Source organism: Sturnus vulgaris, chromosome 3, assembly GCF_052056855.1.
Source record: "Sturnus vulgaris isolate bStuVul1 chromosome 3, bStuVul1.hap1, whole genome shotgun sequence".
Taxonomy (NCBI): domain Eukaryota; kingdom Metazoa; phylum Chordata; class Aves; order Passeriformes; family Sturnidae; genus Sturnus; species Sturnus vulgaris.
The window spans coordinates 37504274-37576362 of record NC_142245.1 but is presented as its reverse complement, the minus strand read 5'-3'; the positions used below and the strand labels follow the sequence as shown (position 1 = coordinate 37576362).

Sequence of the window (72089 nt, the reverse complement as noted above, 5' to 3'; positions counted from 1 at the left end):
TTCCATCTAAGCCAAAATATGAACTTGCCTCCCCACTTTGCCTTCTAGTATTTCTCATTTCTACTTACACAAAACATTTCCTAAACTGAACTGCTGGGGAGAGATTTTTCATGCCATGTAAGAAGGCTGGAAGTGCATCAAAGGGCCCTGAAATATTGTATTTGGTGAGAGATCTATTCCAGTGCTTAATTATTTGACAGCTGGGAAATCTTCCCTTGTATCTGACCTGAATTCCCTGCACTGCAGTTTGAGCACACTTTATTTTTTCTTGACCTCCAATACACAAGAACAATTTGTTTCTAACCTTTCCACAGCAGTCCCTATGTATTTAAAGACTGTTCTCACATCTCTCCTCAATTCTCCCTTCCCTAGACTAAACAAACCTCATCTTTTCAGTCTCAGAAGTCAGATTTTCTGGGCTTTTGATCATCTTTGCTCCTTTCCTCTGGTTCAAAAATTTCTTGAAAAGGGCTGCCCAAGGCTTAGCATAAGACCCTAAGTGAGGTCTTGCCAGAGCTAACTGGGAGAGTTACAATGCATACTTTTAACATATCTTACTCATTTTTGTGCATTGGTCATTATATTCAGTTCGTGATCTACCAAATTTCCTAACCGTTTTGCCCAGAAAGGCCATTTAACTATTTGTTCTGCATCTTTTAAACTTAAAAATAATTATTTCAAAACTTACTACTTTGTACTTGTCCTTATTGAAATATAATTTATTTATTATTTCAATATTAAAATACTTTTCTTCCCTAGCATCTAAGTCACTAGTGGAAATGGTGGAAATACTAATTTACAAAAAGAGCTTCCTAAACACGCTTAACACAGTTATCTCTTTTGAAAGAGCAATATTAATAACTGTCCTTTGGGTACAGTTTTCTAACCAGTTTTCCAGTTCCCATGTTATGAGATTTACTTTACCATATATCCCCAAGCTGCTTATATCATCTAAGACCAAATTAAGATAACCATGTACTATTTCTTTAGTATCTACATGGCAAATCATTGTGTAATAGAAGGAAATTAGATTAGTACTACGTCACTTGTTCTTTATAAGCTCACCCTGCTATTAACTTATTACCCTGAGGCATTCTTGTAATTACAAATACATTGTTTAAGTACCCAGTTTGATAGTTTTCTGAGAATGGAAGTTCAGTCAACCTATCTCTCTTTTAAAGAGGAACTTTATGTTTCTTTTTCGATGAAACTGGGGAGAATGGCATAAGGCTGCCTTTGAGGGATCCACTCAACTGCCCTTGGTACAAGCCACAGCAGGATCCATTCCAGAGCTGGTGACAGAATGGCACAAATAGGCAATAATGGTTGCACTGAAGACTTTTCAAGTGACACTGTCCAAGACACATAGAAAATACATCACAGAAAACACACTTCACTCCTTGTCTGCCCACCCAAGGCTGAACATGTTAGACATGTTTCCTATCACTATCATAAAATCATAGAATCACTAAGATGGAAAAGACCTCTATGATAATCAAGTCCAAGGTTCTTTATAGCATTAACCCAAATAACAGGACTTTAGAGCTATACTCTACAGAGTCTGAGCACCTTTCTTAATGGATCCTAATGAACTGGCATGTTTTGGTGCAAACCACTATGAACCTGGACAACTGCTAGTCATTCCTCCCTGTACAGATGCCCTGTGTCTCTCAATGCCAGATCCCCAGCTGACCTCATGCTTCATAACATAGGTGCTACTTGCTTTTTAGTTTATCCATTCATTTTTCCTCATCATTCTGATGACATCAGTTTCATTCTTCATGCTGCCCACCAGTTCCGCTCCCCTTGCCAGCCACATGAGACTGTGCCACTGATACATGAAAAGAGGCAGCCATGAATCACTACTAGCAGGTATGTTCCCACCTCTTTAAAGCAGCTCTGGAAGTGGCTGTGAGCATGCAACAACCTGCCCGTCTCTTACTGCCGTGGGTGACTTGTGGACACTTGCAAACAGGCAGCAGTCAGCCTGCCTGCATATGCCAGTGCTGTGTTAGCTCCCTTCAGGTCCCTGCATGCTCCATTAGGCACAGCCTCATCGTATCTGGGGCCATGTTTTCAGGTTTACTGTCTGCACAGACAGTGAATTTGGTCTCAAAGAGAGCCTCACTGCTCTGCCCCACAGGCAGCATAGGTAGGCCTGAGGGTTTCCTTACAGCATTTGAATGTGCTGCTGTAACTCATTTGGAAGCCTTTGTATGTAAGGATTCGGACCAGTTCACATCAAATTACTGTTATGAAAGTCTGAGCAGCCACAAACAAAAAATCATACAGATTAATTAAAATATACACCAGATACATATTGTGACTTCAAAAACAGTCATTAACGATTACATTACTTTTTCTTCTACCTAAATAGTTTTCTACTTGAACATTTTCTAAATAATAAAACTTTCTTTGATGTAAGAATGTGCCTGGATCGCTGACATTTTTTAAGGGAGACATGGAGATCAGTTGTGGATATTTGAACAGGATGCATACGTTAAGTTTCTACATTCTCAACTTCAGAGTTGGTGCTGTAGTTGTGCCGGGCTGGAGTCGGGAGGGTAATAATGTAAGACCTGATATTGACCAGAGAAAATAAGCAAAATCCTCATAGCATCAAAACAGCTTCACAAATGGCAACAAAAAAAAAAGGTTATGAGGAACACACTACTTATTTGAGTCCTTGGCCTGTGGTCTTAAAATTTTGAATGACTAATGGAGCTTCCTTACTTACACACACAAGAGTCTAAGTATGAAAACTGCAAAGGGATCTTTTAGACTTGACTGTGCAACCAAAGAGAGCTTGTGTAGAAATGAGGTGTAAAGACATTCCATTAATGATGGCGTGTTTTGCTTTTCTCCATATGTAACAAAAATTTTCTGCCACGTGTTTTCTAGCAAGCACGTCAAAATTCACATTTTTCTGTAGATTTCTGTAGATTTGTGGCTACAGAGAAATGCTCATGATGATACAAGGATAACCCAGAGTGTTTAGTGAAGCAGACTTCAGTACTTAATTGCTGTTCCTCATCCATTCCTTCAGAGATCCTCTGAGAGAATTGAATGTTCTCTGCCTTGAGTTACAATTTTTACTCTTCAGTCTTGCATCATATCACAGGGAATTTTCCAGTTATTTTTGTGTTTTCTTGTCTTTGGTTTCAGGCTTTCCTAATCAAAGACTTCAGTAGTCTGCAGTAAGGGCATACAATGACAAATACATGAGAAATTCAGCTTTTTGCTGCAACTATGTGCATGTACAATATGTTCCCACTGGACTTACTCTTTGCTTTTCGTGTTGACAGAAAAAATAAATTGAATAACTGTATTTCTAAATTTGTAACCTTTGAACTGCTCAGCTCTACGTTTGTATTAATACTGTGTTCAAATATGCAGTCAAGAATTTGATTATTTGCAAAATAAAGTGACCTTTTAGAGTCCCCAGAACTCCAGATTGCAAGATATGCTTACCTGCCTAAGGGCTGAAAGGACAGATTTATTCCAAAATAACTCAACCCATCTTACTATAAGACATATTATTCCCTCCTAATAGGGGGAAAAAATTAAAGGCAATGGGAAAGTTGTTTATAGGCTACTCTAAACTCAGTCATTAAATGGGAGAAACTGACACACATAACTCTATCTCAGCCATTAATCAATATGAAATTGTACTCTTAATTACAGTCTGTGAATGAACAAAGTTGCTTCAGCTATGCTGCTTCACATGGGCTTGGGAAATGGCGAGGTTAGGTTTTTTTCCCAGAAATCTATGCCAATATCTGTTTTATACAAATAATTTTTCATGTTTTAAATTCATTTAGTCACCTTTGGTGCTGCTCTGAGTTCTAGCAACTCAAAGGAACAACTATCTTAACTGAGCTTTCAAGGCTGAAATGAAATGAATGCAGAATCCTTCAGTGGCTTCCACAGCTCTGTTTTAAGCCTATTGCAGAATGTTCCTCAAACCTCATCTTGACTTCCCAGTCTTCTCAGAAGGCCTCCATAGCAATGCCTGTCAAATTCTTGGAAGAGAGATAATTCAGATGGCAAAAAAGGAAGAGATAAAGGCAGGATAAAACCGGCAGCAAAACGATACCAATGAAGGAAAGGCCTGACAAAGACGATATCTAGACAGAGATTCCTTTCAGCATCTGAACTCAAGTTTTGGGATTAAGTATTGTAAAATCACGTCCACATCTTTTATCTTCTTACCTGGCCAACAAGATAACCACTGACAAAGGTAATAGTCCATTTCCCCAACAGTCTTTGGTATCTCCACAGTAAATTGTTGACCTGTATTCCTTATGCTATTTTAAGAGGGAAAGGTATTATTTATGGAGTGATACATATAACATTTTTCAGGTATAAATTTATTTTCAGAAATAATTAGACACTACAGCATTGTTGCAGAACGTAAATTGGTGTGAGAACAGAGTACTTGCAAGCACATCTGCTCACAATTCATGTTGATCCTAGGCCTGAGGACAAGATATGGGAATGTGGGAAGCACTATTTCCAAGCTGTTAATTCACTGTCTGTGATCAATGGCAGCAATTATTTGCCTGTCAGACTTCTACATGAATAAAGCATGATCAGGATACACTCCCTATCCCCTTGGTTCTCTTTCTGTGCAGTATGAGAACAATGTTCTTGAGTGTTAATATAGGTTTCTCAGCCAGCCAGAACACAAGTGGGGGTTCAGAAGTCCGAAAATAATTTAGCAGGGATGCAAATTTATTTATGATGCAGAGGCTGAGCTGTCAGGAACAACCAGACATTTACTGAAAAGAAAAAACTGTGTTGAGGAAAGAAATACAAAAAGTGAAGAAGAAATAGGAGGAGACGACTAAAGAAAAAAACAGTTCATAAATTTTCATGTGAGCAAAACAAATGACTGAAGGTCCAAGTTTCAGGGATCCATTGAGAGTTTTCCTATAAACAGACCTAGCCTCTGCGTGTGCAGGTTCCCTGGGATGTAATTCATGGTATACCACTAACCTGGGTAAGAGGCATGCTGAAGGGCTATAAACACTTGGAAAGAAATTATCAGATGTGTGCCCAAATTTTATCATTATTAGAGGAGATTAGACACTGCAGATAAAACTTGTCTTTGTCCTTGACACTGTGTCCCTAGAAGTGCTCTGCAGCTCTGTCGAACTCACCAAATGAGTAGCTCCATGGCCCATCATTTCCACTGATCTGTAGCAGCTTTGTGGTTAAGGCACTCCACAGCCATTTCTTATCTCTCTGCCACTGCCTTCTCCTGGAAAAACACAAATTTCTCAGTGGTTTAGCTCCTGATGTACAAAATGAAATGTTTTTAGCAAATACATTATAAAGATTAGCCCATTTAAGATGTGTTCACACAGTCCACATAGTGTTATATTGAGGGTGAAAAAGATTGTGACATAACCAATGTGTTTGTGAGGCAGGAAAAGTAGATTCTCAATCTCCTGCTCCTGTCCAGCACCTAAATTCCCCATTACCAACACGGGTGATATCTGTATCGAAAATTTCATGACAGTGCATTAGAAAAAACCTGGAAAAGCCTAACACATACCAGAGACTGAAGTAATATGCACAATTATCTTGTTGGAAAAGAAAAAATAAACAAAATTATCTGAATAAAACCAGAACTTGCAATACTTAGATAAGGAGGCATACCAATTTTTATTTGAATGAGTTACCAATTCAGTGCTCGTATATCTACTTAAGCTGTCAAAACATTACATGCCATGGAATATATTATATATATTAGATGGGTCAGATTTAGGCCACTTCCTTCCCACATATAAAATCAGAGATGGTTAAGTAGGGCACAGATTTTGAGCCTGTTCATGGCCTCCCATAATCCTGCTCTCAACAATTCCTGTTGTATGAGCCAAAAAGAGAACATAAAGAATCAGAAGGAATAATTTATATTTTTTTGTTATTACAAAATCAGCCTGATGTTCTCTATGCTTTCCTCTGACAGAAGTCCTTAAACAGCTAGGCATGATATGGAGCAGATGACTTAAGCATTTGACGTCTCTCACTCTCCAGAAGTTGCCTGAGATTCTCATGTACTTCCTGCATGTTGTTGCAGTCACTCTACCACTCAGAAGTATTAGCTTGACCTATCTACTGCTCTGTAATTTGCAGCCCAGCTGGCTCTTGTACACGAGGCTAGGGAAATGGGAGGAGACTAGGATGCTCTGAAGCAGATGAAAATCACATCTCAGTAGAGTTCAGAAAATAAGAATGTAAGAAGGACCAGCCTCCACCACTGCCTAGGAGATGCTATTCAAGGAGCACATCTGCTCTTGGCCACTGTCTCCCTACTATTCTGCCCATGTCCAGAGTCATTGATTAAGGAATTCCTGTCAATTTTCTTTAATATAGTATTAGACTGGATTTTCAGGAGTTCCTAGTTCCTTGTATCCTCTGCTGAAACTGTCTCCAAAATTTGTGGCAACGAATTTTGGGATGATGAAGGGTTTGCAGCTCTGCATTCACTTCATTGATTGCCTTCACATTTCCCACTGAATATTCTTCATTCAAAGTTTAGAATTAAGTCCTTTAAGTCTCTTATTTTAATGCAATTACTTGACATCCTTAATCACTTGTCCTGCCCTTCTCTGAACTTTTTCTATCTCCACTATGACTCCTTGTGATGTGAGGATCAAGCTTAGGACGGCATCTAGGATGTGTGAGATTTTGTACGGCAGCGAAATTATGTTTTCTGTTATATTCTCGATGCCCTTTCTGGTGAATTTTGACTTTTTATTTCCTCTTGGCTACTACTCTATCTTATGTTAATGACTTCAGAGGACTGTTGGTGATGATTTCTGAGTCTCTTCCCTGAGATATAATTGCCAATTACAAGTTCAGAATCCCATAAGCACAGTTTAGACTCCTCTTTCCTCAAGATTAATTACTTCACATTTTTTACACTGACATTAATTTGATAGTTATTATCTGTTCACTCAGGTTTGTGAGATCGTTCTGGAAAACAGGCCTACAAAATATACTTCCCTCAACTGCAACTGCAACTGTGTGAAATCCCTCATGTGACTGGAGGACCTCCAGCACATAAAGCTCTTGCAAATACCCTGCAAAGAGGCAACTCAGGGCACAGGAATTCTATTCCCCTACCTGAACAGGCTCTCAGGTGCTGGGAAAGCAGGAAGCTGAAACACCTGCATGCTTAGCAGGGATTGTCTGTCTGACTGTATGGACATCTTGCATGAATGTAAAAGTGTTCTTCAGCCATCTCTAGAATGACTAAATTGTAAAATGCTTGCATGTGAGTGGTTATGATTTAATCTTTAGGATCAAAAAGGAAGGGGAAGAATTTCCCTGCCTGAACAGCTATGAGAATTTTGCAGCCCAGTGAAGAGTTCACTACATAACTTCTCCTTCACTGGCTTCTGTGTGCAGTGACAGCTGGTCTGTCAGCTCCTCTGACTATTCAGTTTGTTTGTTCAGTCCTTTGGGATCCATCTTTTATGTCAGGCTACTCTTATCTACAGGCATATCAGAAACATCAATTCCCCTGCCATGTCCATGTGGATCCAGAAAACAGAAAGGTAAAGGAAGCATACTTTTCATCCCATCATGAATTTAAGCACTGTAGTGTAATATTAGGCAGGCAAATTAATTTCAGCTGCAATCACAGAGCCAGATTACATCACTGTTTTCAAAATTTCCCGGTGTAAGACAGATTTAGCAATGAAAAGTAGCAAAATAAGATTTTTAACAGGAAGATGGGACCAAGGAATGTCAGAGACAGGAGACATGTTAGGGTCTGTAAGAATCATGCAAAGGGCTGTCAGAGTCAGAGTAGCAAACACCCTTTGGACTCCTGAATCTAGGAGCTAAAATAGCAGCACAAGCCTATTGCTTTGACGGTCAGTGCTTTATGTGCTTCATGAACCTTGCTTCTCTTTATCCATTCTTTGTTTCCAAAGCTTGTACTGAAGTGAAATGCTTCAGAAGTAGACTTTACAAGCCATCTTTCAGTCTTCAGTAAAGTATGTGAAAGACAATTCATTCTTCCAGTGCTCTCCTGCAATATAGAAATTACTTGTTCATCATCTTCACGGAGTTAGCCTTTAATTTAAAAAAACCACAACAGTAAGATTATACCATAAAAGACAGATCATATATTCTGCCTCAGGTGGCCACTCCTAGAATCCTTCTTCCAGGATGACTTAGTCCATACTCTAAATTAGCATTCCCTGGAAAAAATTACCTGTTTCCCCTTAGGTCCTGTCTCTGTATGCCAGAAGCTTTCAGTTAAACCTTTCTCAGCAGTACAGATGCCTGCTCCCAGGGCAAGGCCCCTCAGGCAAGCAGTGCCAGTCTTGCACAGGACAGCAAGAGCCTAATCTTATTTCCTGACTGTGACATATGGGGAGAGGCTGAGAGAGTTTGGATTGCTCATCCTGGGGAAGAGACTACTCAGAGGGATCCCCTCAGTGTGTGTAATTATATGATGGTAGAGAGCAAAGAAGATAGACCCAGGCTTCTCAGTGCTGCCCAGGGAAACAAGAAGAGGTCACATATTTAAATACAGGCAATTCTATTCAAACATAGGGAAAAGGGCTTTATCACTGTAAGGTTCGTGTAACATGGGAACAGGTTGTCAAGGCAGATCGTCAAGTCTGTATCCTTGGAGATAACTGAAAACCCCACGGGACATGGCCCTGAGCAACCTGCTTTAGTTGACCCTTTTCTGAGCAGGGAGGGTTGGATGAAACAGCTGTCAAAGGCCCCCTCCAAACTTAACCCTTCTCTGTGATTCTCTGTGAACACTCACACGCTTGCAAATATTAAGCTTTCTTGCACATTTTTGAACCCTACTCTGAAGCATGTGTACTTGGGACAGTATTTACACCAAGACAACTCAGGAGAAGAGCAATAAACTTGAAACACACAGGTATAATTTATGTTTGGACATCTCTGTCACTTGCTGTAAGGCTGGCTTTCCACCAGGAAGAAAAAGACAAAATGCCCCAGAACCAGCATAATAGCCATGTCTCAGCTATGTAGGATCATCTCTCAGGAAATAACTTGCATTTACTGCACATATATTTGCCTACAAATTGTAGTGGGCCTTGCTTAAGCACTCTGCTGAATCAGGACTAATATCCACCAAGAGTAACAGGCACTTCACCTCTGCAGGATGACGTGCTTAATTACACTAATACCTTTGAAGAGATTTATTCCTCTCCTGAGGTATGCATTTGCCCTGGTGTTTTAGGAAAGTCCATGACAGATATCATGATGTGTTAAGTGAACTGCTAAAGATTCCAAATAGTCCCAGATAACAAAGAACACTTTTTCTTTAATGTGCTTTAGAGGAGTAACATCATATATCTGGAAATTTAAGAACACCAGTTGAAGTGTTTATGAAGTTGTACATGAGTTATTTGGTTGTAACAATGCTTAACTGTAATTTAGTGGTCTTATTTGCAACACTTTTTGTCTTTTTTATGACTTTTTAAAATGGGACCAGGCAATTTACAGTGCTGTGCCACTGTGCATTAGAGAATTGTACCACAAAACTGAGATGCACCTTTCGTTGTTTCATGTGGCAGCCTGGCCTCTACAATAGTTATAGGAATCCTTTTACGTAAGTGTGTGTACAGACACCTATCAGCCTCATTCACCCATCCTGAAGTAACACAGAGGGTTTAGGCTGAAAAAAACCCCTTTGAAGGCATTTCAATTGCCTCACCAAATCCATTAACTGTTCATTTCCAGAAGAATGCAAAGATGTAACCAGAGTACAATTACTGCTAATAAACATACCAGAACTTACTTCTCCATCAGATAGTGCTGAAAACAGTTGTCTTTCTGACATGACCAAGGTTAGATGAGTTCAGCACCTGTTGATGTGGTAACTATTGAGCATGTTTTTCTAAAGCAGGTGTTGAAGTCCCTTGACCATATTCACATCAGCTGGACAAATGGACAACTGTTTCTCACCAACAAAGTTCATGTATGTGATCTTGACATAGTAGTTTCTGTGGTTTTGAGAAAGCCCAAGAGTAAATCCTGAAATTTGTAGCTTAATAATTTCAATAAAGTGAAAATCAGCCCTGAACTAAACACCTTCTCCAACCTAAACTTGAACTTTACAAGGTTTTTGATTGATTAGTTTATTTGATGCCTCTTACAAGGAGAGCAGTTCTTAATCTATTCTTTTTTTTCCCAGACATCTGGAAACTTAAAGCTGACCTCTCCCTTAAACATCTCCAGATACACTTGTTTTTCAACCTCAACTGCTTCTGAAATCCTTGTCACTCTAACCTCTGTAATACCATTCAGCCCATGGTTGACTCTAGAAGAGTAATTTCTTGGATTTTATCTTATCTTATCTTGTATTATCTCATCTTGTATTATATTATATTATATAATTATCCTTCCTTACTTCATAACTCATCCTCCAGGAAGTGTAAGCAAATTTGTCCCATTTTGTAACATGTGTGAAAATCATGTAGTTGTTTTTTTAAAAAGACTTATCTGTGTAGATGTTTTCCTTCTGATTTAGGTTTTATTTCCTCCCAAGTTGTAATGGAGCTACCCTTTTCCAGAGGGAAAATGTACTATTCTATATAGTGCCTTCCAAAGAAAGTTAATACCAATGTAGCTCACAAGACTTTACCCTTTTTTTGTAATTTTCAGATGCTTGGTTCCAAAGACTAAATAATTATGCCTTCCATTTACAGAGTACCAAGTAGTATTGAAAACAAACCCATTTTAATAGTTGCATTAAATAATGATATAATAATATTTTAACTTGTTTTCAAATCATTAAAATTTATTAGCATTTATATTCAAGTAAGAGATCAGACAAACTGCAAAGTGTACAGCAGTGCCTAATGTTCATATACACATGTAATAAAAATATAGTTAAACACAAATGTTTCTAAGATATTGTAATAGAAATTCTTTTCACAAAGCAAACAGAATTTTACTAAGATTAATTAATGATCTCTCATTTTTATTATTCTTCTTCTGATTTTTTGTTTTCCCTGCCCCTAACTAGCCCCTTGATGAATAGAAAGAAAGCAATTTGAATTTCTTTGTTTAATTTCATGAATACCCACTGTGAGCCCTATCTAAAAATCGGCTCATTCAGAAAAAAGATCATAATGAGCAGGGAATTACTTTTATATTTTTCAATTTTGAAAGGGGATATGAAGTTAGTTCAATGTATGGGCTGTTGGTTCCTAGGATTTTGAAGATGTGTGTCTCATGAAACAAAGAAACAATTTTCTCCTTTAGCTATGTTCAGCAGCAAAGGGAAGAAAACAGTCTTATAATGTGTATATTGAAATGGGGTTTGGGACATTGGTAGAGCATGTGCAAAATAAATGTCTACATGCTTTCAGACTTAGCACTCATGGACTGGAAAAGTTTACTAAGCCTTCCTGAAAAGAGATTATAGATATAGATGATAAAGATGATATAGATATAGATAGATATAGAGATATAGATATAGATGCAAACAGATATAGATATCTTCTGCCTTTCCATCTTTTTACTTTCTGCTATAAGAGTTAAGTGTTTTGGAAGGGAACTAATTTCTCCTTCCTGATACAGAACTATTTGTTCTATAACTACTTCTATGTATAAAAGTAGTTACTTTTAAGTAAATACATGCAAAAATGTAAGTAGACTACAAAAAGAAAGGCAATGCATGTGTTAATGTGGTGGACTCTGAATTTGTCATGCAAGTAAGATTGTTATTTTCCTTCTCTTTTCTAAGCAGTTGTCTGGTTTTACATGCATAATATGAGGCCCAGACACATGGTGTCTTCCTCCCTGCCACAGGAGCAGGGCTGCTGCACTGTTTCCAAAAGTTGTAGTCAGAACATTCACACACCTTGTCCTCTCTTATTGCAGGTGTGCCTTATCCTTGTCCTGTTCTTGCGACCAGACCTTCTCATTTCAGGTCCAGTGCCTGCACTGCTGACCAGCATCACCTCTTGTGATGGCACTGAGCTTAATTAGTTCTCACATGTAGAGCACACGAGCACCTCGTTTAGCAAGTGCTTTAGCTGGCAGTATTTAAAAGGCTTGTATATTTCTACAAAGCCATTTTGATCTCATGTTCTGTCGGGGACAATTTTACCATGAAACTACCCAGCCTGTGTTTAACTGGGGCTGACCAGCAGAGCATTCAGCCAGGCAACGAACAGTCAGTGGATCTTTGTAGTAAGTAAAGCAGTTCTCACAGTAAGGCCTGTCTTACTCCACTAAAGCAGATTTCACTGGTGTGTTATCTCTCCTAGATAACAGTCCTAGTCCTTGGAGGAGCTGAATCTGTCCCTGACATGTCAGTGTGGGGCTTTCCCTCCAGTGAAAAGAACCCCTTTTTTCCTGAAAAAGTCATGCTCAAGACTTCTCCTCAGTGTCGTGCTGAGAAGTCCAGTTTCCATCTTAGTTGAGAAATTAACCAATGATTTTTTTCTGCCTAAAGTATTCTTATATGTTCTGTATAATCCATGTATTTTTTAAATTATCTGGAAAGGATGAAAACCACAGAATTCTTCCTGTCTTTTGAAATTTGTGTTTCAAGGCTTGTAAAGGGTCAGTTATCTCTGCACAGAGACTCTCTTAGTGGGTTACAGATGATGCCAAAACCTGTTAAGCATCAGTAAGGCAAGGCAGCACAGTATAATCTGAAGCTCCATTACAGCTCAGAGGGTGCCAGTGACCTCTCTGTAGGGTGTTTTCATCTCTGCAAATTGCAAAGCTGCCATCTGGACTCTATTCACCCTCTCTGTAACAACACTACACAAATACAGATACTTTTAGCCACAAAACTGATCTGTGATGAAAAAGAGAGTCCTTCTGTCTTGATTCATTTAAAGGACTCCAGGGCAGCTCTCCAGCTACACAGCAGCATGCTGGAGGTGCTGCCTGCAGTCACACACTGTGTGAATGCATGAACAAGATTTCAAAGAAAAAGAGACTTTACTGGTAGCTGAGATACGCTTAATCTGTGCTGCCTAAGGCTATACTTGCAGCTTTCTCCCCAGCCTCTTTCTTCTGGGTCCCTGAAAATGTGCAGGATTCATGAAGCCAAGAGGAACAGCATAAGGGCCATAGAGTCACCCTGGCTCTTTGGGGAGGACTGCTGAGGAAGCAGGGGTGCTGAGCACTGCTGCAGGTGTCGTCCAAACAGAAAACCTCTGCTGTGCCTGCACCACCTATCCTGAAGTATATTGGTGAGTGCCTTCTCTATTCTGGAAAGAGAGCAGACATGCAACAGTGTTGCAGACAATGCAACAGTGGTCCTTTGGGTGCTGCATTGCTGCCAGAAGTGCTTGTGGAAGGATTACAAATTGTGACCAGAGTGTCTCAGTCAGGACAGCCATCAATACAACAGCAGATCACTCCACTGCTTGGCAGCTTCTTTACTGCTCTATGGTCTGAAATTACTCAGACCTGGCTTTGTGAAGCTTCATTTAATTTTCACCTTGTAATACAACATTTTCTGTTTCAAAGTTTCTATTACAGCATTATTACCCAGTCACAGTTTTTGTGTTAGGCTTGCACTAAGTATGTTGCTCAGTATTACATTTAATGAATATCAGCTACCTTTGAGCTAAAGATTTATTTAAATTGCAGGTACAAGAGTACTTTCGAAAATACAAAGAAAATAATTACTTAGAGGGAAACAAGTAGAATTCTGTCCCAGACCAAAATAAGTGAGATGTTAAACATCTGAAACTGAGTTCTCTTGCAAATATACAACATCAACTGTTTGCTTCATTGCTATTATGTAGAAGGCTTATAACTTAAGCCTCAGTCAGAAACTCAGCCAGAACAAATGCTGGGCTGCAGCAACTGGATTTCTGGACCTGGAGTAGGCATTTAAGGGAGGCATAAAACATTTTCCATCTACTAACCTTCTACACTACTCCTGCTTCTCTAACAATTTAAACTAATAGAGCACCTGGCCCCTACTGAGTCTCCATCTTATTAGAAACACATTGGGTCTGACGGCTGCTTGGGAAGCCAAGAACCACATTCATCACTGGGGTATCTCATCTGACATCAGTGAGATCAGAATTTGGCTTTAATCCTCCAGAACGCACACGATTTTTACACAGGGACCATGTGAAAATTGACTTTGACTGCTACACTAATTCTACTGTATTTGGAGAAGGACACTGAATGTTTCCCTTTGTTCAAAACTTCTCTTATTAGCATTTTACTTTGCAGCAGCAGATAGGGCTGGGCCTTCTCACCACATGCTGTCAGGAATATTGTAGCCTGGAGAACAGTCTGGATTCTTCTCACTAAAGAATGGAAACTTGCTGTATATTATTTGATTTGTATGCTCTCATTATGTTTTGATTTTGGCTGCTGAACGGAAATAAGAGCGTGGAATAAATTTTGTTTAATGGAAAGAAATGGTATAAAACAAGATATCATAGAAAAGGTAATTGCATATTTAATAATTGTTTGGAACTATCTTTTTCTTAATCTAGCGATCTTCCAGAGAAACCTTTTTTATTTTTAAGAACAGCTTTGAATGAAGCAAGAAATTCTAGCAGAAGACTTTTTACAGTTAGATTTTCCTTTTAGCTGGATTTTGGATAACAATTGGGTTTCCATTCATAAAATTAAATTATATTTTGTCAATTCTCTTTAGTATAGGCAATGTACAACTTTTCTTCTACTCTATGTCAAAAATCTGGTCTTTCTGCATCAGAACTTTCAGTCACAGGCCTCATCTTGCAACACCTGATTCAGATGTATTTTAGATGTTTGCACTTTGAAGAGATGTCTCTGATAACTTAATTTGCAAACTGAACTTGGAGCAAAAAACCAAATCTTCTCAGTGCCTTGGATTCAGATGATTTGTCACTTTCAAAAATTTAGGCTGGTACTCACAGTAAATTAAATAGGAGATTTTTATCTCTAACACAGGCCAGACCCACAAATACTGGACATCCGTCCTTCTTGCCTGTATTTGTGCATGTGCATATATATCACTTGGGCAAAAGTTGCTAAGTTTTTTCTATGAAAACTTCTCTAGCTACTCAATCATTTTTATTATTCCTCAGATTGGGAATGATAATTGCTGGGAGCTCTGAACAAGTTGACTTTTACATAATTATAATAAAATCATCTTTATGGAATATTTCTAGTGTGATAAGCATTGTTTGCAAAGTAGTTCGAGGTCTTGTAAATGACAGACTTTTAGTTAATCTTTCTTTTCATTTTTTTAAGAGGAAAAAATTAAGGAAAATGAGGACACACTGCTAGACCTGATTATGTTATTTATTGCAGAGTTTTAACAAACATTTTCATAAATGGTTGACTAATGACATCCTGCACTCTAACTTGAGCTTGCTCAAATGATCTTATCTATAAATGATTAGCAGGTTTATGGCTTAGGAAAAAGTGGAATTTTCTCTGGTTTTCAGTACAGATCATGTCCAGAACATGTTCTTTGGCATCCTGAGAACCAAAATAGAACAAGAATGTGTTTCTTAGCATGAAATAATAATCTAAATTGAAGCATGTTCACCCTCTGGGAGTTCTATTCTGATTTTCAGTAATTGCCAAGTATCTTTGTAGATGACTGATTTGGTGAGTGGTCTACCCAGCATTCAGCAGTAAAAACACTAGAAATATGTCATTGCATAACATTTAAAGATGTGATTTTACCAATGAGACACAAACATAAATTGCAAATAAGAAAAAAGATGTTTTTACTTTTCCTCTAAAGCGTGCAATTTATTGGGAGCCTCCACATATGTGCTGTCCTACACATGGGGAAACAGTCTAGAATAAAGCCAGAAGCAATCTAAGCTTGTGTAAATGGTGTAAATCTGCAGCAACTCCTATTGCTGCCTTCTCCAAGTATTGAAGGTTTTTATGGTTTTGGAAATGGAAAACTGAGAGAACTACAAGACGGAACAATTGCCTACAAAGCCCAGGGCATGCAGTTCATTTTTGCACTAAATATAGTGACCACATCTCACAGCTTGCTTGAAACAGCCATCCACAGGTATAAAGCCAGAATGCTTTTAAAACAAGCAAAAGTAAAATTTCACTTTGGGCCAAGGAATGGTACTATTAAAGAAGCAGGTGCTACTTAGTTGTTAAGAGTTAAACTGCTAGTGGGATCAACAGTCTTAGATCACAATTAATAAGAGAAAGTAAAGTTTATGTCTATCTTGGAGGCCTACTTGGTAAAATACATGCAAAATATGTTAGGTTCTTATTCACAGATTTGGGATGATGCTTCTCATATCCCTTTTGTTTTTGTGGGCTATTAGTAAAAGCCCTTCTTATGACCTTGGAAACACGAGAGGAGATCCTATATTAAGGCATGGAGAAGGGGAGAGATTTCCATACATTTTTTAAGATACTATGACAAAATATTGCTTTTCATATTGTTAAATTTCAAAAGCAGAGACCCTTTCTTACCTGAGATGAAGTACATGGTTATCTCAGGGGAATGTATATCACAGTTACTGGGTAAAATCAATGACATAAGAGTTAGGGTTTATGGACTTAGTAAAATTGTGAGGCATACAAATGTGAAGCGGTTACTGTCTGTCAGTTGATAGCTACAATTGTAGTTGCCCTAAGGTCAGATAGAAAATTTTTTTGAAAGCTAGGCCAAAAATATTCTTTATGACTAGAAATAATGAAAAATATCAGTATGCATGTATGTAGATGAGAATGCAAATGCCTTTATCTGGTCTAAATTGAGTGGAAAAAGGCTCAAATGAAGAGTGAATTAATACTGGCAATTTGATGAAAGCTTGGAGTGCACAGGCAATGTCAGAGGCATCAGAAGTAACACTGGATGGGTAATTGTTAAGAAATGGATATCCACAAAATGCTGGAAAAGACCAGCAAAGCAGATAATTTAAATCCTGCCATCTGTATCTGTTTATATATGAATTGAATCTATCCACTGCCAAAGTAATTAGATCTACATGTTGCAGAGGAGCAGAGACTACTTTATTTTCATGTTATAATTATTATCCCATTTTATCTCACTAAAAAAACCCTTCTGGATGCTATTTCAGTGTGTAAAAGACAGTACTAACATCAGGCCTTCAGGGTTTGGAGTTTGCAGGCTTTCTGTGGGTTGACAAATGAGGGTGGTGTAGAGTAACTTTTATCAACAGTGAGTCCCCTCACACTCCATTCTGCCATTTTCCCTACCAGCTGTCCAGTGCCTTTCATTGACATCACCTATTTGATTAAAACCAATGGTGATTTAAATCAAGTTTATAGAGGCATTTGTTTAATCAGCATGCTAATGAACACTTCTTTCCCTGTTTCTGCTGGCAAGATCTGCAGCAGCATTTCACAATTGTGGTGTATTTCTCACTGCTAAAAAGAAAAAATAAACCTGTTTAATTCTGAAGCCGTATTTAGCACTGGTGCTACCCGATGTCACTTACTTGTAAATGGCCAACAGAAAAGAAGACAAAGCTTAACCTGTACAAACAGCTGCTAAAATTCAACTTCCGCCTTCAGGACGTGATTATTTTCAGTCCCTCAGGGGAAGGTCGTCCTGTTGTCAGGCCTCTTCATCACTCTTATACACCATCCCTAAAAATTCCAGTTACACAGAGTGCACACCAAGCTTGCTGCAGTGATGCAGTCTGACACCTCCCCAAGAGAGCACAGTCCTACTCATCAGGCACTACAGAAAATTTCTCCTGCACATGATTAGGCTTTCACTGCTCCCGTCTTTGTGACTAAAGGTGCTACTCATTGGGAACTACGTTTTTTTCAACTTACTTTCCTGGAATTGCTTCATTTAAAATGCTGGGAATATATATTTTTTTTACCAGGGGAAAAAAATTATCTTAGTAAACTGAAAAAATGCTGGAAAGGAATTTGCTCCATCTTTCTCCCTTCACAGTATATATATACAGAGTATTAATCTTTGGACAGGCATAGGATGATAACTGGTGTGAGCAGGCATGCACTACAATCAACAATGATTTAATTCCATTCCAGTTCTAACGTTTAAAAACATTATCCCTTCCAAGTATCATTAATCAGATCCTTGTTTAGGAAATACCAAATTAGTCACTATTGCTAAAAGGCCATCAATAGATTTTCATATTTCAGAGGAATATTTCACTGCTGTTTTTTTATTCAGATTTGGTTGTTGGCTATTAACCTTTCAGCAGGAATCTTACAAAAGGCTTGTTCAGCACATCTCTATCTTCAAACTTGAGACGGAGGGGAACCATCTGCAGAGCATAAAGTATCCTTGGCACGACTGTGATCTTGCAGGCAGCTGCTCTCCCATCCATGAGAGAGGGAGCTGGTTTCAGTGTCTGTGATTTCCTTCTAAATTATTATAAGTCAATGTAGTTCACACAAGTGACTGGAGTTGTTCTGGCATGTAAGTAATCTAATTAAGGTTTGATGGCTAACTGAATAATTGTGGTTTACTAAACAGTCTAGTGGGAAAAAATAAATGGATTCCATGCCGAGAAAAAATGTGTAACAATAAGATGATTCTTCAGTTAGGAACTCTACCTTGAGTCACCCCATTGAGTTCAGTGTAGCTTCTTAAGGAGAGGAAGGAAAAATTTGAGCCTATTTTCTCTCTAATCTCACTTATAATTCAAATACTTATACTCAGTTTATAGTAATTTTCTTCCATTTCTCATTTTGCAGCTTACTTTTAGTAGGCAATATTACTGTTTTTGGAAAACTAGTTACCACATAACTTTGTTGCCCATTTTGTGGCTTCCGACATAGTAAGTATCCTGCACTTAATATCACGTGCTTGCACAGTTGAAGGAAAAATGGATTAAATACAAAGCATGACCATTTGTAAGTGTGGTTCTGTATGTGATCAGTAGGAAACTCTGAAGATTTGAATAATTATGTTAAGATGAGTGAAATGGGAGTGTCAGCAGTTGGTTAGCTGCTTCATGAAATGGCTGTTCCATTAAACTCATCTGAAATTGCACCAATTTCCTACAAAAATGTCTGGCACCTGTTTCAAGCTGCAATTTTTGTGGCCTGATCACAATGCTCAGAATGCAGTGGTTCGCAGATAGCAATGTATTTTTCTAAGTGAATGCTTCAGTCAGGCTTTAACTTTCAGTCTAATTCATTGCCTGTTAAAGTCAATGTAGAGAGCTTGAAAGATTTGAATAGACAGTGAATGTACAGAAATGTTAGAGACCTCTTTTTGCAGCATTCCTGAGAATTATGTAGAAATCAAAATATACTGGCTAACCTGAAATGGAAAGTAACTTTTCTGGGGCAATGAATCCAATGGATAGTAAAATCTTAATCCAAAGCAATAGAGACATCTGCCTGAATCTCTAGGTTACATTGAAACACCTTTGTCCCCAAATGCCTTTCTAAATCAATTTCTTCATCTGTAACACTGCTGATTACATTACATAGCAAGGATTATGTTATATTTATGTCTCTGATACCTCGTATGAACGTGCCAGCTAATACAGGTGTGTGATCAGGTAAATTTGGGAACAGTTTCTTGGAGTACTTTATTGTGAAAAGGGTCTGACAAAGCAAGTGTCAGTCACTACAATTATAGAACTAACGTAAGGCTGACTAAGAGGATAAATGGAAATTTTCTAATACAGTTGGGTGCACTTATATTGATCCTTTGATATAGCTGTGCATCACAAAGCCATCTCTGCAGGAATTAACATGGACACCCAGAAGAGGATTATATTTGCAGCAGCATGCACTGTGGTAACTATAGTTACTGTGCTGTTTCTGTAATTTGCAGACAGTGTACAGTCTTTTTCAAAAGAAAAGATTATGTCAACAATGAATAATTTCATCTCTTTCTCCTACCTTGACGGCTTAAGGAAGTTTTTGGGATTTTTTTCTTGGCTTGTTTTGGGTTTGAAGGTTTTTCTTTATTTTTCCCTGTGCTCCTCGTCTGCTTTAGAGTATTCTTTCCTATCTACTCGTCTTCACTATGTCCTAATGTCTTCACATCCCTGTTTTCTTTATCATCCCCCAAATGTTTTCCTCATTCTGTGTTTCTATTTTCTTTCCATTTACAATTAATTTGAGTCTCCAGTAAAGTCTCCCTTCCTTACATATTCCTCATACTTAGTGCTGTTTGACTCAGTCTCTAGTCTCTCGTAGCTGCCTGTACTTCCTCTAGACTGGTTTTCTATTATGCTACTTCTAACATCGCTTTCATAGCCCTCTCACTCCCCTATGTTTTGGGTTTTTTCCCAGGTTCTACTGTCTTTGAATCCCTCCTTCCTATCCTAAACAGAGTGAATAGTTTCTCTTCCCTGTTTTCAGTTTCATATTCCTTGCCTGACATCATTGTTTCCATGGCTTTCCTCCCTTCTTTTGATGTGTCTTAAGGCTGTCATACCTTCTCTTCCCTGTTCTTCCTCACTGTCTCTTCTGGCCCTCCATTCCTCTTTCAAAACACTGTGTGTGTCATACTTTTCTCTTCTTGGCTGCCATCTCCTGTCAGTTCTGGTTATGTATTGTGTGTTTTCACAATTGGCAAAATGTGGCAAATGAGATTATTTTGAAGAGATTGCTGCAATTCAGTTCTGAGACCAGGCAGTGGAAAGAGAGCTCCTTCAGTAGGTAAGAGTGGTGCTAGATGTGACACTTTCATTTAATGCGATGAATATGAGCACATCCCATGAACATAGCCCTGTGTTTACTCCAATCCTGCAAAATTTGAAATTGATTTGAGCATTGTGCATGCTGAAACACTGCAGTGGCTGCCCTTGCACTTTCCATCCATGATTTGTGCTTCTGCGTGTCTGATTTTTCTTCAGGCTTTTGAACCTGAAGTTGACAGATTTCTAGAATGAGACCAACTTTTACACTCAGTTTTTTTCTTGCAATCACTAAATAAATTCAAGGAATGTTGAACCCTTGGTGAAGTATCACAATCCAATTTTAAAAGCAGTGACAATCTGATGGCAGAGTATCCTTGCATTTTATATTAAAGACTACAAGGTAGTAACATGTACATCAAATTCAGCCTCATCAGTCTGCCTCAGCCTGCATGTTTTCCTGTCTTATGGCAGCAGCAATCTTCGACATACTTAAATACAATATATCTAATTCTGAATAACAGTATTGAGAGAAGAATTCTGTTTTTCTTCTTCTAGTAAGGTATTTCCCCAGTGACAGATCAGTGGAGCTTCCATAAAGAGAAATGCAAGTGTGTGTGTGGGCTAAGCTGAAGATTTCCTTTTATCAGTTCATAAGGACAACACATCTAGCAAAAAGCTGGAATGTTCACACAAAGGCTTGGAAAGTCTGTCATCACTGAGTGGAATTAGGCACAAACTGCAGTTTGGGAAAGAGTTGCTTGGGTTTTGTGTCCTTGAGGTATATTTAACACAATCTGCCACTGAAAAAACCTGGATTTCAGTTTTCCTAACAAGGGAGAGTTTTCTCAGCTGAAGCGAGCTTCAAAAGGTGAAGCATTTCCCTGCTGCTCATGACTGCCAGAACTGTTCTTCCCTGAAGTTGCTGCTGGCTGAAGTTCCTGTTGTAACAGATCTGTGTACCATATTATGAGAAGAAAGGTCAGATAAGCACTGATACATTTTTCTAGTGTGCTTGAATGTATCTGTAATAACTATGAGATTGTAACCCGGTGAGCTAGACTTTGTGCAGCTGCCAGATACAGGGAAGTTTCTTCTGTTCAACTGTAGTTTCATTTCATTCTTTTCTCTAGTTCTAATAAAATCAACACTGCTTTCTTTAGCATAATCTTGTTTCACCAGTTGTTACAGAAGCAGGCTGCTTGAATGCTCCAAATGAACTTATGACCTCTGAGGGTGATAGCAGGGAGGCAAAAGATACTTGGCCTGTAGCACTTAGCAGAAGATATGCAGTCAGAATCTCTCCAAGATGCTGGGGAAAGTTAGTACACAAAGCAAGTCAAAAGAAGGGAGGAATATGTCAGCCACAGGACCAAATACTGACAGGTGCCAAGAAGAATTGTCTTTTACAGTGTCAATATGCTTGGTTTACTTTGTAAAAACATTTGTCCTCTGCTGTCCTACAAACAGCAATATTAGAAACACATTTTCAAATGATATAAAGAATCACAGCCAGAGGTGGTTATTCAAGAAAATGTATTTCACTTAATATGGACACATGAAATCAGGACAGATGCTCTACTGGAAAAGCTTCTAAAGAATCAATCCATGACAGTGCATAGAAAAATCTGGAACTCCATTAGGACAGTAGTCTCAAGTTTTCCTTAATGAGGTGTATTTCGCCACTGCCATGGGTTTACCTCGTGTTTAACCATGTGTTAAACGCGTGAAAAATTAAACTTCAATCTTTCCACAGAAACATTGCCAAACAAAGATTTTAAAAAGCACAATAAATGAAGTTCAAGATTATTATTCTTGTTTCCTTTAGCAATTTATTTTATTCTGAACCCTCTTCTCCCTTTTATGTGTGTTTCAGTGTCAGGTCTGGGAAACACTATGGATTTTCATTTGTATATGGGAACGTCAACATTATAAAAACCGATCATTTCCTGAATAAGCTAGAGACCTGGAGGGCAGCAGGCTTGCAGATCTTGGAAAGCATATGTGTCATTCCATTTATATTACTTTAGCTTTAATGTCCCAGTTTCAAACCTCAAATCGCTCTGGAGTCCAGAATGTGGAGGCCTGAATTATTCAAAATTACTGAAACACCATTCAAACAGGTTTTTTTTTTTTGTAGCAGTAGATGTTTTGGCGTGAGGAATGGGAGAACAGCTTTATGTGAAGGAAATTCAGCTCCTGAATTTCTCCCCAGTAATCAAAGGACATGGATACATTTATTTCCTTCCATGAGAATTCCACCAGAAACTGCAGACAGTGCAAGTCAGAGAAGTTTAAGGCCTGCCACAATTTTAAGCAAGATTTCCCCACATTGTGAGGCTTTAAAAATAAAATACAATTGCATGATATTTACATTCAGAGATCCTATCTATAAAAGAAAGGTATTTCTTCTGTACAGCTTGAGAAGAGAATTTAAAGTCATATAAACAAAACTTATGCTTTCTGAGCACATAATTTTTTCCAATTTCTAATGTATTATTTAATTTATTTTGAGAACAGCTAGCTGAATAGGTGTTCTAAATTTCACTGTCTGTAAGGAAAACTTGGGACAAATATCTTTTGTTTTCAGTCTTGCAAAGGATAACATGACAAGTTAAAACTGGAGTTCTTATATGTCCTGGTGGCCAAAGCGACCAAGGACACAACTGAGTAAGATTTGAGAAAATAAAGGATTTTTGGATGGGAGATGATTCTTCAGCTTTTTGCATAAATTTACATCTTTTGCTATCTCTATTCAGAACAGCTTCATTTTAAGGCATGTGCATATCTAAATATAGAGGGTCGTTTCCTAAGATAGTCCTGGTGTTGTGTGCTCATCCACAGTGAAATCAGCCCTTGGAAACTAGAGACAGCTAGAAAAAGCCTTTTAAACCCAACATGGTACTGAAGAATGTGACCACTAGTTTAACTGGTGAGAAACTAGGCTTGTCCCAGCTAGGAGTCCTGCCCAAGACATCAACAGAAGACAGGAACCCAACCTCTATCCCTGCCCCATGTAAAGCCAGCTCTGTCTCTGTAGCCATCATGGTACACCCACAGAAGAGCCTTCTGTACACATGATTAGAAAGGCTACTCTCAAGGCCTTCTCTCCTTTCTGCTTTTACAAGTTAGATCTTAGATCTTCAGCCCCCATTTCAGTTCATCTGAGAAAACATGACCCTTATGCCTCTCAAGCTAATACAGAAAGCATTTATATTTGGGCTGCAGCATAACTGCAGGAGTGTCCAACAAAGTGTGCCAGTAGAAATCCATTCATATTTCCTATTTTAACAGTCTGTAATTTGAGTATTTGTTCTCTCAAATGCCTTCAAATTATGCCAATTTCTAGAGATTAGAGTCTAGGCTAAGTATTCTCCATGAACAGATATACAGTGGATCTCTGTTTTAGTTGGAATAAGGTATATATTTGAACGGATTGCTCATTGCCTAAAAGAGCTATTCAGCTGACTATAAAAATTGTGGTTTTGACATGGGAATGTTCCTGAGGCATTGTTTTACATAGCAGTGGCTGAATCTGAAATTTTAGATTCTCTTTGGACACTTCAACTGTGATGTGGTTTGAACTGGAGGACCCAAGGCTCTCTTTGATTCCCTACCAAGGGAGAAGTAAAATATTATTGCATGTTTTTGATATCCAAAGAAGTCTACATTACTTTCTATGCAGGATCATCTTGCTATGTTACAGGTACACTTCCTTCCTGGTAATGATGAATAATTCATATTTCTGCTGCAGGAAACAGAATTAAAGGAGTTAAGCTTATAAACTTGAACTTAGTTTAAATCACTCATTGGAAATTTTTCTGTTTGCATACTGAGTGGTGACTAAGTTGGTAAAAGTATCTTATTAATCCAGTGTTTCATATACTGACTCAAACCAGAATAATGGGAATATCCAAAGACCTCCTCAGCTTCAGGCAATGTAGCCCAGAAATTAAGTGAGGAAAAAAGCATTGTGGGTGCTGAGTCCCATATACCACCCAAGTGTACTTATTATAAGTAAAAGTTCTTGAAAAATGTAGATGAAATGAGGAAGTATTACAAAAGGAAGTTTATGCACGTGGGTGGATTACTGCATTCCTTACAATAATGCTGTGTCCTGACAGAAGAAAGATATTAATGAAATCAGCTACTCATGTACAAGACCATGTAGAACTAGAAAAACACTGAGGAAACACACATAACAAAAGACTCAGAATTTCATTATTTAATTCTTTTGATAAGTGGATATGTTGCTGATTTGGGGAGACAGATGCGGTGCAAATGCTGCTGCAGATTAGGTTCACAAGGCACTGAGCACTTTTCAGACTATCTTATTTACTATTAATTGTTAACAAAGATAAGATTAATTTCTGCTAGTGGGGAAGTTTAAGTTTTCTAGGTTTTGTCTCACATATAGTTGGAGCCTTGTATTGAAGGAATTTCTGATGTGTACTTTTTGCTGAGTTTTTACATTTACAATGAATCAGACGTTTTTGAATCATGCATGAGCAACAGCTGCAAAAAGGATGATTTGAGCTTTTCAGAGTGCTCTGTGAAAAATATGCAACTGCTAAACTCAATTTTTGACTGTTCTTAGACGAATTGAGGCAAAGTTTCTCTTGGAGTTTTGCTTAGTGAGTGCTATAGGATTTGGCCTAGTTTCTCTCGTCTTCAGTAAAAACAACAGTGCAACTGGTCTGTTCTTTGCCTGTCACAATGCAAATGGTCCCTTGAAACAAAGACTCACACTGTCAGCTTCAGTACGGTGTATGAACGAGTATTGACTTTAACTCTGCTTAGTCAAGAACATTATAAAAAGAAAATTGCAGACTGATGGAAAAAAAGAAGAGACTTAGGAATGAAAAGATCCAGTTTAAAAATAGGTTGGGTCCTATGTGACTATTTTTAAAAAGCTGTAACAGTAATACTTTAAAAACTAAAATAGCTCTACTGTGCAACTTTTACTTTATTCTGACAGAATGGTGCTATGTTGAATTTCATGGCTGACCCTGGAAAGCATCTTAGGTGGCAAAGCAAAGATCAAGGCTAATGTAAAAGTTTTCTAATTTATATCTCTCTAATCCTTTCAGAGTCTGCAGGCAAGATGAAGTCTGACTGGATTTAAGGTGTAATATTCCCACACATGTCTCATGAAGAAATTTTCTTGGAACTAAGAAGATCACAGAGGAAAAATCCCTTATTCTTATTTGCTTAGTGTAAAATGTGCATATGTGAAGTGTAACTCTGGCGAGGCTTTTCAAAATCTCTTGTTTCAGACTGATACTCATGACTGTGGCAGGCATCCTTAAAGAGTGAAACTGGTATCAGCAAGTGACCCTCTTCTCCAAGATCACAAGAATGCAACTGTACCGTGCTGAAAGAAGGAAGTGAGGTAGTATTTCACTTAAGGACAGAATGAAAGCTGGAACTGGTTTCATATTTTCCCCCATGTTTTCTTTTCCACTCTCAGTCATATCTGTATGGCTGATGGTTAACAGGGTGCTTTGCTTCTATGTGAGGAAGCATTTGTTATTGCTTGCTCACTATTTTCCGTAGCAACACAATGTCTCTGTTTAAAATCCAGTGGAGATGAGCAAACAGAAAAGCCTTTAAGAAGTAGTTTGCAAAAGAAGATAAACTAAACTTAACTCTTTCAGTTTAACTGTGCAGTCTGGTATTAAAAAATGTCTTGTCAAGGGCCAGATGCTCTCAATCTTTAAGGCCAAAAATGAATATTTTGGGTCAGATCCACTGTCTCTTAAGCACAGAAAACCATCTCTGCCAGCACGAGGTAGTAGGCTCCTACAGAAGAACACAAAATCAGGAAAGGTATGACATGATAAATGCCCTACTGTACTCTTTTCTTCCTTTCCTCCCCAATTTCCTTCAAGCTGCAACTGAGAAACTATCTTGACTGAGAGTGGTGTCTGTTTTTAAATGCAAGTGTGTACAAAGCAGTTAGATTGCAAGTAATTTTATCCTTTACTTACTCTCTAATGACAAGAGACAAATCACAGTCTCTGTGCTCTCAGGGAACATGTAAGAAAAAAACAGGCACAAATCTAAGATGGGAATCAGAGACTATTCAAAAGGTCTAAACAGTTTTCTGAGAGTTTTAAAGCCATAAAATGAATATAAAGTATATAGCTTTAAAACATCTGTATTGAAGACACCATCTAGTTTCCAAATGATAAGATCAAGTGAATTGTAAATTAAGACTCATGTCAGGCAGCAAAAGATGAAGTATCCTAGAGACATATTCAGCACATGGAAAAGGCTACAAAAACATGGGCAAAGATACACACAGCAAATGATTTGTGCCCCTGCCCATAAACTGAAATATGTACAGGACTTTGTGCACAGGTCCTGCTCTTGCAGCAAAATTTGGTAGAAACAGCAGCCATTTAGAATCCTTTTCTCCACCATATACATTACCTACTTGGTGGTAGCAATAGTAGCTGACAACTTGAGATAGGTAAAGATCACTACCTGCACAGTATTTCCTGCAAAGGATTTGGAATTCAACAGACCACTCACCAGCACTGCCAACTCTCACAACTTTTATTGTAAGACCTTCCAAATATGAAGGTTGCTTCCAGACCTAAGTCCTAGAGTCATTTCCTATAGTGCATTAACTGAACTTCTACCTTCCTTTCCCTCATCTTTATGTCCAGCATGACTGCAGAGAACCATAGAAAACACACACTAAACCCTGAGAACTTCACAAATGAAAATAATTACAAATTTTTAGCTCCTATGATTACCAGCCCAACTCAGTTTGCAGGAGCCTTGCTCAGGCAGGCCTGCAAACACCTCAGAGGGCTATGACAATCCTGACTCTCCATCAGCCTCGTCTTTTTCTTCACAGTCTGTCCAGACAAGGGTGCTGTCACTACTTGGAAAACAGAAAATGTCCTAAAGTAGTCATGTTTTCACTCCTAAATTTAGAAAATTTTAAAAAATTGCATTCAAATAACATTTAAAATAAATGTTAGCTAACCTCTGACTGCTCACCAGCTGCTCCTAGGTTTATAATATTCATTTTCCATTTAACAGAAATAGATCTGGATTTCAAGTATGACGGTGTGGTATTTCTACTTTTGAAAATCATTACAAAACATAGGTGGTTTGCAAAATAGAAGGTGGTTTGCTATTGAAACATGCACTGTGAGAGCAGCAGTGCTCTGCAGCAAAGGGCACTGAATACAATAGGATCCAAGAAGGGTAAAAACTTCAGTCCATAAATAACACCCTATCTTTTTCTCATCTCAATTGGCATGAGAACTCTATTCTCTCTCATTTCTGGTTTTAGTCAGCTTTATTTTCATGGTTTGTTTTACCACTACACCCACAGAACTGAATAGTAGCCATTTTATACATGACCTAGAGCTACCGTACTGTATCAAAGTATTTATGTAGAATATTACAATTAGGATTTTTCCTCTGTGTTGTACAACTATGTGTTTCTTGCACTAACTCCTATTTTTTTACCCAGCAGGTCAACATGATAAACATAAGATAAAAATAACCATCTAAAGTCTGAATCAATTCCTAAATATTCTTTACATGTGGCTGGAATCTATCATTAAAATCCAGACCCAGGGCCTAAGTCCCTCAGATGCTGTGTGATGGTTACGGCTGCCAGCTTTACCATCCACGAGGCCTGAGTGACCTTCACGTCTCACGTGTCCTTTTGTAGGCCTGGTGTCCACATGCACAGGAATTTTGGTTTTTTACTGCATGGCAAAACACAGCTTCCCATTGCTGGCACTCCTCAGCCAGGCCCTGGAGCAGCACCCACAGATTATGGGGCTCCTGTCTAGGCCCGTCAGCTGGGCCGAGGGGTGTCGGTGCCACGCAGGCCATGCCACAGCTCCTGTTGGCACACAGGCCATGCCAGAGCTCCTGATGCCATACAGGACATGCCACAGCTCCTGGTGGCACACAGGCCACGCCAGATCTCCTGAGCCTGCCGGGACACCCAGGTGCCACACTGGAACCCGGTGCTTTGGCCTCATGAGCCATGTGGCAACTGTGCCTCAGCAACCACTCACTGAGGAGTGGGCAGACAGCGCTCATAAGCAAATGAAGAAAAGAATAGAAATTCAAATTAATAAGTAAAAAAAAACCACAACCAAACTCTCAAACCATTACAATATTCTTACTGCTGTGTATGGGGCTGCTCCAGAGCTGCCTCTGCTTCGCCTTGGGAAGGGGTGAGTGCTACAACAGGGCCCTCACAGAAAGAGCGGGAGCCCTGAGGGACACCCTCGGCTCTCTCCATCTCCTTGCTTTGCACAGCCCCGGCTTCTCCAGGCTCCCACCACGCTGATGCCTTCTGGATCATGACAGGTCCTTCCACTTCAAGGTATTGCATTTATTTTTACATTCTGATTAAAAGTGAAGAGTGTGGTTTCAAAAGCACAGCCGGTTGATCTACAGCTCGCTGCCGCCAAGGCCCAGTGTGTGTTCACCTGCCTCCCCTCCTCACCAACACTCTGGTGCTGGCAATTGCCAGAGCTCTTCTTATGTGCCAACTCCATTAGCTAAAATGGCCAAAAAAACCCACCTGAAAAACACACAATGAAAAATTAAGTAGTTCTCTGCCATTCTAGAATTAAATTAGATCACAGCAGGGCCCGATGTGTGCCAGAGTAGGTGTAAAAAAGGAGATGTGCAAGCCAACAACAGGACAATTGGGAAGAGGGTGAAGAGATTTTCTCCTCTCAGTTTATTGAATTTCTGTCTTTGTTTCATTTTAACTCTGAAACCCTGCCATATCAGCCAGGCCTTTCCCCTCAGTCACTGCTATGTGCCAACCAAGTGCTGCCGGCATTTTGGAACCTGGCTCAAACATCCATCACTGTGCCTCTCCCTTCTTACAAGGGCTACCAACAATGAGCTTTCTCCTCTATAAGACAAAAAAAGTTCCTAGGCCAGGAATTACTTTCATAATATTTATAATATTTAGGAACTGATTTTACCTTTACGCTACAATGGCTTAAATGCAGCCTCTTCTGTGAATGAAAAAGAACCTGCCACAGTGCCTAGATGTGCACATCCCCAATGCTTTGTTCTAAGAAGCATCCTTTTGGAAAGGAATGTTAGCTTCCCCGGTACAAGGCAACACACTGATACAAATGCCTGTAACTTTTCTACTGCGGAATGTGAATATTTTTCTTTAAAATCAAAAAACCGCAAAGGAAATGCTGTGCAGGAGAAAGCATTACAACCTGCATATGGATTAATTTAATAGAGTGTTTATATTGGCATAGTATCAGAAAGCTCTTTTGGGTGTGATAAAATTTAGCAACTAATTCAGCCTATTTTTTAATGCCTTTCCTAGAAAATTGGAGAGAGAAGATACATTGCCATTTAGCGTTGCTCTTATCCTTCTTCCCACCCTACAGACAGAAGGGGTTTTATCAGTGCTAAAGGCAGTTTGAAGAGTTTCTAATATAAAGGCATAGGGATAGCAAAATGCAGAGGTTGAAGTTTAAATCAGCAAATTTACAACGGGAAAAAAAATACTATTTTAACACTGAGGTATGTAACTACTGGAGGAGTTTACCACAGGCATGTAAAACTCAGCATGTTTTGCAGTCCTTAAATTTCATCTGGTTGTCTTTATAAAAAGATATTTTCTTCTGAAGTTTTTGGAGTAACCATGGAAATTGCCAGATAGGATAGGCAGGAGGTCAGGTCAGGCCAGACCATTATAACCATCCCTTTTTACCACAAACTATCCTCTGTACCTAACAAGCCGTAAGCTGATTGCCTTGAACGACTATGAAAACCCATATGTTTTCTAACCAGCTGACTTGAAAACTGAAGCTGGAGTGTGCATTCCCTGATTCCACTGAAGAGCAGATGTCTGAAGCAGCCTGCAGAAAACTCTGAATTTGGAAGAAATTCTGCAGCTGAGGCCAAATACATTTAGTTCACCTTACATGACTATGGATTTTGCAGAAAGTATTCAGACCACAGCAATGCAAGTGCTATACAGCCATAAATCTTCTGCTTTCCAGTTTCATTTACTATTGGCCACTTCCAAAAGAGTATTTGGAAAATCTTTTTTACCTCTGTTGGCAATTTCCCCAAAGAGCAAATACAGAGATGTCATTGATTTTAATTTCACTAAGCATATTCATTGTAATTATCCACTGTCAGAGTCAATGTTGCCCCTCAAAAGAAAATTGAAACCTAAATTAAAAAGACCTGACAAGTGTCAAGTCCTATTACCAGTTGACTTGAACAGCTACACCTGATATGGGATATTTCTTTTTGTCTAAGGTCCAGCTAGAAATAAATGTTCAAAGGGAAAATTTGATACAGGAGAAATAAGAAAATATAATAAGCTGTAAACATAAATATGTAATGTAAAACTATACATCACATAGCAACAGTAATGGAATTAAATCAATATCATGGCATCAGCGCTATGTATTTCAGCACTACAAGTTTTGCTGTTTTCCAGACTCTTCCACCTTTTAGGTGCCCATTAATTACCTTCATTTGTCAGCTGGCAGTACAAATAGGGTACAAATGTTTAGTCTGCTGCTTGTGTTAATATCTAGGAGCTGCAGTAGACAGAAGGTTTCCAGAACTCTGCTGTATAATCACCATATGAAATTGCTTAGCTCTGTTGTTTGTTAGCACTATTAGCATGTTTTCTTTTTCTTCAAATACAGTAACAGCTGAAAATGTCTCAAGTCAATAGTAGCTTGTTTGCATTCTTAAGAAAACTATTTTAGTGCAGAGCAGGGATTCTGCCTCAATATGAGTCTTAGATATTCTAACTTACTAGGTGCATTTTAGCCTGGAGTTTTAGGGCCAGAATGATTTACACAGTGGAAGATTTGCGTAAGCTGCCTTGTGTTCCCACCTCATGAATAACAGTGTAGGCAGAAACGGAGGAGAAGCAGGTCCATAAACTAGACTGCTGCGTTGGTCTTCTCGGGCAGTGAAGCAATAGTCTATTAAGACAAGAAGCACATTGAATGTTGCTGCTGTGCTCCCACCAAGGGAAACAAACTTGATCCTAGGCATTGGCTCCCACAGTCACTTGGTGGGGCAGAAAGCAAACCAGAGTATAAACATGTATATGCACAAGAGCTTTCCATCAAGCCTGGCATTGGACCAGGCATCCTCATTGCCATGTAAACCAGCTAGTGCAAGGCACCATCAAAACTGGAGATACCATATTGTGCCATTCCTTTTCTGAAGTGCCCATTTATCAGCAGCAAACATTTCAGCCTTGAGGGAAATCCTAGCAAAAGGCATCAGCAAAGACCTTGCTTCTAAACTTCTACTGACACCTTGTTAGGAGGTACCCTCAGCCCGTTCGGTCACTCAGCCAGGACTGTAACTGTCAGCTTTCCTTAGACTATAGCTTTTCTATGAGCAGCATCATCAACAGCTTTTAGTGCTAGTTCTTATTTTTACCATCTGGAAGCTAACTAGATACAGGTGAGATTCAGCCCTGCTCCTTAAAAGGCTTTCCCAGAGCATGGCAGTGTGACTATTTTGATTTACTCTTGCTTTCTCAGGCTCTTTTTACACTGTAGCTGCAAAAAAACCCCCAAAAAACAAAAAACAAACAAACAAAAACCCCCCAAAAAACCCAAAAACCCCAAAAACCCCCCCAAAAAAATCTGAAAAAAGGTAGAAATTCAATGACCTAGTAAATTTTTCCACATAAAAGCCAGTAGCAGAACTGGCATATTGACCTAGTTGCTCATGTTACAGTAGGGTAGTGTGCATGTAACAGGCAGATATGCTAGGTACCCTGATCTTGCAATGTTTTACAAATGTCACCTAGTATCAATAGTTAATATTTTTAGGACTGGTTTTGAAGTCAGGTCCAATAAAACTGTAGGTCTTTACAGACGAGAGAATGTAAGTGGCCTTTGCTGTCTGTCCATGTGGAAGTACCTACTTCATCTTGTTTGTGACAACTCCTGAAGAGAAGCAATAATGCCCATTTACTTGTCTCTATGCATTAAAGGAAAACGATGAAGATTTCTGCCTTCAACGTTGTTGCTTCTGGCTCTTGCAGAGGCAGCCAGCAGGTTTATACAGCTGAGCTTTCCTCATTCATTTTATACAGATTCTTTTTGTCAATATAAACACAGATCAAGGCTAAAATGTTTTACAAATGAAGCTAGAGACAAAAGAGGGCAGCTGGTCCCCAGAGGGAGGGTTCGAGCCTCCAGGTCAGACAGACGGAGAAATTTCCTTTATGTGTCTCAAAGGTTGTTGCTAAGGCAACCAGTTTTGCTTCAATGAGGCTGTGAGATGGACTGGTTGACATACATGCAATATTTCTGCTTCTAAGAAAAAAGAAGCACAAGCTGTGAAGTTCTTTATCGGGATAGAGGACAGAAAGCCACTTACAAGGGTCTTTTTAACTGCTGTACTTGTTCCTACTGACAAAAGTTGGTAACTTTACTATATGTCTCCTTTCCTTTGCAGTCAACTTCATTTCAGATGAGAAGGAAGGTGCTGCTGTGAATGGCAAAGAGATGAGAACTTACCACCAGCATAAATCCAAGGTAAGCACAAACTTTCCCAGGGACCAGCTCCCTAGATAGGCACAATCCTTTTGTTACAAGTTCAGCAGGTAGTCATTCCAAACTTAGTTCCATTTCTATACTCTTTCTCTTAGTATGCTTTTACAATGACAGGAGGTAGTGTAAATGAGCATGAGCTTGTTTCACCCAGATAGTGCTCCTGTGTTACTGAATAGTTTCAACAGTACTTTTAAGTAGCAGAAGTGTTTGGCTTGGTTTAGAGCTTAAAATTTCTATTTTTACAATTAACCTTCCAGCATTCCCAGTCTTGATTTTATTGTTTCATGTTGACATTTGCATCAATGGATTTGACATTTACATCATTTACATCTTTTACATGTGTGACTGAGGTTGCAGGACCTCTATTGTCCAATCTACTTTTTCCTTGTGATGATCTTTCTATGAGATAAATTAATCTAGATCAACATTTTCTAAAAAGGAAAATAGAGGAGTTTCCACTGCAGCACTATTGAGAATCAAAAGGTCATTCAAATCTGATATACTTTAAGAAGTTTTGCTATTCTTACTGTTCTGGTTAGAAGTGGACTGTTTCACCAAAAAGTTATATTCAGGAAAGGCTGTTGGGTGGATGCCCAACCGAGAAATGTAAATGCTGAGACACCTAACACAGCTTCTAGAATAAGTTCTACTTGAAAAAAGCATGTTCATCTGCACTAAGGAAACTCTGTCAAACCTTGTAGCAGTAAAACTACCATAGATAAGGCTTGCCTAGCAATCTATGGCTCATCTAGGAATAATAAACCATCAGCCCTTCCCCTGTTCCCTGAACCTAATAAAACAGTTGTACAATACCAAGGAAGGGCATGCAGGTTTTATCAATGAGTTTCATTCTCCTACCAGGTGAAGTGAGACTTCCTTCCCCAGTAACAATGGTGTGTTATTTCCTTCATTTGGCTTTGGTACTTTAAATTCGCACACACTTTTTGGTCTTTAAATATTATCTCCATCTAAAATAAAATAAAATAAATATAATAAAATAATTAAATATAAATAATAATATAAAGTGGCTTACAATACACACTTGAATAGTACCGATCTTTCACATAGAAGGAAAATGTAAGCATGTGAAGCAAACAGATGGCAAAAGAGGATCAAGGAGCCTTAATCATTTCTTTTCAGTTCATTTAAGCTCTTTTATTTTCACATAAATAGACATGCTGATTCTCAGCCTACAGGGAAGTAAAAGTAAAAATGGAATATGGCAAGATGATGTAGAGCCAATGCTCTACAATAATTACAATACAATTACAATAATTGTCTATTTATAGTTCTTTTAATAGAGATTAACAAAATTTACCTAAATACCAAATCAATTCAATTATACAAATATATGTATTTACATTTTACATGTATTTACATTTACATTTTACATATATTTACATCTATTTACTGATTATATTAGAAGAATATAACCATTATTACCTTTGAATTACACAGGAAATAAACTGTTTGTTCCTTGATGGTCTTTTGCTTTGCACTTTTATGCTTGGAGGGAGGAAAACCTAAATACTAAAGATGTGCTAAGAAGGGTGTCAAACAGTGAAAAATGGGTCAGTTATCACCAGCTACTGCCAAAGCAGGCAGGTGAGTGAGAGCTTGTGACATGGAGAAAAGTAAGGCTTATTTAGTGTGGGGCTGGCTGTTTCCCAAGAGTTAAAAAATGAAGAAAGAACACCTGGAAAAACTCTTGAAATGGCCTAATGCACCAAAATTTGCCTGTCTTTTGTAAAATAAAAGGTAATTTTGTTGTTGTTGTTTCTTTTTATTTTACGGGGATGTATAATAATGTTCTGCAATACATTGTATTTTTATGGAGCATTGTTTCATAAAATCATCACCTCCTCCATGCTGAGCTAGTAGGAAAGAATGGATTTCATTGTAATGTCACTTAGATCTATCACTAATCAGCTCTGGTTTCTTCTCACGTAATTACTCATCTCATCCTCAACTATTTATATCTTAGAAATACTTGGTTTATTTTTCCCACTCAGAAGGAATGCAACTAGAACAAATTGAAAACAAAAGGAAAAACCCAAAGTTGCTTCAAAATGAGTGAGCATGGAGTTATTCTTCTGAAAACACTTTCAGCTCTTGATAAATTATTAACACTTAAAAAAGAAAATGCCTAAATCATCAGAGATTTAACTGCAGACTTTTTGTGCTGAACCCTTTTTTTTCCTTTTTAAAGGTTTATAGAGAAAACACTACTTTGTTCGCAGTGCATTAATTCTTACTGCCTGTAGAAATTATTTTGGAAGGTGACATGTTTTAGATAGGAGTTTCCAGTAATTTTTCTGCATTACTTCTTTGCTTGTAGGACTGAGCTTGTAGTCAGTAATATACAACAGCTCTAATTCTTTTGAAGTTGATGTGTTTTACACCCTGAGTACGTTGTTCAGTTTCTCTGACAGTTTCTCTGGAGAACTTCTGCAATGCATAAAAGTGGGTCTTCTCAATGCTCAACCAAAGTGAGTCATGAAGATACTTCACACAAATTTAAAGCTCCTAACACCTTCCCTATTCATATATCCTAAATATGTGGGGAACATTCTTTGCTAACAAAATAGGATTTCAGCTAAGCCATGGCAGTTCTCAGTAGCTGAAACTCTCCTGCTCAGTTGTCACATATTGCTACAATTCACCTTCTCTGTGATAATATTTGCAGTATAGCTATTAAAATCCATTCTAATAAACCATGTGCAGGATTTTTGGCTTTACCAAAGAGGATTACCAATAGACGCTGTGATATTATACCTTATGGTCAACACCGAGATCATCTGGGCCCCAGGAATGTCAGAAAGAGTTTTGCCATTACTGTAAATACCAGTGAGTTTTCAGTTCATCTGCCTAGATACACTCAAGACAGGTTTTTTTTCCCCTTTCACAATGGCATGAAGAATAAAAAATTTTGTCAGGAAATGAGGATCTCAGGAAATGAGGATTTCACAAAATGAGAATCATATCCACACAATATGATCATAGCCATGTGACTTCATGTCTGATATGTTTCCAATTCCCCCAGTCTGAGGAGGATAATAGTGGCTCAGCTGTATCAGAGTCCAGCCTTCCCAGGTCTGTGGGACCTCACAACACCTTCTCAATAAAGGCTGAGATGGAAACTGCATATAAACTCTCTGAGATTTCTTGCCCCACGGATGTGCAGGAGGGATGTAGCTTAGGTTCATCCTTTTACTTCATGAGGATTTACTGGAGACAACAGCTGCCATAACAGGAGAGGCAGAGAAGCAACTGTTTTGCTGCTGCAGTCTGGGTCACGGTGCAGGAGCGTGTGCAGCAAGGCAGCATCTGTACTAATAGCTGGTGGATAATAGCCAGGTCTACAGGGTCTTCCTTTCAAATGCACAGCCCTCCAGCTTTCTATCAAAGTAAAATAACTACTGCTTTGAAAACAGCCAGCTGGAAATGAGGGGGACACAAACATGGCCTTGTAGCAAGGTTGTGGAAACACATGTTCACACAAATGCTCAACAGCCTTTAGGTTCTTTCAAGCTAGTAGGTTTCCACATAATGTCTCCTTATAGGCCTGAGGCTTAACTTCCCTTTCAGAAGTAGGTCTGATCACAGAAATTGGTTCACTACATGACACACTTTCTATTTTGCAACAAAAGTCAGCAGTAGCATCACACTTCACTGCTTTGCAGTCCATAGAGGTTTCTGACTTCATGCAGGATATAGGAAATCACTAATGCTAATCAAGGTCCAAGGCTCCAGCACGCTCTACCAGCGCAAATTGGGAAGTCCAAACACTGGTAAAATCTCTTTTAGGAAATTGCATAGTCATCTGTGTACAGGAAGGATGAACTTATACTGGAATGTTTGCAGAAAAGAGATGGAAGGATCGTTAGGGAATGAAAGGCCTTTTAAGAGATTGAAATAGAGCAGCTTGTTTAGTCTAGCAAAACTAAGGTCAAGGAAGAAAATGAAAACTGACGACGAATACACTGGTTAAGAGGGGTAAACACTAGGAGAAAAAGCTATTTAGGGTAAAAGACAGCACCGGCACAAGGGTACAAACTGACCCTTAATGATTTTAGAATGGAAAAAACAGAAAGCTGCTACAAGAGTGAAATGCTGGAGCTATGACAGCAGCAGTAGAAACAAAGAGTTTAAGATGGGGTTTGACCTTGCTATGAAAGGGTCTGTAACATGGGACTTTATTGCAGTTTTATCTTTTTAAGACCCAGTCTACAAACAAACATGTACTGAAGTAACTCCAGCCACTGCCTCTCCAGCAGTGAGACGAACCTTCACACAGCAGATGAATTCCACAAGAACAATGAAATGAGTCCAGGCTCCCTTGTGAGCAAGAGAAAAATGGACTTGGCTTTTCTGCACTTGGAATTTGTTACTTGTAGGACTAAGGAAAGGCTTCAGATCTCACTACATTAATAACTAAATACAAAACTGATTTGCTTAATTTCCTACAGTAGGCATTATAGACAAGGTTCTGATTTTAATGATCTTTTTGTTATTTCTACAACTGAGGAGAGAGAGTATGGGGGGGAAAGTGTAATTGGGTTTTTCATAACTGTGGTAAAGTGCTCATTTAAATTATTTTGAGAAACATAGGCAGGTATCTACCTTCAATGAAGATTTGTCACCATTTCCTTAGAGCAGTTTCTCCTAGGATATGTGTTTTTAGACATCTTAGGAAAGTAGAAAAATCATTTCAAAGCTACATTGTTTTGCAGCACTGTATTAATAAATAACTTGGCAAAAATACTTTGCCTTTACATATAAGCAGGCTCATGGCTGTTCCTAGAATACTCATTCTGTTATTCTACATCTAGAGACTCTATCTTGGGCTTCTCTCTTCGCCTAGTATTCTCATGCTATTGATGAAATTCCTTCCAACCCTTTAGTCAGAACAGATAAAAAGGGTCCTTAAAGAGAATGTCTCTGTCCTGTCCTGTTGCTGATCCAGAGGTGTTTGCTTAGCTGCCACATTTCCATGCAACATAATGAGGCCTTGCTTGGGTGTGTCACTTTTCTTAAAATGATTGGCTCTTCATGAATCTTAAACAGACAGAAGCAAAGCATTAGAGCCATATCTCTTTATGCTCAGTTTTAGATTTGTTGGTTTTAAATTCCTTGTTATATTTTGATCAGAAAGAAGAAACTGTTCATCTGGTACAGTAAGTCTTTGTAGGCAGACTGTAAAAATATCAGTTATTCTCTTTCAGTGTATTCAGCTAATGGGTAATCTTACCCAAAAATCTAAACTATTTATTTATAAAACACAATTAAAAAATGATCTCTGGTGTAAACCACTTACTGCAGGAAGAATTGAAGCCAGTTGGATCCAGCAGCGCATAGAAGAGAAGGGGAAAACAATCCTATAAATGGATGAGATTAAGAAGACTTATGAGATCATCTTGAAATTTCCCCAAGATAAACATGAGGAATAAGTTACCAGAGAAAAGAGTGGTGATTATCTATGCATTCAAGAGATACCTGATTCTTTCTAATGTACACTGACTGATGTTATTCCAGAGTAGGATCCTGTCGCGATTGAATTTCAGATCCATGGTCTAAACTGGGTAAAGTGGGAAACTTCAAAGGCCACCTGTGTATTACTGGAAATACAACTGTGAATTCTGTGAAAATTTCTCAGCTCAATGTTCATTTCTGCAACAATTCCTTGTGCTCTAGACTGCTCAAGGGGTGGTGGCCAGAAGAAATACATGTTTAATCTTTTACTGTGGCCTTGATACAAGGAACTGGAGGAGAGAAGAAGGAGGCAAACCCAGAATCACTGGGGCATTATAAACTCATATAGCTTCTCACAGAGAGCTCTATTTCTAATTGCATTCTGACAGCTACTCAGACATACAGATAATATATATTAAAATGTTAATTCTTCCTTCATTCCACAGGATGTAAATGCAATTTCACTGTAAAAATGAGTTGACAGATAGTCAAAAGAAAATTCACAGAGCACCATGGACTCAGCTTATCCTCAGGCCATGTCAACAGTTTTCAGTTTGTCAAACACTTTTACAGTGGAGAAATCTTAATTTACTCATGCCTAACTGGTACTGCAAGAATCCCTCACAAGTGTAAATTGTTACAGCTTTATGGATGGATTTGATATATTTAATTGTTTCTTTTTTCCTTTTCTTTATCAAGTCTGGACATCACTGAGTTTTATAGAATGTATGTGAAATGTTATTTAAAATAACACGTTGCATTACGGAGAGTAGGAAAAACAGCAAAACTATGTCGTATTTTGCTTTTCAAAGTGTTCTTTGGCAGCTTAAGTTATGAACTCTTGGTTTATTCAGTTTGAATGTCTAAGGATATTTCCCAGTAACACAGCTTTCTAAATGTGGAAAAAGCTTCTTATCTTTTTTAACTCTCCTGCACCATACACACATTTGTAACTAGAAAACATTAACTGGACAAGAAAGCACATTCAAATAAATGTAGATTTAATCAGGAGATCTTATTGAATAGATCATTGGGTGAGGTTTAGAAAGAAAATGTTGAAGTTCAATGTTTCAAATTGAGTGTCTTCCCTACTTTGACTCCTTCATGTGCAGACGTTTTGCATACAAAAATGAATAAACAAAGCTGGCTGACCTGAAAAGCTGGGACCTATCAATTAATAATTGGAATAGAAATTTATTGCTGGTAGAAACTATAATGGAACAAGCAGGTACAGAATGCCAATAAGGGTATATGTTCACCTCCCTTGAATGAAGAGTAGTGGAAGCTTGCCTTGCCAACAGATTTACCCCTAAAAGGAAACAGTTCACAGAATCCAAAAAATAGCCATGAACAAGCCCAATTGCACATATCTCTGCCTGACAGTGATGAACTTTTTATGAGATAGTTTAAATTACATCTTTGAGACATTTCCTAAAAAGGAAGAGATAGAATTGTCCACAGCAGATTAAAAGATGTGTTAAGAAACAATGAACAAACAGTCCAAAATTGGACTCTGTAGTATTTAAATTTATTTGCACTTAGCCCACATTGGAATATCAAAACAGTAAGTCAAGTTCAGCATCAATTTATACTTTGCCTGACTTCTTAGACTTCTATGTGGGTTACAACACAGTACACGATTAGCCTGACTTTCTAAAGAAATACAATTTTGAGATCTCAGTATGGGTTCACATATGTATGGTATCCTGGAGTACTTTTGGAAACATTGCCTTGTTTCAGTCAGAGTGAAAATAAGCAGCTAGACAGCAGAGACCCTTCCAGTATACCTATACTCTCCCAGCGCAGAAAAGGGTGTATTATGAAAGGAGCCCTTTTTAGACATGAGAGCATCTACACAGGATTCTGTTCTTTGGGATCAAAACCAGGATTTTCTGTTCCTAAAGACATGAAAGCTCTTAAAAACCCTAATGCATTAGTAATGTCAGTTTATTTGTATGAATGTGCATACTTATGTCTTAATCTTATAGATTGGATTTTTATTGTATATCAGAAAAAGCTATTATCCAGAAGGACAGCGACTCATTCATGATCTTTTCTCAGATTTTCCCATTGGCATGATGCATCTTCCAACATGCCGAGGACAAATGGCTGTAATTTGATGTAGTAAGGAAGCTTTCAGAAGGCACCTTGCAAATAGAAGTTAACAGTGGAGAGGGGACATTTTTTTTAAATCCCTATTCCACTTTTAGAACTACAAGAGAAGCCCTACAAATGGAAAAGTGTGTAGTTTCACAGAAAGCAAGGCACAGTGGGCACACTTTCATCTGCAACACTCTACAAGGTGCATGGTTGAAGAGGCAAAACCCACAATTCCAGAAGGGGAAATCTTAAGGACTATGCACAAACTGGTGTGCTCTTGGGCTTCTGTCTATGGAGTATGCCTGGGCAACATCCTATCTGAAATCAGAGCTGACATTAATTTTCCATTCCTATGCTCAGTTTTCAGTAGAAGAAACCAAACATATGTGACAGAGGGGAGCTCAGCATGCTTTAGCTTTGTTGTGATGCTGTTCCACTAAGGGCTCTTAACTTCCATGTGCACTGTCTCTGTTGCTCAATGTCAACAGAGTCTGAACAAATTTCTAAATTAAATGGAAAAACTACAGGATTTTAAATTGGTTGAGGGCACTGAGACTTCATTAGCAATGCCACAGCCTCCTACAGGTTATGGGACAGCTATGTCAGAGCCAATTCTTTGTTGCATGAAGTGCAAAGTAATCCCCTTTCTATATGACTGTCTCTCATCTTGATGAAATGATTTGGTGAAAGGATGCCACCTCACATGCAAACTACTTACAGTTTCCCTCTTTTCATTCAATAACTGTAGGAAAGGAAAATACCTTCTGGTTACTCCCACATCAGGGAGCAATCCACAATACCGACAAGATAAATATTTTTCATGTTGCAGCAGTAATCAAAGATGTCTGTTTCTCTTGCTGGCTTGCTTTAGGAATAGTGTCAGACACTCTGTGACTCCAGGATAGTTTAAGATTACAAATACCATTAGGGTAGAGTGTCCCACGCCTCACTTAGAATAACTTAACCAGAGAGCCATTTCATGGTGGTCTGATTACACCTGTTCACACTTAACTGATTCTGCACAAATTTGACCTCTGCTAAGGTGTCATGGTGCAGTGAATATCCTCTCTGTTGCTGGCCATGTGTTGTATTATTTCTTGAACTGTGATGACAGCCAGGTTATTCTAACTGCTCTCCAGACGTAGGATGGGATAATCCTAGTTCCCCACCACAGTTCCAAAAGTATAATAATAGTCAAATAAATAAGTTAAATGCCTTGCTTGTAATTCTTGAATATTAGATTTCCTGAAGCCATCACTATCGTATTTTGCCTTCTTTTCCAAGTTATGTAATCATATTGCCTTATGGTGGATTATTTACACTGAGAGCAAAGCCTAGATTTTTTTTCTTTAAATGTTTGTTTTTCATAGGAGTTTAGAGAAAATATTAATTTAAGATGTTCATCATTGAGATCTTACACAGTCAGTTAAATATAGGTATTTATAATATCATGTTATGTGTAGTCTAGTAAGGCACTGCAGTTCCATATAACAGTACTCCTTAGATACCTCAGCTATCCAGTACTCCTTAGGTACCCCAGCTAATGCTCTTAGGCTAAGCATTGCCTTCCAAATATTTTACTTGTAAATATTTTTACCTAATGTGACAGAATTTCACTCAGTTAGAAGCACAGTATTATCTTTCTGATTCTAGTGATATCAATCTCAGCTATGAAGAGCTTAATTTGCCCAAGTTCATGGCACAGACCAAATCTCTGATAGAACCAAGAGAGCCTAGAAGTTCAAGTTAATGCTGTAGTCAGAAAAATCTTCCTCTTTCCCTTTGTTCTTTCCTTAGCCTGGCTGTCTGCTCTGCAGTGCTGTGGGAAACTCCCTTCACTGTTGTGCCAGCGCAAGCACAACTATCAGCGCTGGAAAGCACATTACTTTCAGCATGAGAAATAGTAACCTCAGTATGCACTCCTTTAATGTGGCTGGGACCTCCACAACTCTGCCACAGAGTGCAGGGCTCACTATAGAACCCCAGTGAAAATTTAGCATATTTGAGGCTTACATCCAAATAATGTCATATGTCAAATGCAACAAAAGCTCTTACAACCCTGTGGATGCAGGTCAGCCTTTACAGTTGGTTTGTTAATTTGCTCTCTCCATCTGCATTCCTCTAGTGAGAGCAGTTTGGACGATGTAGCAAATGATGTAAAGCTTTTCCGAATTTAGAAAATATTTGTTGATTAAACATAAGTACATGAACCATGAACTTGCAGATATGTGCATCTGCCAGGAGAGGAAATAGAAATATTATGATTGAGTATATTCCCACAATTTTTCCACTAGATGAAATTTAGTAAAAATTAAGGTGGAGAAACAGTGAATATATCTCCAGAAATTCTTCTATACTACAGCACAGTGTTTCAGCAAAAAGGAATAAGTGGAAGCCCTGAGAGACAGAGATAACATGCTATAGTATCACTCAGAAGTTGAAAGTATTGGGTGACACTCTGTTTCCTACAATGAGAATAAATACTAGGAAACAAACTATCCAGTCATAGCATTATAAAATATATGTCAGAGATATCTGGTTGGGACTCCAAGCATTTAAAATTATTTCTTTTGATTCTGATACTGCTTTTAGACAGGTTTCTAAAGAGCCTGGCACAAATGTTTTTCCTTCCAGTTATCTAAACATAGTGTCAGTGAGCGTGTTTCATAACATTATTCTTAACATACATTTTTCTTTTTAAGTGTGCACTGTATCTGTAGGCAGCTAATGAGTAACCTAGAGCTTATCCTATGCTATTATATAGAATGCATTTTTTAGTCCACGTGGATCAAAACCTGTTGGGGACTTGAAGATTAGGGGACAGCCTTGGTTGTAGTGCAGGGATTATGAGATGGTCAGATTCTGGATATTGAGATGAGGGAGACAGGCAAAAGCAAGATCACAAGCCTAAACTTCAGAAGAGCAGATTCTAACCTGTCAGGATACAGTCAGAAGAAACCCAGGGGATACAATTTAGGAGAGAAGATGGATCCAGGAGAGATATTTTATTTTCAAGGACCATCTCCTCCAAGCTCAAGAAAGGTGACTTTCCTGAGAGTGAATCTTGAAGGACTTGTCATGGGTTTTTTTGGGTCTAGATCCTCAGGATATGTGCTTGGCACAATAGATGGCATTATTCTTCCCATTCCTAATGATGGGCCCATTCCTGGATGTCTCCTCCCACAAGTCCCCACTGATCAATCTGACTCCAGCTCATATTCCAACAGATAGCTCCTGAGGACCAAATTATGGTGAGTAGTTTCCACTATGGCTGGTTGTGGCTCTGGACTGGGTCTGGGCCTTATTTACTTTCATTAGGTGCAACTGAGCTGACAGTATATATGGAGAAGCCTGACAAAAAAGCAAGGAAAGGCTCAGGCCCACTGGCCTTTCACAAGAGCATGAGACCACCTTATAGTGCAATGTGACAATATCTGGGGACTGTGACCTCAAAGCACTTAGAGCTGAAAGGATGCTACAAGGGACTGGGGAAAAATCTACTTGGCTAAGTGCTGACACATGGTATCTAAGTCGGTGTGAATTTTACCTTCCCAATATGTGGATGCAACTTTCTTGAGTAGTATTATTGTCCAGCACTTTGTCTGTTAAAAGTGCAGCAGTTTTAATAGGGCAGTTAAATACCCTGGAATAGCAACGGCCATTTGCTAAGTGAGCAAGAGTTTCAAAAAGCTTTTCTTTGACTGATGGTTCCATCCTACATAGCAAACAGCAAATCGCCCAAGGCTCTTTCATTTGTACTGAACCAAAATCTAATTGTGTGTCAGATGTCGTTTGTGACCATTTATGACTCACTGAAGATAAAATTAAACCTAATCTCCAGATCAAAACATTACCCACAAAATTCTGCCAGAGGTTGTCAGGGTTCTAAAGTCAGATCCCACTGCATCCACTGGCTCAGGAGGCCCATTTCACCTCAGCCTAGAGCCTTCAGTCCCTGCCCCACTGATGTCTGGTCTCCACCTCTGCCATGATTTGTGTTTCATCCTGACAGGATGTTCTAACAGAAGAAAGGTTCCTAAATATGTGACTATCTTAAGAAGCAAAGGAAGAAGCACAGGCTAGAAGCCACCCACCCACAAACCTGAAATCCTAGTTTCTTTGAGCACAAGCTAGAAATATCTTAGGCAATGAGGAAGATAAATAGCTTGAACAATGTGTAGGGTCATACTACAAGGTACCCATGAAAAAGAACATTATCTCTGCTGTAAATATTCTGGGAAATTTATTTCTCTCTGGGAATACCCTGGTATAAATCTGAATCTGTGATTTTATTCGAGCAATGTTAATTTATATTAGGAGACAATCAGTCCATTTAAAACTGTTACAGGGGAGAAAATAATACAATATTCAAAAGTAAACAGAAAGCATTAGGTACTTCCTTGATTTTCTGTCACTTGTAAAACACTAATTAGAGAGCAGCAGTTAGTGATGGATCCAGTTTTATATTTGGAGTCAGGAAACCTCTTTAAAAACACATAAAATGAAAGCATTATAGGAAACAGATGTATTGCCATACTTTGTATTCATAGGGAAAAGCAAATAGATGCAAGCAGACCAGCTGGGTCACTAATTTATTTAATTTACAACAACCATTTCTTTCTCTCCTTGGAATGAAGTCCACTGTGCCTCTTAGCTTCTTCTTGCATCATTCAAACTTTATTTGGTCTCATTATGCCAGATCCAGCACCTTCTTTGCTAGGCTTGCATTTGCCTTATTTGAATTATACATCTCAAATAGCTGCTTCTGATTCTGGTCATGAATGACATCCTCAAAAAGGCAGACCCTAACTGTGTCTTCTCTCACTAATTTTGGCAATAAGGAAAAAAATTTGAGCCAGTATCTCCTATGCTTTTCTGTAACTTGGCCTTAGTCTGTTCATGTTGTTGAGAATTTCCTACACAAACTAGGTAACATACTTCAGCTCTAACCTTCTTAACTAGCTTCCTTGTTAACACCAAAAATGCAAAAAGAAAAAGGAACGAAAAAGTAAAATTATCCTTAAACAATGTTTTGACTTGTATATGACTGCCTTTGGAATTATTATTTTAGATTTTCTTTCCTTTTCTGTCATGTTCACATAATGTACAGTTATTTATACCTATTTGGCAGCAAATCCAGATGATGCTGTCCTGGCCACACTTCATACTGTTGTGGGTAAACAGGTGAAATGAAATAGATATCTTCAGTACACTGAAGTTTCAAGAGCATGAACTCAAGTTCAGGGTTTCTGCTAGCCTCCTGGTCTAGCTGCATTCCATCCTTCAGTTGAAATCTAGCTTGGAGACTTATTTTGCTTCTCAGGGTCTGGATTTGGTCCTTCTTAGAAACTGACAGAGATCCATGTGGGGTTGTATACTTCCCAGCATTTTACTTGCTCTCTACCTCCCACTGACACCCTCAGCCCAATACTGACCACCTCAGGCTGGCTGGGGAAAAAAGAGTCCAAAATTTCTTGAAGCGGATGATGATTGGACTTTCAGGTATATTTTTCTACTGTATTCTGTATAGCTCAGTTTGCAGGACTGTACTTACATAGGCACAAGCCTCTGCTTTCTCCTTCAGGCCCTTTAGATTACATCTCTAGGCCTCCACTGTAAATCTCGCACTTAGAAGTGACGGGAAAGTGTTTTCTGACACACTAGATGGCTTTGTGAAGCATCTGTGGAACTTTCTGTGCAGTGGTACAGTTAGCATTCTTTCCCCATGGACACAAAAAAATGATGCAATATCCAAGGCAACTTGGAGATATCTCTCTCTCATTATATATATATATAGAGATAGATATGTAGATATACGTCTATATATATCCAATTGATGTAATAACCACAAGGCCAACTTGCAGCAGGATATTGGTTTACAGGGAACTGACATATAACTCCTCCTTGGAAAGTCTAATATTATGCAAGAACTTTATTGAGACTTCAGCAGGGCAGAACTTTTCACTTTTTTTCATTTTTAGATTTTGATCTGATAAATTTAGGTTTTGATTTTGACAGATGAGATGCCAGATTGGATTACACAAAGCCATATTTTACAGACGACCATGTCAGAACAGAAGCTGGGCACATTTCGACTTTGCATCTTCTAGGTCTTTACATGTAAGACTGAGGATATCTGAACAATTCAGGGATCCAGCTTCTAAAGGAAGTAACCAGAAAGCTTTAAAGAAATACAAAATCTGCTTTTCCAGGGCAAAAGTCCTGTTCTTGACATGAGCAAAGATTTTCCTCCACAACACAGTAGTTTTTTCGCCTGGAGCAATGGCTATTATTTTAGTTCAGACCACCCACCCTCATAACAAGACCTAAGGATTTACAAATTTAGAAGAGCAATGACATAGAAAGGATAATACAGACCAAAAAATCCTGCAATAGCGAGACACTTTTCAGCAGCCTAAGTCAGGAAATAAAGTATAAAACAGGACAAAGCAAAAATTACATGACTGCAACAGCTGCTAACAGAATCTGGTTTTGCTTTCTAAAGAATGCTTTCTTGGAAAGCCCTACAAGATAATGACTTTCCATTCAGCAAATACTTAAATGTTCTAATAATGATATTTGAAGCTGGTTTACACAGAAAATGTCTAATTCCCTATTTCACCCAAACTTCCCCTATGCTAATGAGTGACAGATTTTTCCAGCGAAAGTTTTGGCCTAAATTCTCCTAAATTCTCTATTTTCTCCTAAATTCTCTAGGTTCTAAATCCCCAGGTCCCATAAGAAACGTGGCCAAGCAGAGCTTTGAACCTGCTTTCTAAAACAGAAAAAGCACCACAGTCATCGCCATTCTTCTTGGATTATGAACACATTGGAAACTTGATACAGGCTTACACATAGAGAATATGAAGTTAAAGGCAATTAAACATCTTAAAAATAAACATAGTTCTTGGGCATTCTATATCTCATTTCCTCACTTATATGAATAATATGGGAGACTGTGCATTAATGAGACATGCAGCTACAATAATAGATGTGTTTAACAGGGGTAAAGATTGTGTTCCTAAAACATGCTGAAGGAACATTATTACTTGGCATTGATCCTCTAGAAATTTTAAGGATAAATATAATATGTACTAAATAATCCATGACTCACATGTTCTTATAGGAAGATACAGATAAGTATAGTTATGTAATGAAGAACAGTCTACAAACTATGTTGGGATTTTACCTAAAGACTTCAGTGAAAGCTTCTGGAACTCTGCCACTAACTTCACTGGGCCCAAAGTATTACTCTCCTATCTGCCATTACTTTAAGTCAGTATATATATTCCAGAGGGTCTTATCTGCTTGGAGTTTGTCCTTAAAACTTCAGGAACTAAACTGGAGGAATCAACTGAATTAAGTTAGAACTTATTTGCCCCTTGGTATTTCTGGCAACTACTCTGTTTCCTTATAGCAAAAAACAAAACTTTGTGTTTTGGTGAGGATGAGTAGTGAATCACAGAGACATAGTAATTTAAAGGGTTTTTTATTGTATTGCACAAGGTATTTATGCAATCCATGTAGGTATTGTATTGAAGGATCCACATTTCGCAAACATTGGCTGTTGCACACATCACTAGCATTGTGAATAACCAGTGCCTTCTTCAAAAAGTAAAATAATCAGTTGCAAGTTTAAGCATGTTGTGGAAATAAATGAAGAAAAAAGCAAGGACTATTAATACATGTTTCTCTTCAAACACACAAATATACATTTTCAGAGGAGCACCAATAATGCCAAGCAACTATTTTGATGAGATACTGCTTGTGTAGGCTCTGCAGTAAAAAGCCAATATGCACACAGAAAATATATTTAAACTTTTAAAATAATTTAACCATAATATCTTGCATGTGTCACCTGTTTACAACATAACATTTCATATACAACATCAGGCCCAAGCCTCAACTTGTGTAAATTTGTGCAGACTCATTTAAAGCAGCTGGGACTCTGGACCAGGTATTCAAGCTGAAAAAGCCTTCAAACTGTTCACATCTGAATTTAGAGCGGTAGTATAAGACCAAGAAAGTAGTTATGGTGAATTTATAACAGAAATGGAAGTATGGAAAATGCAGAAAAACACTATAAAACCCTCAAACAAAAGGTTCTAGAAAGAGGCCTACACGTAAAGTGATACTGTAATAATTTATAAAAGAGAATAATTAGTATCAGTCTCCTTTCTGACATTAAGAGATTCTCACATATTCAGAAGCCTGTAGAAGTGAACTAACCAAATGTCACAATCAGTTATCATCCTCAAATGCTGTTTCTTAAGTTTCTGATCATTAATACTGGTACTTGAAAACACTTTATATTTGCTGAAACTGATTATTAAAATTTACCTTTCTGATATGAGAATTTAGTGTAATAAAAGTCATGAAAAACAATAGGTAAAAAAATAGTATTTTAAGAATATTTTTAGAAAACTCGTCATACAACTGCAAATACAGCTAATTTTTAAGCATCTGTTTTTGAACTGTGGTCTTTTGTTTGTTTTTAAGTGAATCACTTATAAAGAAACAATGGAGTACCAGTTCTAAGATTTATTCTTGTCCATTACATTGAGGACCTCATCCAAAAGTGAGGGCCCCAAGTCAAGTTGTAATGAGAGAAGAGAACCTGCAAGATCTGAAAGAGATTCTTCTGACTTTGTCTTGGTTAGTTCACATGAAAGCCGGCTGTCATCCAGTAAATCAACTGTTTGCCAATCAGTGCATCGTTCAGAAAAGCTGGATGAGTGACTGTCGCTACCGTTAGTAAAATGTGAAGAGGAACCATTTTGCTCCCATATGTCATCTTTGTATGTTTCTTCATCCTCCATCTCTTTATCTTTCTCCTGCAGTTTTTCTTCTATTACCGGCTCACAGCTAAGCCTAGGATTTCTGGATGACCTGATGGATTCTTGCTTTGAATTAAATGTCACCGGTGACAATAAAGGCAACGTAAGGGCTTGAGAACCCCCAATGGCAGGAAGGGAAATAGCATTTTTGAGCACTGGTGATGGAGTTTCTGTAAACATGGATTCAGAAGTGCTGTTTGCTCTTAAGAATTCGTTGTGGATACCAGACTGGCTAACTCTGGTTTCACCTTCATTTCCAGGCAATAGCTCATATTTGCCCTGCAAAAATGAGATGTCTCCGAAAACATCATGCTGTCCCTCTTTTCCAATGTGTATGGTATGACGAAAATCGCCAAGTGGAGGACTGATCATATCAGGAGATAAGATATCCCTTAGTTTGAATTTCTTCCCTTTCTTATTGTTAGCAGCTTTCAAGTAGATGGGTGTCTTGGCTGGCATCTTGCTTGTAGTTTCTGAGATAAGTAGTTTAAAAAAAAAAAAAAAAAAGAAAAAAGTGAGGGAAGAAGCCTCTTACAGTTCTTCTCAGGAGACCTTCACTGTTAGCAAAGTTACATCATCATCTTGAACCACTCTTTCACATAAAGTCTTATTCTTCTGATACAGAGAACTGTGGAGTATGTGAAAGTAAATGTCTCCCACATCAGCTCTTCACAAGGTAGAGCACAAGTTTTGGGGTCAGGTACCAACCAAATGCCTTGCTACTTCCTCAACTTGGGAAAACCTGCATGGGATACAAAATCAGGTTATCATTAATTTATTTTTCATGGTTCATTCAGTCTTGTTTTCACCAAATCCTAAAATTAGTAATGGTACTGACAGTTCCAGCCTGCAGATTAGCTTTATGATGTTGCTTCCCTTCATTAGGCAGGATAAAAGAGTTCAGATTAACAAGGGCTAGCTAACCTTTCTCTGACTCCATAGCTTTTTTTGAAGTCAGACTTTTTTAGACACAGTTACTGAACACAATTCATTTGATAAATATCACTATCTTAATCTTCCTTCTCCTTATTGTGCATTCAAAATGCTGACCTTTAAGAGCACATGCAGAAACCCATTTATAACATTCAACAGCATTGAGTTTTTGGTAGATCCAGGAAGACTGATAGAGTCATTCAGAAAACCGTTTTGGATATGGAATAGACTCTCTTGATTTAGATAACTGGATAATCAGATTAGCATTCAGATACTTCCAGTTAGTGCCGCAACACTCACAGACTGTAACCAATAACGTTTCTAGTAACTGTACCGATTTAAAAATATAGATATAGGAACTAGAAAAAAGAGCTGGTCCAGATCTTTACAATTTGTCAGGAACATCCAATCACATATGCTTTAGAGGAGACTGATTATTGTGACTATATTCTTTAGACTGCATTAATTCTTCATAGTAGTTATTTATAGGCTGGCTCATGAATTATGCAGAACATGAGGCCACAGTGATTTAGAATTGCTCGGTGCAACCAATTGCAACAGTCTTTGCAAACCATGCTGTCCTACTAGAATGTGGTCTTTGAAAGGCCTGGTAGAGCTAACAAGGAATAGCAGGCTATTAAGTCAACAAGCTATTGAAAAACACTCTTTTTAATACTTTAATGGTATATCTCTTCCTTATAGTGCCAGTACCCTTGGACACTCTCAGAACAAATGCATTTTTTCTCCCGGACATTTTTATACATTCTTCTATTAAGACCATACACCACAGATCACCCCTTCTCATCAGAATACTCAGCTACAAATCCATCACACTTTGTCCATCACCACCCTCACTTGTGCAAAGGAGATTACAGCTTCCACACAGAAAGACTGTTCTATACCATAAGAGGAGGGACGCTGGCTGTAACAAGGGCTACTTCTGCTGCCTTTTTTTTCCTTCACCAAATTAAGCCAAGTACGACTCACCAGGTTTAAAACTTAGCACCGTATGGCTACACACCCAGGTTGTCAAGAAGCATTTAAGCATTTTAACAAATCCTTTAACCACAGTAATTAGTTCCTACAGTGAGGTACTCAACTGTGCATCACAAGGGGAGCTGGGAGTCTAGCCAGGTCAGTGTTTTGGCTTTCTGATTCCCACCAGGTATCTACTGCACTTTGATAATGTTGAAGAGCCCTCCTCCACAAAATATATCAGATGCAAGCAGATTAAAGTTGAAATACAAAATAAGTTCAATAATTTATGAGGACATTTTATACTTTTAAGATCAATTGTGAAAATACAATTGATCACATCAATCAATTAAAAGCACTTCAAGGCTCCCTTCTACACAACAAAATGGTAATTCATTAGGATCTACAGTATAGTAGGAGATTCATATTACTCCATGACAGTCTTGCAAGATACAAAAGTAACCCCTAAATAAGATCTCTACATGTTCCACCTGCAATGGGAACAGAACTGATTAGTCAAATCAACCTTGCAATTTTAAGGTCTAAAACTCACTGCATTGTTTCCCTTCTGTTTATCATTCTGCCCAAGCAACCCATTTAAATAAACAAAATATCCTCAAGTCTACAGAGAAGACTGTTATCAAACAAAGATGAATGGCAAGGTTGTTCTATATTTATCTAGTGGACTCAGCTCTCACTTCCTAGAAACAAGAGGCCAAATTCTCTCTGATGTTAACTTCTCATTCTTGCAGGTCTTCTAATTTGAATGAATGACAACATAATAACAATGTGGTCCAAAGTCACGCCTGTCGGTCACTGGTTTAAAAAAGAAAGACAAATGGTAGATCATTCAAAGCTTTCATGGCTTCCACTACTTAGGATCTCTTTCAAAAAGCATTACCACCAAACTCCACAAGGTTTCAAAAAAAACACTGGAGGACCCAATGAAACATCTAAACTTCAGGAAATACTAAAAAGAAAATGTAAAATAACTTTGAGTATAAACAGCCTGTTTCGACACACAAGAAAAGCAATGTATTTTATTTAGCTAATAGCTCAGGGGGGAAAAAATACAAAAACTCTGAAAGTAGCACAAACTTTTGGACATCCAGATCTCCTTTAGTTTTTGCACTACGAGAGAGCCCCAGTAAGGGGCAGTGTAAAACCACACTACCTGAGAGGATGCTGCAAGAGACTCCACTATCAAGAATCATAAACCCTCTCTATACAGCAGTCTTTTTAATTGTGAAGGCTTGCCTTCCATTTGGCCCGTGCAAGAGGCTTTACATCTGAAGAGAAGAAATTTCACAATTACATGCTTAGTGCAAGCACCATTTTCTCTGCTGAAAACAAAGGCCACTCTTACTGCAGATTTTGGTACTCACAGTATTGAAAATCTGCAAATTATACATTTCAAATAAAAGAAAAGGTCTCCCTTCTCAATGGACAGGCCTTCCACGTACAACATAGCATAGCTTCAGAGCAACTGTATTTTGTTTCTGCATATCTGTCCTCTTTGTCAACTACTGCTTAAAAGGACTGCAGATTTTAAGCTACTTCAAACAAATAAATCTGGAAATATTCCCTAAGCCTAAAATACTATTTTCATTCATACTTAATTTAAAATTAAATAAGGAAGAACCCATATCAATATTTAACATATAGCATATATATACATACATAAACACACACATATATATAAAAAGTAGTTCTTTCAGTAAGAAAAAAATATATAAATCAAACTTTGGCAAATGAAGAAAACCCTAACAAGACTAAGTCTCCAGCTCAAATTCTAGAAGACAAAAAAATTAGTCCATAAAATTTTCACAAGAATCTTAGCACACTCCCTGCACTAAACAAGATTTAATGGAATTTCAAGTGCACATGAGCTAAGAGAAGGGACAAAACACACTGCAATCTTGGTACCAGGCTACACAATATATTTCATATTGTCTTAAAATGAGATCTTTTTCTGATCTTACTGCTATAAAAGAATCTCTTGTTTTGACTAATTTCAGCTCAGTAACTGATTGTATAGCTAAACTGGGAAGTTGAATGAGAAATTACCAGAAAACCAGAAGCCTGCAGTCCTGGACTGCCAGCCTACAGTGGAAGACCTTAATTTAAGAGAAAAACAACATGAAAGGGATTTCATTCCAGTTGAAAAGATATCCCCTCTCCTAAAAAGATCCAAACATGAGCCAAACCAGAAGAATTTCAGCCCAGTGAAAATCAAAGTTTTACTTTGGCTGTAGTACTTACTCATTTTCATTCCTATCACTTCACACTCTCATATAAGTAGTTTGCTTGGTAACAAAGACTAATATTTTTAGAGGTGCTTCTCAATCCGCCTTCTGTCCACTCAGCAATCATCACCTTCCACACAGCTCAAAGTTTTCCATGGATGCCTTAGCTTATTCCACGGTCCATTTTAAAAGGATGGACTATCAGCAAATATCTCAACAGCTAAGATTGCAACGCCAGAGACAAATAAGGTCAAGGTGCAAAGTTTTATTTGTGCACATATCCCAAGAGACCTAGGTCCTTTAGCAAAGAAATTATAGAAAGAAAACCACATTTCTACAGAGCAGAGCCAGAAGCAAATGTGTGTGCTGGGAAGCCTACAGGCTTTCTACAGGGCAATCCCTTGCAAAGGCTCTGCCTTACACATCACTGACTAGAAGCACGTGAAACTCAGAGAAAGGCCCTTCCAAAGCATAATTTAAAATATAATTGAATTACCTCGTGAAGCAAGTCAGTAAGAAAAACTGAGTCTGTACATTATCTAAATATCCAAATGAAAACACTGTAACATAGCAAAAGACAGACACAAACTATGCAACAAGCAGCTGCGACTTTTCTACATGATGAAGTATCTGCAAGCATAGAAAAATTAGACTTTAGGGCTTCATTTTAGGTTTTAGCAATCAGTAGCTTTCAGCAGTACAAACAAACTGTTAAGAACATCCTGGTCAATGCTGTTACTTTCACTATGTCTGAAACAGCACCAAGGGTAAAACACATTTTTACTGGTTTTATAACAGGGGCCTGAAGTCACAATTCCTGAATGCTCGTAAAACATACTCCCAGTTAACCAAATCCTCAGGTGCAAGAAAAGCATCAGATGATGCACCACAGAGCTTACCTCTCGTGTTTCTGGGGACTCAGGTGTCCTTATCAACCATCAGGCTCTGAAGACAAGAGGCCACAGGTCTGTCCACTTCAAGACCCAGCCACCAGCTCTCCACTTATAAAGACACCACCTTGTAAGCAGCTTAAACCACATCAGGTGCTAACACATCTCCCTCCAGACTGTTTATCTAAATTTACATGGTTTATAAGAGGCACAGCCTTTGAATTCATCTGTATTAAAGTCTACTTTTCTTGATCAGGTTAGAAGTCCTTGTCTCCTTTGCTTCTCCTTTCATCAAAGAATTGGCACCTTTCTGATCAAAGTTACAGATTTAATTACTTTATAAAAACAATCAGGCTAAATGCACTTCAATTCAATTAATTTTCTCAACTGCACTCAACTGACTCTCCTGGATAAAATCTTATCTATTTCATTGTGTTATCACATACACTATTTAGAAAATGAAGGAAAAAAAAATCCCGAATCATTCCTACAGCTACAGAAGCACAGGTCAAGAGAGGACCCGACCCTATGGTACAGTTGATTCATTTATACATTGCCCTGAAGACAGATGCAGTGTGCTAGCTGTGAAGGTGTTTGTCCACTCTTCTCTTAAAATTTCCCATACATGCAGACTACATCCACTAAATTACTTCACAGAGGTCAGTCATCAGAGAATATGCACCTAAAGTGTTCCTTGCTCCAATCTGGGTCCTGATTAATACAATAAATAATTTTATGTATCCTAGCTGTGGAGAAATTAAAAAAAAAAAAAAGTCACATAAGGATATAGTTTAACTTCCCTTGCTATAAAACACTTTTTTCCACATAAATCAAAGACAAATAGTACACCAGCTGTGAGTCATCCACGTGAAGAAGGGTAATTGCCTCTAAATGTAGGCACAGACAGGGACAGGCTGCATAGTGTCTTTCTCTCTAGGTATCTTCCATTTCTCCAGCACCCTCCTGTTTTTCCCCCTTCCTAAAATCGAGGTTTACAAAAAAAGAAGATCTTGATTTTTAATTGTTGACTCCTTTAACTCTTGTCATCCTGCTTAGTGCTCTTTCAAACAGGTGGACCTCATGTAAATCATGTTAATCAAACCAGGGAACACTTTCAGCTTATTTTAAACCATTGAAGTACTTGTGCATTATATGGAAATTAATTAAGTAATTAATCTATTTAAGAGCTTTTATTTTAGCTTGTAAGAAAAAGAAACAAAGGAGAGCAAACCTGATTTGGGGGGGGAGAAAAAAAAAGATCTCTAATTTGAGCAACTGGCCTCAGTCTCCAGTTATTATTTTGTTTTTTATCAGTCTGAGATTACAAGTGCCCTTTATCAATTAGAAACCTTCATCCTTGTTAAGGTACTTGAACACTAACCAAGTTGTTTCTCAGCCATCCTTTCTGATCAAAGTCAACAGGGGGAATTCCTCATGTGGTGATAGTGGGGGAACAATTTCAAGCCTTCTGGTGTCTCTCTCTCTTTTGAACCACCTCCAATTTTTCAACATCGTTTTCCAAGCAGATCAGAATTAGTGAAATATTTCAATATAATTCTCCCTAGCAGCATATACAAAGATAAAAATCACTTCTTTCTTCCCATCATCACAGCTTGTTTATAAACGAGATCATACTTCTGCTCTTATTCTCACCCTCTTACAACAGGAATCTTCCTGTATTTACAGGGTAGAATTATATTACAAACCATTTAAGAACTTTTGTGATGGTATAACAAAAACAAGTTCTCCAAGCAGAATACACTATACTGGAAAAAGCAGAATTTTTTATCCTTGCCTTTTATTGGTTCAGAGTGGGCATCTCCACTTTATTTTTTTAGGCTCAATATACAAATATATTCATTTAATCAACAAATTTGGGCAGCACAGCCAGTGGTGGTGCTCATATACACTGTTTGTCCAGTAAGACTCTACTCTTTTCCTTGGTGGGAGGAAAGCTAAAAAACTTTCCACATTATCATTCTCCAGCAAATAAACTGGTCTTATTGCCTATAGGATAAAAAGCAATGCCATACTTCAGAAATGGAGAGAAACATTTTATTTCAATGTGCTCAAGCTGTGAATTAACTAATCAGTTGAGCTTTCTCCATCTCCCTCACCAATATCCATCACCTGCAAATTTGTACTACAACGATTTTGTACTTCTTTGCAAGATGCTCATAGAAATACTATGCAACCCATACTGTATAAATAGATCTCTGCATTGTATCATTAGAAATACATCCCTTTTGATGCTGTCTTATTTTTGACATTTACTCTGGGATTCTAAATGTTTTTAATACATGCTTTGTTAACACTATAGAGGACTAACATTTAAAAAAATCTGGTTGTGATGCAATATGAAATTAAATGCCTTACACAGTCTGTTTTTGCAACTGTACTTATGACCACTCATTAGAATATCTTAAATAATTCACTCTTTTTTATCAAGCAATTGTTTTTACCTTTCAACAGGTTTGAATTACAGCTTGCTTTCAGCTTTTAAAAGTTAGCATCTTTCCTAGAACAATAAAAACCTTCCTTTCTTTTCTCCTCGACAGACAAGGATTTAATGAGTTCACTGTATTCTGTCGTTCAGCTTCACGTCTCTCTTTACTACCTTCTCCTTAGCTTTGTTGGCTGGTACCTTCACATATACAGGTTTAATACCATATAGTTCATTGGCTTCCAAAAACTGGGTGAGCACAAGCCCGTGCAGCTTTAGGCAGAGGTGCATGTCAGCACAAGGTGCAGCACAGCACGGTGAGGTCATGCTACGTCAAACAGACTGCGCGCCCAAGCACAGTCACACATCTCCTTCTACAAAGTCACACACCAGATGAGAAAATACCTGGGAACCATAAACCCAGGAGCCACAAGGTGGACAGGCTTAAAAACTTGTCCATCAGTTCTCTTCAGCCATAGGGAAAAACATGAAATGGGACAAAAAAAATAACCCCTACAGCCTGAGCCGATGTGCCATCAAAAAACCTGGCAAACTGCTCTGGTCGAAATCGCAACTGCCCCTTGTGATGTCAGCCAGTCTCAGATCAGTTTAAGTGGATTATGAATCCACACTCCACACCCTTTGTGATTCTGAGCAAGTTAGCATAGACGGCTTTCTCTTTTGACATAGAGGGTGTAGCTCCTCAGCCCAACTCTGCTCTCAAAGCTGGTTTATGAAGTTCCCACCTTGGATTCCTCACTCCTCATTGCTGGTTCCTGGTTCTGCACTGCAGTTCCTTGTACTCTTCGCAGGCAGACAGACCTACAAGCCACACTTCAAACTGGTCACAGCCGCAGTTCTCTCCACTGACTCAGTTTACAGGACAGGCTTAGCAACAGCTGCAGCTGCCCGATGGCAATGCTTCAAGAGAGTTCAAGCCCAATATAACTTGCTGTCAGAAAGGCATCCTCTCCTTCCCCCCTGCTGTGTGCACCCCTTATAGGCCAGTCCAGCACACAAGGTGAAAACTAACTAGGAAAGGGGTGTAAAATCACAAGGCTTGGTGTGAGACTGCTACTCTCAGCTGCAAAAAGCCCTTTCAATAGCTAAGCTGTCTCTTGAAACATCACTCTTAGAAAGCAAGGAGTTGTGGCAGAAGAGCTGGGCAATCTTAACCAACTCTTCTGCAAGGAAAAATATCCACGGAACAACATTCAGACTTTATGCACTTCTGATGCAAAAATGGCTTTGCAGCTCCACTTGTTTCTGTCTTAGAGTTCCCAAGAGTGCTGTCATACTGAAATTAAGTTTTTCTAACTATATTTAATATATTCATAAAATTTTTGAAAAAGATCCTTAGTTTAAAATTTCCGTAACCGCTAGCTACTGACAAAAGGCAATCTAAAATACAAGGATCCTGTAAGGTTTCAATTAAAAAAAAACTCCAACCGCCAAACCCACAAAAACATATCCTGAACTCCTGACCTCCAATTCTCAAATATGCTTCATCTGTAAGTCAAATACTCCAGATCATCTTATTGAAACACAGAAGTGACATAGGCATATCAGAATCACCAGTTCTATTATTCATTTTTCAGAGTGTTTCACTTTAAGTAAGTATTGACCATCTTTAAGTGGCTGATAAACTACTTTTAAAACAAACTTGAAAGCCAGAGAGCCCTCTGTATGCAAAGACTAACAATGAGGTAGAGATATAAAGATACTGAAAAATCTAAAGTTGCACAGGACTTTTTTATTACATAGAAGAAGGACGAATCTTCTGCCCTGTTGCAGTTCTGCCTCCTTCAGAGAGTTGAATGGTCATCAGAATGAGATCAAAGTTGATGGCGTTGGGGTAGATGGAAGAAAGGAAATGCTTCAATAGATTAAAAAATCCTCACTGAATTACTTTTTGGCACAACTTACGCCCTCTTTTAAAAATGGGGCTGAAATCACAGAGTAAATAGGGCTTCTAAAATGTTGATATCCATGCTCAGTTTCAAGTATATTCTTAGTACAGCTTAAGTAACTAGATAATCACCCTTATGTGAAACAAAAGGGAAAAACCAGAAATTACACCTTCATGATGAGTTTATATTCTACTTCAAACAGAACAACTCCAGTATTTGAAGGCACCATTAGAACGGAGGTAAGAATCTGGAAGAATAAGTGACAACTGGAAGACATGTCATATTCTGGCACTGCTCTGCAGTATGTCAGTGACACCTGCAGCATGCCCCAGCTGACAGGGATGCACCACGCTGGACAGCAGTGCAGGGGTCCCCACTTCCTCCCAAGACATTTGGTTTTGATAGCCTGAGATAACCCATCAGACTTCTTTTTTTCTGGAATAGATCAGGTAGTATCAGGGTGCATTCACTCTTTGTGCCAATAGTCATATTTCACATACTGCTCTTAAAACCTGGCAGAGTTAATGGAGTTTAATTTGAAAGAAATTAATATACTCAGCACTTGTACAGAGGTGTACCATCTGAATATTCAGAATGCACAGTGGCAATTCAGTGCTAAAGCTAGTTTACTGATTAGCAGCTGATATTTCTTTCAAACTCTAAATCCCATGTATTTAATTAAACTGTCCAAAATACTGTTGTCTCAAATCCCATTAAAGCCACCTTCTCAACACTCAGGGTTTACATCAGCCAGCACTCAGCACCTATCTTCCCATTATTATAGCCATATTTCAAAAGAGAAGTACAGATCTAAGACAAAGCTTAAACCAAATGGTGAATGAGATGACAGCCCTTGTGTAAGACTGGACTTCGAGCCTGCATGTGTTGGCAACATGAGAGAATAAGCAAATGGGTCAGGAAAGCATGTTGTATCCAGCGAACCCAAGCAGACCCAGTGCACTGCAAGTCAAGTCCTGTCTTTGCAGACTTCTGGAAAAGCACTTTGCAGACATTCGTTTTCTCTCTGCTCTCTGCAGGGGCTCCTGCTTAGAGGTCTGCCTCGAGACTGTAAGAGAACATAAATCTCTCTGTTCAAAGGTCAATATTACAAAGTGTTCCAAAATTTTGTTTTCAGAAGTAGTGTCAAGGGAAGGCGGATTGGCGGCAAAAAGAAAACTTCTAGTGGGCAGTCACATTAGAGTAATGTAATCATGACTCATGCTCCTCACCCATTTCCTGACTAGGGCTGTGCATGATCAAAAGAAAGCCAGCCACAGCAATGCTGCCGCTCGTTAATGTTAGCTGGCCTGAAAGGATTACAAACTACCAGAAAACAAACTCATTGCAGAGCATCCTATTTAAAGCCTGACATAAATCGACACTGACAAACACAGTGGCGTAACACCAACCAAAACAACTTGCCTTTGTTGCGAGAAACAAGTTACAACTTTTACGATGAGTTCTCCTACCCGAACAAACCCTCTCACGCACCTTTAAAACACTGTAAATCCTTGGGAGGATGCCTAGGGAGAGGGAGGGGAATGTCTAGTTGCTAGTTAGTATCTAAAGAAATGCAAGATACAAGGACCTTTTGGAGAGGATCACACCAAACTCAGACTGCCTTAAAACAACTACCACCTCCCCAAAAACGCTATAAAAGAACACACAAACGGGCCAAAACACGTGTTGGGCTTAAGTGTCTCCCACCTTATAAGAAAGGCACTGCATGAGGCAATTTCTGTCTCAGTGCTCCCTCCTGTTGAGCATCCTGAGTGAAGCGTGCGCTTAATGATGCAAATTGCTGTTCATTTGTATAAGGATTTCTTCAGCAGAAAACAGATCCTTGCTGGGACCTCGGTCACATTTAATTTGTTCTAAAACCCACATTAATGAAAACCCCAAAATTAATCAGATATTTCAACAGAAACTAGGCTAGACATTAGGTAACAGATGCCAACACCCAGCTGCACCTCTCTGCAGCTCTCACAGACCAGATAGAATCATAGAATCACTCCAGTTGGAAAAGACCTTTAAGATCATCAAGTCAACGAGATAACTCCTTTCTCTCCCTCCCTCCTACCCCAGAAGCAGAGGTAGGAGACTACATTTGCAGGTCCCTTTCACTCCTTTACAAATGCCAAGTAACTGCTAAACGTGCTCCTCAGCAGCAGTTACCGTGTTCCTTATGGTACATCCAACAAGGGAGATCAAAGGGGAGAGAGATTCTCAAGTTTACCATTAAATACATAATCCATTGTCAAAATCATTGTCCATAGATTCAAGACTGATCAGCAGCGACATTCCACTCTCAGGACACTGAAGAGACCTATACCAGCTGTGACAGCCAAATTCAACCCAAATTTAACAACTATCTGTCTTTTTAGCAGTGCTTTACCTCACCATTTAGTAATCTCACCCTTTTGCCCCTCACATTATACAGAGTACTGGGGGAGGCGTTGCACAAGGCAAAAGTTACGTTTAGGTCTGACTAAACCAATACCAGCTAAGTGTACTGAGCCTATACTTTATCCAGGTTGCAGTAATTACTTCAGAGTTGAGAGAAGCTGGTTCTGAAACAGAACACACACATTTATAGCAAGGCATTTATATTGCATTGTAACACCTGCTGCTGGACTGTTAAATCTCTGTTCATCTTGTTTATACAACTCTAGCAGCACAGAAACGAGGTGCAGCAATCCCTTTGGGCATGGATGCACCTCGGTATTGACCAAGAACGAGCTGTTACCACAGGCAGCAAGTCCTTAATGTACCAATTCATACAACTGGTATGGAAAGCAGAGGTGTGTAGGCAGAAAAATAAAAGAACATAATTCTGGGACCTACTTTCCCATGTAAAGGGCATATTTATTTACTTAATCCTCTAATAAGTAGGTAAGAAGAAATTCTACCTTTACTGCAGGCTATTTAAAGCAAAATTTCTAATGGTTCTTACAAGCTCCAAGGAGTCAAAATTCAAGCCACGGGAGGAGCACTATGTTGGCTTAGTGTGGTTTACCATCCTTCAAAAATTTAAGAAAAGATGACATGTAGAGTACAGGGCACACACCTACAGTGCTGACAAAAACTTCTACTGGGGGGAAAAGGGAAATCAAGCAAAATAAAACACAACAACAACAAAAGAAACATCACAACACCAACTCAGAAAACAAAAGCAATGTAAAGATGGTCAGAAACCAAGCCACCTAAGTGGACAGGTATTCCTGATTTTCTTACTGAAGGCAAAGGAAGAGAAACTGAGGTCAATTTCCTTGTCCTGAGTGCAAATCCAAACCATATTGAGTAAAAAAAAAAAAAAAGAAAAACAAAAACCCAACATATAATACTATAACAATGCATTAGGATTGCATTAATTAAAGACACAGTGTAGGCCTCTCTTCTCTTGTCCGTATGCTTTTTTTAACATAGATACCATCTGTGGAAACACAGGCAAGGAACAAACTATAACTCCCTGAATTACACAACAGCAGAGACAATACACTCAAGAAATTTAAGAGGGAACTTGCATCCAAGTAGGGGATCAACATCTCAGTGTTGCTGCTACAGTACTGGACCATAAGAAATTATTGGATAATGTAGGGCTTGTTCCACAGACTCTCTGGATACAGTTCCTTTGGGAAGGAAGGGAATACCATAGCCAAAACACTCTGAAACACAGTCCCACCAAAAGACATGTACAGTAGCTTCTAAAAGGAAGATATAGCCCAAGTGGCATTCCTTCTTTCCCTCTGTACACGCCTGCTAACCTGGATTCACCAGAGGTATGCTCCTTCTAGCTGCAGAAGAAGTGGGCAGCACACCTGGGCCTCTTCCTTTGAGCCCAAGGAAATCCTTACTGGAGGAAAGTATTTAATAGTTCACCAACAGCTACAAAGACCAGAGTTAAAAGTAGTTCAGCAACATCCCTATTGCTGTAGTCAGAGGCTTCCTAAGTTAAACCACATCCTTGAAGAAAATGGGATTTTTTTTGTTGCTTTGTTTGTTCCTCAGAACACTAAATAGGATTCATCCTACAATAACTCAAATTAAATATATATCTTTAAAAAAATCCATCCACAGATAATGCTGTTAAACTTTTGCTATTCCTGGAAAGACCATAACCCATTCACTTGAGAGGACAAAAATGGGAAGGCAGAGACAATTTAGCATGAGAAGAGGAAAAAGGCACAAACAATAATGAATAGGAAAAAAATCTGCACCTAGTCAGTAAACTAAAACTCTTCAAATACAACACATTAGCAGCTAGCAGGAGAACAGTTAACTTTTTATAGTCGCCAGGTTCCCAGATGAATGGCTCTGATTGAGTTCACACCTCCCAAAGTGAGTGTTTGGACTGTCTGAAACAAGGCAGGCAACTTCACTCAGGGTGCCAAGACAGGCTGAAAGAGCATTACATCTTAAAGCAAAATCTCAACTTTAAAAACAAAAAATTGTGAATACCTGAAAAATCGAGACGCTTTATCTGACTTGCATTTGGACTACTACAGTCCCAGTGATTTATTATCCAACAGACACTGAGTGCTGTTTAAGTACTTGATTAAAGCTAATAAATAATAAGACTCCCTTAATACCTCTCGCTAGTTATCTTTCTTATGCAGAAGATACAGAAATTTTTTGCACTTGTTTTATCAGACACCAACATATTCTTCTTGAGCTTTCCACTGAAATTCTGTAATTTGCTATGTACCCAGAAATAACCATTTGCTCCTGGGTCAAACACTTTGCTGATGACTTTAAGAACAACTAAAATAACTTTTTGAGTCACTAGTTTACATATTTTCTCTTTCAACAGTAATTGAATCAGTGTAATTATTGGCAAATACGGCAAACCAGATAGAATCAAAACTCTTGCTTTACTAAATAAATTTGTACAAGCTACAAAACTGGTACATTTGCAATGGAAGGACAATTTGCAATATATACAGCTCCTCTTTTCAGCCCAGTACATCCAATGAAAACCACAAATATTCTTTTTTTTTCCTGTCACGAGATCTCAGAATTTATCAATTATGAGTTCTTACAGAAGCTTAACATGTCTGATTTCATAGGAGTTTCTCTCTATTTGTAGTGCCACTCCAAGTCAGACTAATGTTACAAAGAGATATTGTAGCTTTTTTTTCTGGAGACATTAGGAGTTGTGTGAGCTTTCTGCTCAGGAGGACTTGCAGCCTGCATTACCAGTGAGTGCTCTTTAAACTGTTTGCCTTCAACTGATCCATTTCAGTTCGAGAACTACCCTAATATGATCTGCACTGGAAGACTTAGAATCAAGGGGAAAAAAATCAATAATTAATTTTTATCCTGGTAGCTGGTACAGTGTTGTGCTTTAGATTTAGGATGAGAATAATGTCGATAACACACTGATATTTCAGATGTTGCTAAAGTGTTTACACAGAGTCATTGGCTTTTCAGCTTCCCACCCCACCCCAGCAGTGAGTAGGCTGTGGAAAAGCTCAGAGAGGACATGGCCAGGGCAGCTGACTCCCACTGTCCAAAGGGATGTCCCATAGCTTATGGCATCATGGTCAGTACACAAACTAGGGGGAAAGCTGGCCGAGGCCACTGCTCAGGAATTGGCTGGGCATTGGTCAGCAGGTGGTGAGCAATTGCACTGTGCATCCCTTGTTTTGTACATTCTAGTTATTTTATTATGATCCCTCCCTCTTCTGTACTATCAAGCTGTCTTTATCTCAACCTATGAATTTTACCTTTTATTCCCCAATTCTCTCCAAATTCCACTGGGTGGGGAAGGAATGAGCAAGCAGCTGTGTGGTGTTCAGTTACCTGTCAGGTTAAACCATGTCAAGCTGGTATCTGAATACCAGCAAGCCACTAGAGTTTTAACAGCAGCCCAATTCATGCACTCAAGATTAAATTGGAAGACTAAATCACAAAGGCCACAGTTTCAGGAAGGAAGACTGTGCTCAGAAACAGAAATAAGAGGTCAGAAGAGTTAACCAGGCTGAACCTCATCCTCTTGAACAGTAGTCATAAGGGGCTAGCACAATTCCCTGCTCCATGAGACGGCACTGAAAGGAAAGGGCCAGTAATTCTCTATTTGGCCATCACCATGTCTAGTTCCTGTAGCCACAATTCCAAGAGGATATCACAAAACAAAAGAAAGTTCCAGGAGAGACACAAGACTGATATTATCACTTACATTTCACAGAAGCATAGAATCATTACGGTTGGAAAGGCCTTTAAGACCATGAAGTCCAACTCTCTAGCTTCAGTTTGCTAGACTGAAGCTAGTCAAAGCAAGTACAAAGGAAAAGATACCTTTTTGGAACAGCAAGAACAATTTACTCAGGCTCATGGTAGAGTCTCTATCATTTGAATATTTTTTCAATTTTTTTGTTTGCTTTTTTAAGAAATTACTATTTTCTAATTCAAACAATTCAGGCAGAGCCAGGAATCATACTGACACAAAACTGGGTAGCAACTCAGGAAAGGCCTATAACTTGTCATAAGACAAGTTCCCAGTGGTCCCATCTGACTTTTATAATTCAAGATATGAACAGTATATTCCCCTAAATTTATGGCATTTCTCTTAAGAATTAAGTATTTGGGAAAGCGTTTTTATCTCGGGACAGCCACACAAATTTTTAGAGCCTTTCTGTCTATAGATTGTGTTTCTTTGGCCATCAAGATGATTATGAAGATTGAAAGAACAAATCTCCTGGAAGTTATCAAAATAGAGCTCTCATCAAAACTATTGTGTTTGGGAAGTTTTCATCTTTCAGCACAAAATAGTTCTCATCTTTCTCTGTGTTGGACACTACTTCAAATCCTGCATGGAGAACCAAATAAATCCTGTCCTGTCAAATTACCATGAATAATTTGAGATCTGCAAGCTTTAAAAGCTGTTTCTCCTTTGACACTGCAAGCAGAAGGGTACTCATTTCACAGCAACTTAGCCTCTTCAAAACAAACAAGAAAAACATAACATTTTAAGGTATAACTGTCCAAAAGGGGTATTTAAGATCCATGACCAAGTAGAATCCATGTCCAACTAGAGATATTTAGTTTTGAAAAAAAGCACAAATAAAAACAATAATAAAAATGATAAATAATTATTAAATTAATAATTGTTTTATAAACTATTATAAAAACAATATGAATTTTTTTTTACCAAAAAAAATTCACACAGTTCCTGAATTTGAAAATATAACTGTAACTTCTTTTCAAGTCACATCTCCTATATATTTTTACTACTGTAAAACTTGACTTTGGGACCACATTTATACTTTCAGAATATTTATCCCAAAACTACAAGCTTTGAAATTTGGAAAGTCCTCTAAGTACCGCCAGCTACCTCAGCAGATGGATTGAAAGAACACACTGAATCAGAGCACCTGAAAAATCATCTGGTACCATTTCAGTCGTGGTTCTAAAATGTACACACACACACACACACACTGACAGCTGCTCCTACTTCCACAGATACCACTTTTATTGCAGAAAGAAGACACACAATTTCTCAGATGATGCCTTTTTAACACATCCACCTACCCTTCAGCTGTCTTGGAAGCTTCCATTTTTAGGCTTATTTTCAGAGTTATTTATCAGTATCTGACACTGCCATTCAACATTTTCTATCCTTTTCTGCAGCCATCTGTATATGTTTGTTTATTGGGAGAAGGAGGTGGGAGAATTTTAACCAAAGTTTTTAAACTGTTTCTCTAATGAGATAAACCAAAATTATCTATTTCGATTCCCCAGCTGTACTATAACGTCCTTTACTCCTATAGATACACAAACCATCAAAATCCACAACATTGCTAATAGGTTCTGGCACTTCTGTACATTTAAAGCTAGTTCTGACCTTAAAATTTGTACCTGGGAATGTGTCTCTTCCTGTCATTCTGAATTACCAGGACAGGCAATGTTAAGGTTTTAAAGTGTGTAATTTTTCACAAGATTCAGTAGCTTTGGTGTCTGACACCTGAATCTTCTGAAATCCACTGTATTGAAAATATCAGCCCTCATGCTTACATTGCTCCATCCCTACAAACAACTCAGTAGGCAGGAATAACCATCAATCCAAATTCAGATCCGTGACAGAACCTCTGCATAAGAACCAGGGATGTGGAACCAGGAGATGGAGGATAGTGAATGTGGGGCAGGGATTAAAGTTTATTCACAGGCACACTTAAGTAACAAAGAAATTTATGCAGTCTTGATGCAGGAAAACTCGTTGGAATTTAACAACAGGAGTAATCTGCACGTTTAGATTGTTCATTCGGCCATTGAAGCCCGCTTCTTTCCTTGCAGATTTTTCAGTTTTATGCAGATTATATATTTGTATTTTCAGAGATTACTTGGATACACTTAAAGATTTACACTTGAATAGATAATACTGTTCATACCAAAGGCAATGTCAAAAAGCTTCCAACTTCTCTGTTGTTGCTTCATTAGACAACAATTCTGTCATTTCCTCCTATACAGCTGTCAGAGCACGTCCCAGTAATCAAAACGTTACACCACGCCACAAAATACCTTATTTACAATGTATATTCCTATGCTAAGGTAGAGGCATGGTTGTATTCTCAAGGCAAAATAACTACTGCAACTAACAGCAAAATCAATTCTCAGACCAAAATGTGAAAACTGTCCACAGCATAAATTACGCGATTGTTCAGCACTTCCATTGAGAGGCAGGTTTTATTTCTGTCCTCACAAATTCCTTTAGGAACTCCTACAGATTCATAACCTTCTTGGACTCTCTTGCTATTGTAAGTTTTTTCCTTTGGGACCAGAGGTATGCATTTTTAAGAGCTGTACAGTCCACTGCTATCAAATGGATTACTTTGCTGTCTTTGCTGTTGACCGACCTCAGAGGATCTTATCTGAAAGGCTCCAGAGGCTGAGATAGGTATTCATACTGCCTGAAGGCACATGAAGAGAAAAACAGAAGAAATAGAGCCTTTCTTTCCACTAAAATAATAGCAAGCAAGTGGAGAGGGACACTCAAAACAGAGCAGCGGCCATACAAATTACTGGCCTGCTCAGTCCACTATCTTTGTTCCTAACAACAGATTTTCCATTCACTCTCAAGGACTTCTGTGTACCACTGATTACTTTGCATGTTACTAATAAGAAACAAGTTAAGCAGATATGATAACAGTAACGAGCAAGCCTTTTCATTTAAGGCTTTCATCAAACTGACTAGATGGTACCCTCACCTTCTAGGTAGGATGACCAAACCGAGCAGTGAATTACTACAAATTTGTATTACTGTAGCATCACACCCCTAACACAAGCCAGGTATCTAGTATATTAAGAATTACAAACACATAAAATGACAACAATAAAATCTCACAGAAGACAATTCTTCAGCTGTTGTGCTCTTTGGGACAAGGAATACCAACATAATTGTAGGTGGTGTGAACATCACCTTCCTCTTATTTCACCTTTCCACACCAACTGTTTGGATTGAAGCAAAGTGCAATCTTGTATCCCATATATACAGCATGGACATGCTACTCCATTCTTCACTCCTATGTTCCCCTCTCGTTTCCAAACAATCAAGCAGAAGAGACCCTCAGATGCATTACATCTTATCCTTTTATGAACCATTCCAAGGTCATCTGCTCCAGGAGCCACGAGCAAGCAAAGAACCAGCCTAAACTTGATCAAGAGCAGTAATCTATGGTATCTGGAGCAGAAACACACAGGCTGCATCTGACATGCACGACAATTAACGGCACTACTCCTTCCTCGTCCCTCTTTCACTCACAGTGTAGCTCAAAGCTTCCTTAAATTGAGCTAACCCCTAACATTATTTGTAGGGGCAATGTATCCTTAAAAGGGAAACACCAAAGACTACACAGGCACAAACCATCCTCCAAATGAACAGACAAATCATGGAAAAGCTGAAGAAAAGTGCCTTTGTAAGGACCAAAGTGCTGGGGAGAAATGGCATGGCTGGCCTTTACATTGCATTACAAAAGGCAGAACCTGCATCTTCTTATCTCTTCACCCTCTCTATGCAACTTCTGGTTTCAGGGATGCTTTTTTTTTTTCTTTGTGGTAACAGAAACATGTACTGTCAAAGAACCAGTGAGTCACATTAATGCTTCAAATTACATGGATGTCATAAATTTCAACTGATTAGGCTATCATTTGAAATCTGAGCATGAGAAAACTGATCTAACCATCCTCTGGAAACAAATCAAAATGATGGTTTAGTTCCCAAAAGAGAGTTCATCAAATAATCCAAAAATAAATACAAAAAATTAATATTGATGGCCATTCCCCTACAGAATTTCATCAAAAGCAGTGGCAAGAGTGCCTTAACAAGATCCTGTCACAACTAGGACAAGATATTTATGGTGTGCATCTTCAACATAGCAAAGGGGAAAGAAAAAGCAAACCAAAACATTCACCTCGGACATTCACCAGAACTCCACCACACCTTGGACTAATCGGTGCTTGAGTTTCAGAGCTAATTTACCCAATCTCCTGAATAAACAGAATTTAACTAAATCAAAATATGCTCTGAACCATATCAACTGAGTTGAAAAAGTAAAGTTAGAGGGTTCTAAAAAATACATAGGCCTTCATGAAAAAGATGTATGTAAACATACACAATTCAGGCATTACTTAGGTAGGATTGGATCAACACATAAGAAAAAATAAAGAATGGAACTTATTTCTGATCAAAATATCTTGATGGATAAAATTTAAAAGGTTAGATTTAGGAAGTATTAGAACAAAGAACATTTAAAAATTGTTCTGGCATCATAAAGCATTTTTAAGGTTTAAAATTATTGAAGTATTGGTATTTTGTAGAATTTAAAAGCTTTCTGAATGAGAAGAGTCCATAAGTACTGTCATACATTTTTTGAGAATATAAACGAAATATGAGAAAAACAAATAAAAAAGTGCAAGAATATAAATATGGAGCAATAGTCCCCAGCAACAATGGCATTACCCTCCTATACATCCCTTGGTTCTACTGCATCACTCAAGGACTAGAAAAAACACCCACACAAAAAAACCTACTACACTGGAAATTATCTACTCACATAGTTTGAGAATACCACCTTCTTACAAAGAGTTTAAGGAACTTTACTCGAAGAGAAGAAACAGACAAGTATTTAATCAAAGCAATAAGATCCATTAGCCTCTTCTTCATGAAGATTTATTACACATACTCTTACAGGGATTAGGATTTCTCCTGGTGAAGATGATGGCTGAGAGCTCTGCTGCCTAGGGAGCTGGTTTCACAACCTCTTTGCAGAAAGGCTTCAGAGATGCTGACTGTGGTGGCAGCAAAGTACCTTTGATCTTCCTTGCAGAGTATCACTGAGAATTATGAACCTCATAATTAGAAATATCATATGTAGAGCACTAAGGTTACAAACTCAAAGAGCACCAACTTAGAAAATCACAAGATTACATTATTTGTGGCATCATTATTTTGTTCCTTCATCATCTGCACTACCCAAAACGATTATGACAGGGTAGGGGCTTCAGCTTTAGCCCAGAATTTCAAACAGATCCTCCCTTTTTACTACATCTCACCTAATTCACCCCACATACTACACATAAGGCAAGAGGGCTATGAAAAATAACATTACCTTAATGCACTTATATATGTATCACCATTTTCTACAGGCTTTTGCCAACTTATGGATACTTGCTTTTGCCAGAACAATAGGCATTAGGGTTTTGGGTTTGCTGGAATTTAATGTTATACTGTACAGACTTCTTAACTAGGAAAAAAAAAGGAAATTTCAGGTTAACAGTTTGCTTTTATTTACTATATTAATGCTACTGCCTAATATTCTCAGAGGAAAAAACCCCTACATTTGGAATGAAGACTCAACACCTGTTTCATTTGTTTAGGGTACAACACAAACCCTCAGATACATATAGAATTTCTATAGCAAAATAGTGAGAAAGGGACTTGAAACACCTGGTATTTCAAAGGGATGAAAAAAAAAAATACACCAAGCCCTACATCTTAGATCTTCCAAACACAGATATGAAGTAGTATTTATTTTTAGAAAGTTCTTACAGATGACTTAAAAAAAATTAATTGCCATGTAAATGCACCTAAACAAGCTTGCAGACCTGATTAAGCAAGTCATACCTAGTCTCAGCTTGTCATCAGCTCTTGTATCTCTACAGAAGGTCAGCTGCTGTTTACATGTAACCACAGAAAAGTTCACTTAGCTCGTTCAGACCCAGCACAAAAACTCACACTATCAGTCCATTTAATTTCTTATCTAACATGTTCTCCGTTGACCTCTCTGATAGAAATCAAAGCAGTGTATCAGATTTGGTGAGCTTTTTTTCTATGATTCCATGCAAGTAAAAACAGCATGAACACAACATTTACATAGTTAAGTTGTATGTTGTTTTACCACACATAGTGGGGGTTGAAACCCTTAATGTGGCTCCCTGGCATTCATGAGATACTAGGTCATCAAGTTTTAAGAGAATTGCAACACTCTCGCTAATTTCAAAGATAAGAATAACTGTAATTCAAATTACTTGTGCTAAATATACATTTTAGTAAAATGGTCTTGCATTAAAAGCTACTAAGATCATGAGGATACAATTTAGTTTGAGCATTCAAAAACGACTCACATTTTCAGAGCTTTAGGCACTAAAAGCGCTACTTGGCTGTAGGCTCAGTCTGTAAATGGCCTGCAAATGGCTTATCTTTCCTTTTTTTAAAAAAAAAAGAAACACAACACAAAAAGGAGTAAAACACATTCAGCGTCTCAAAAGAAAAATCTCACAGTTGCTTACAAAGATTATTAACTGTGCTCTTGTAGACTTGACTAGTGGTAAAACCATAAGACAAATGTTTGTTTCTATACTTAACTATTTATTCCACAAATATCAATGAAACTAAGTAAAGGTATAAATATATCTTGTCACCCTGGCCAACTTTGTCCTCTTGTAATCATCCCATTTTATCTTGGCAGTGTATTTTCTGAGGCTTCACTGAGTCTTGATTTAACCCTTGAACTATGAGGAAGTTAGTCTTGTCAGCCAGCTCCAGCTGCTCCCATCAGACTCACCTTCCCAGCAGTTACCATGCTGGATCAACATCGCTGCTCAATAACATTAGGAATGTCAATTATGAATGTAAATACAG

At 38.4% G+C, this 72089-nt stretch overlaps 1 protein-coding gene across 1 annotated transcript; it reads right to left on the bottom strand.

Annotated features, from left to right (window-relative positions):
• Window positions 1-48193: 48193 nt before the first annotated feature.
• CDC42EP3 (CDC42 effector protein 3) lies at window positions 48194-50157 on the bottom strand. The gene has a single exon (XM_088161375.1). The coding sequence runs from the start codon at window positions 50014-50016 to the stop codon at window positions 49255-49257; it is 762 nt and encodes a 253-aa protein (XP_088017501.1). The 5' UTR covers window positions 50017-50157; the 3' UTR covers window positions 48194-49254.
• Window positions 50158-72089: the final 21932 nt, after the last annotated feature.

Coding starts and splice junctions, on each gene's coding strand:
- CDC42EP3 (XM_088161375.1), bottom strand. CDS start 50,016: ATGCCAGCCAAGACACCCATCTACTTGAAAGCTGCTAACAATAAGAAA.